The sequence below is a fragment of the Gymnoscopelus braueri genome (assembly GCF_963280865.1).
Source record: "Gymnoscopelus braueri genome assembly, chromosome: 16".
NCBI lineage: Eukaryota > Metazoa > Chordata > Actinopteri > Myctophiformes > Myctophidae > Gymnoscopelus > Gymnoscopelus braueri.
Window position 1 is genome coordinate 35,508,949 of NC_137616.1, and position 72,089 is coordinate 35,581,037.

At 42.4% G+C, this 72,089-nt stretch overlaps 1 protein-coding gene across 5 annotated transcripts; it reads right to left on the bottom strand.

Moving 5' to 3' along the window:
* Positions 1–10,509: 10,509 nt before the first annotated feature.
* Positions 10,510–30,986, bottom strand: LOC308103591 (H-2 class II histocompatibility antigen, E-S beta chain-like). Of its 5 annotated transcripts, XR_013934757.1 has the most exons (10): positions 30,886–30,986; positions 29,373–29,456; positions 24,363–24,617; positions 20,374–20,646; positions 17,327–17,546; positions 16,441–16,508; positions 15,147–15,260; positions 13,951–14,007; positions 11,788–12,220; positions 10,987–11,520 (listed from the first exon to the last, which is right to left on the bottom strand). XR_013934757.1 is itself a non-coding variant. In XM_080453652.1 (9 exons), the coding sequence occupies exons 2-8, from the start codon at positions 29,437–29,439 to the stop codon at positions 13,970–13,972; spliced, it is 1,035 nt and encodes a 344-aa protein (XP_080309778.1). In that variant the 5' UTR covers positions 29,440–29,456; positions 30,886–30,986; the 3' UTR covers positions 10,510–12,220; positions 13,932–13,969. The 5 variants fall into 5 exon arrangements, 4 of the variants coding, with proteins under 4 accessions (XP_080309778.1, XP_080309779.1, XP_080309776.1 ...); XM_080453652.1 differs by having other exon boundaries at positions 10,510–12,220; positions 13,932–14,007; XM_080453653.1 differs by having other exon boundaries at positions 10,593–12,220; positions 17,327–17,543.
* Positions 30,987–72,089: the final 41,103 nt, after the last annotated feature.

Consider the following 72,089-nt stretch of genomic DNA (forward strand, 5'->3'; position numbering starts at 1 on the left):
CACGCGCGCCTGCTTGAAGAACATTTCGAGGCGCCTCAAGCACCACGACAGGATTGGAGTGATCCAATAGGGTCACATAACCGTGGTTACCTTCATAACCTACGTTATGTTTCCCCTCATTGGATCACTCCAATGTGGGTATAGAAGTACCCGATTCACCTGGTGGTTGAGGTAGGAACAGTCAGGCCAACAAAGAAGGCTGAAAGCATAGAACCTACCACGAACTGGCCGCCTCGTCTGTGAGGTCAGGAGGAGCTGCCCAGAACTGCCGACACCAATGCATTAGGTGTCGCCACGTTGACATTATAAAATCTGGCAAAGGTGGCAGATGAGGCCCAACTGGCTGCGGCACACACCTCAGAGAGTGGAACCCCCCGCAGGAGGGCTCTAGATGTGGCCATTCCCCTGGTGGAATGAGCCACCACACCAACTGGCCCAGGCCTACCAGCCAGCCCATACGCCAACTGGATTGCGTCCACAATCCAATGGGACAGCCTCTGCTTAGACAGACCTGACCCCAGGACCCGCTCTGCATAGCACACAAAGAGCTGGTCTGTCCTGCGCAGCGACTGCGTGCGACTCACATAAGCTTGCAGAGCCCTTACAGGGCAAAGCACACTGGGAGCGGAACCATGCCCCTCCTCGTCTGCAGATGGGGAGAAAGCAGATAGAGACCAGGAACTGTTGACGTACCCCTCAGACAGGACCTTCGGCAAGACCTTCGGCAAGAAGGAAGGATTTGGTCGAAGAACCACACTCCTCCGGTCAGGCCCCATCTGGAAGCACTCAGGGCTTACTGAAAGAGCATGCAACTCGCCAACCCTCTTGGTGGAAGTGATTGCTAGTAGAAAGGCCACCTTCAAGGAAAGGTGCTTCAACGAAGCAGCCTCGAGGGGTTCGAATGGAGGCCTAGTAAGGGCTGACAAAACAATGTCCAGATCCCAGCGTACAGCCTTCTTAGCTCTGGCTGGACGCAGACGTCTGGCCCCCTTCATGAACTTAGAGACCCAGGGGTGTCTCCCCACCGAACCCTCTGGAAGCTGGACATGACCAGCGGAGATGGCTGCCAAGTACACCCTCACAGTGGAGGCAGACAATCCCTTATCCAGACAGGATTGCAAGAACTGCAATATGGCCTGCACATTGCAGAATTCTGGGTCCAGGCTGTGCGCTGCACACCAAGAACTAAATATTCGCCAGCGCAAGTGATATGCTGCATTAGTAGAAGGAGCCCTGGCTCCCTCCAAAGTAGCTATCACCCCCTCTTGGAGGCCTAGCTCTGACCACTGGCGCCGCTCAGGGGCCAGGCCCACAGATTGAGCCGCCGTGGTTCGGGGTGCCACAGGGTCCCCCCGGCCTGCGAGAGCAGGTCGGGCCTCAGGGGCAACTGCCATGCAGTCCCTGCAAGGAGAGACGACAGGAGACTGAACCATGGGCGCCTCGGCCAAAATGGGGCAATTAGTATCAACCTGTGACCTGCCTGCTTGGTCCTGTCCAGCACTGCAGGGATCAAGGGAATTGGAGGAAATGCATACAGCGGTTCCTCTGGCCAGTCGTGGGCCAGAGCATCCAGTCCCAGGGGTCCCGGAGGCCCCGTTACTGAGAACCAGAGGGGACACTGAGTGTTCCCTGAGGCGGCAAAGAGGTCCACTTGGGCCCGGCCAAACCTCATCCACAACTGCTGCACCACCTGAGGGTGCAGGCGCCAGTCCCCCTCTTGCGGCCCTGCCCTCGAGAGCATGTCCGCTGCTGTGTTGTGAGCCCCAGGAATGAACGTAGAGAATGCATGTAGAGAAGCTAGATGCGCATGAGCCCACAAGAGCAACCTCTCTGCCACTCTGTGCAGACGGGGAGATCTCACCCCCCCCTGGTGGTTGATGTAGGCCACCACTGAGGCATTGTCTGTCCTCACCAACACATGTCTGTCCCTTAGGGACGGGAGGAAACTCTGAAGAGCCAGGTGCACTGCCCTGAGCTCCAAGACATTGATATGTCTGCCCAGCCACGGGGCCTTCCACTGGCCACTCGCTGACCTGCCATTGTGCACTGCTCCCCAACCTGCCAGGGAGGCGTCCGTGCACACTAGCTCCCTGCGACACACCCTGTGCAGCTCCACTCCTTGACATAGAAAGGAGCGTGAGTGCCACCTCGACAGCGCCCTCAGGCACTGTGCTGTCACCACAAGGCGACGATGTCTGTGTCGTTTCGGGTGAAATCTGTGGGAGTTGAACCACAGTTGTAGAGGCCTGAGATGGAGCAGGCCTAGAGGAACCAGCAGTGAGGCCGCTGTTAGCAAGCCCAACAGACGCTGGCACTCCCACACTGTCACCTTCTGACCGCGCTGAAAGCGGCTCAGGAATGAGAGGATCGTCTCTACCCTTACCCGCGGTAGAGACGCCCTCATTGTCTGTGCATCCAAAGACATCCCTATGAATGTCACAGCCTGGGATGGAGTCAAGTGACTCTTCTCGTGGTTCAACACCAACCCCAACTGCTGTATGTGGAGCACAACCTTGTGTGTGGCTAAATTCGCTTCCTCCTCGGAGTGAGCGCAAATTAGCCAGTCGTCCAGATAGTTTAGTATCGTCAGACCTCTGGCTGCCAAGGGCGCGAGGACTGCCACCATGCATTTGGTAAATGCATGGTGGCGATTCACCCTTCGCAGATCGAGAATAGGGCGAAGCCCCCCGCCCTTTTTGGGAATGACAAAATAGGTCGAGTAGAACCCACCTAGCCGTTCTAGCGGCCGTAGTATCCTGATGGCGTCCTTGTCCAGCAGTACGGATATCTCCTTCCGTAGCACTTCCCTCTTCAGGGGGTCGGCCACTGTTGTAGGATGGATACCCGTGAATGGAGGCGGCCGGCCTTGGAATTGGAGTCTGTACCCTTGGAGCATGGTAGAAAGAACCCATGGGGACTCCACCCGCTCCTCCCAGATTGCCCTTTGGGCCTGGGAGATGCGGCCGAGGCCGGCGACACTGTCAGGTTGACTGCTGAGGCCCGCCCCCCTTAGGAGTGGCGCGTCTGGGCCTTCCAGTCTCGTTGCGTCCCCGACGGCGGTCCCCCTCTCTGCGCCTGTCGACTCGCCTCTGAGCCGGGTTAGGTGACGCAGCCTGGGGCTGCCGAGTAGGCAAGGACTCTGCCGTCCTCCCGGACGGTGGAGGGCCACCTCGGTCTGGTCGGCCTGGCCTGAAAGGAGGGGCACGGACCCGAGGTGGAGGCATGAAATGTTTCAGGGTCTCCCGATCCTTTCGGACCCTGTCCGTCTGCCGCAAGATATCATCGACCCCGGGCCCAAAGGTAACACCGGGGGTCAGGGGGAGGTCAGCAAACGTGCTCTGCATAGAGGAAGGCAGCTTGGTCTGTGCCAGCCAAAGGTGGCGCCTAGCAGTCACGATCTGGCCCAAGGCTTTCCCATTAGCCCGGGCCATGTCTCTCTGGATCTGGCCGATCAGGTCAGAGACCAGTTTCACCTCTTGAGTGAGAGGTCCTCTATCCCCTGTGACCTGGGGCAGCAAGCTCTGCAGGTAGGCGTGGAGGAGCATCACTGCATTAGACAGGCGTCCCCCCGCTGTCAGTGAACCATAGACCGTCTTGAGGTCATCGTCAAACGTCCTGGGAGGACCAGGCTTAAGACGTGGGGTTTTGCCAATGATGTCCTTATCTGGCAGGACCATGGCTGCAATCATGGAGTCCATGGTTGGGTACTCCCGGAGGCCAAGGGAATCAGGCTCTGCCATGAAAGCCCATGGCCCTGAATCAGAGGTAAAGTGGAAGCGGCCTCTTTTTTCAGCCCAGCCTTCCATCATGGCCTCCTTGAAGGCACTGGATATGGGCACCACTGTTGGGCTGCCCGGAGGACCCTCCTGGGCAATGTCCAGGGTAACTCTGATCCTCTCTACAAGGTCCTGGACCCCTTCCTGCATGGCAGGGGCCACATCAGGGTGGTCACTGCCCCCCTCAGAGGGCCCCGCTGACTGCTCGGACCTGCGGTTAACAGTGCCAGCGTCATCTCCCAGCCAAAGGCCCTCGCTGGCCTCCACTGAGAGAATGTCGTCTCCCTGGTCAGCGTCCACCTGCTGATGCCAGGTCAGCTCTCCACGCCCGCCCGCACTGCGGGCAGGACTACTGTGATGGCGGCTCACCACACCGGAGGGAGGCAGAGATCTACGGTCCTCAGCTGGAGCCAAGGCCTGAGCCACCCAGGCCCGCATGGCCCCCAGTCGGGCCACTCTCAGGCGCTCAGAGAAGACACAGCAGTACAGGCAGCCATTAGGGCGCCTAACCGCCTCCTCTGCATGGACCAGCCCCAGGCAGTGCATGCAAGATGCTTGCGCATCCCCAGGTGGGATGTCCTCTCTGCACTTGACACAAAGGGCTGACATCCTGTAGTGGCCCCGTGCCCCTGGCACGCCGTGGCAGGGTCGCCTCTCCCTACGCACTGCACCCGGTAAGGGAATTACCAGGGGAGAGGCCCAAAGACAATGGCCGCCCCGTAAGGGTCTTACACCTGGGTCACAGTTGTAACTGAAAACACTACACTTATCCCCTAAACAGTAATAAATGTAGTCAGCAAACAACAGACTGACCAGGCTTCCAGGTTATGGAGATGCCTGTCAGCTAAGGGGAATAACAGTCAGCACCAGGTTATGGTAAAACTGACTGAAAACACAAAATTTGAAATATAAAGCACAACAGTCTGACCAGGCTTCCAGGTTATGGAGATGCCTGTCAGCTAAGGGGAATAACAGTCAGCACCAGGTTATGGTAAAACTGACTGTAAATACAAACTATAATATATATATAATAATATAAAGCAGAATTTCCTTTAATTGGGATTCCTGCGAAACAAGGAAAGAAAGCACAAAAAGACCTCAGAACAGCTAGCAAAGCTAGTACAAGCTGAGGCTTGGTTAGTGCAGCCGGCTGCTAACCAGCGCTAACAGCGCTACAAACATTTAGCAACCAGCATAAATGGTACACACGGCACAATAATAAAGAGTTCTCGTGAGGAGGGCTACAAAGTTAGCAGCTCCAGGCTAAACCTAGCCACTGAGAACACTTGGATGTGAAATAATTGAGCTATAGTAGAGGTTACATACCTTCTCTGCTCACTTACCGACCTTGAACCTGAATGTTCCGCCGAGAAATGAAAAAGCAGGCGCGCGTGGGTGTGGTGTGCCTATATAGGGGAGGCCACACCCCCACGCACGCACAGGTGCGCACGGTAGTGAATCAGTTAATCCTTACCTCGAATGTATCCCTCCGCCGCGGAGTGATACCCACATTGGAGTGATCCAATGAGGGGAAACATAACTGACATAGTACATAGTTGGTATCACAAAGATTTTAGTTTTTTTAAGGTTGTAAAGAAAAAATACCATGGCATTTGTTTTTACATGTATTTTTTATTGTTTAATATTGTTATATTCTCATTAAAATCTTTGGTGTTTTGGCAGTTATTTGGGGGCCCACTTGCAATATTCTCACGGCCCACCAGTGGGCCCTGGCCTACAGGTTGAGAACCGCTGATAACCGCATACAAACCTTTGTGTATTCATATAATTTAGACGCCGTGTTCTGTGAGTTCCACTGGAACCCCCTCAAAGGACCCCTGGGGGTCCACGGACCACTGCATTCATGTAAACGGTGGTGGTGTATATAAACCTGTGTGTGTCCACCATTAGACGCTGTGTTCTGTGAGACCGTGGAGGAGAGGACCGTGGAGGACAAGCAGACCAGAGCCAAGCAGACGTTTGAGGAGATGATGAAGTATCTGCCAGGTCAGTGTGGCACACCTGAACACTAGCTCTCTATTCAGGGCAGAGGGATAGTGTAGGATAACCATGCAGTAAAGCAAGGGTTCTCAATCTTTTTCAGTCCCCCCCCCCCCAACAAAAATGTCATATTTAAACTGGGCCCCCCCCCCCAAAATAATCATATTTGAACTGGGGACCCCCCAAAATAATCATAATTGAACTGGGGACCCCCCAAAATAATCATATTTGAACTGGGGACCCCCCAAGATAATCATATTTGAACTGGGGACCCACCAAGATAATCATATTTGAACTGGGGCCCCCAAAATAATCATATTTGAACTGGGGACCCCCCCAAAATAATCATATTTGAACTGGGGACCCCCCAAAATAATCATATTTGAACTGGGGACCCCCACCCGGACAAGCACTTGGAATTGTAGGAGTTGAGGCATTACATTTAGTGTGACTCAATTGTGAAAAAAAGTGAAATAGCCGATCTACAAGCTCGTAGATTGGCTATTTTCAAAATGTTTGCCTCCTTCTTATATTATTTGACAATTTGGCCAATGTTGGACCAGTTCTTATAGTATTGTTTGTTGATTACTTTTGATGCAGTAATGGTCTTTTTACATTTCATTTCTTTCGTAACTTTACTGTCATCTGGGGACCCCCCCCCCAAAAAAATCATGTCGGGATCCCCCTGGGGGTCCAGACCCACAGGTTGAGAACCACTGCAGTAAAGCAGTGATTCATTCCTCTTTCATTTCAAGGACCCTCAGTTTAAGATGCATTAGGCCACAGACATCCCTTTGATAACGATTTTTGTCTCTGGGACCCCAATCCATACTCTAATAATATCTTCAGTGTTAACTTAACTCTGTCTGTGGGTAAAAATGGGACCATTTTCAGTTTAAACATTTTTATAAAGAACCTAAAATAGCTGATAGGCTATTTTTGCGACTTGTGCTTAAAAGTAGTGCATTCATTTATAAAAACAATGTAAACATGTAAAAGTTGAAATTATGGAGATGCAAGATTTTTGCCTCAGGAAAAATATTCACAGAGCATTTCATAATAAATTCCAAGAGCAATGAAGTGCATGATTTGATAAAGCACTTGGGTTGATTAGTACGTGCGTACGTGCGTGTGTGTGTGCGTGTGTGCGTGTGTGTGTGTGTGTGTGTGTGCGCGCGCGTGCGTGTGTGTGTGTGTGTGCGTGTCTGTTCAGATGTTGTGGGGAAGTGCATCGGCGAGGAGAATAAATACGAGGGCATCAGGCGTCTGTTCGAAGTCTTCCAGCATCCACTGCTATACAAACAGGTCAGCTGAGAAACTAACACTACAGTCCTTCTGTGCCCGTGGTGTCGCTCACACGCCGATCTGCCGTCAAATGTATGGGGGTGTGGAGGTTCTGGGGTTCCACTGTGGTATAATCGCTTTTTTCTCTAACTATTCCTAATCATTGTGACTATGTCTGCAACTATTGATTATTTTCTTAAAGATAATGCTATCGATTACTTTTCAGATTAATCAAATAATCCACAACCGTATTTTTTATATTTATTTTTTATTTTGTGTACATCAACAAATTGACATGAAACTGTTCTAATTGATTTTAAATAATCAACTAAGTGGTTAATTAGACTATAAAGATCAGTCTAATTAAAGGAGAATACCGGACAAATTAAGTGTTGCCTTTGATGTCTCGTTACTTACCGACCGACGTGAAAAGTAGCGTTCTTTTTTTCCATAGATTCCCGTGTCGTCATTTTTTAAACCCCCTCCGTTGTCAGAATGGGAGCGCGTGGGTTTGGGAGATTCGTCTATTATAACCGAGGCAAAGTTGTTTTTCTCTCTACTCCTAGTCATTGTGGAGTCTCATGATAGTCAAACATGCGTTGAAATTTCCTACGAGGCCACCGTCAATGGCGAACGAGTTAACACTGGTTGCTTGTTTCCAGAATCTGGCAACACGAGTTGCCAGGTTCTGGAAAGAAACAAGCATCCAGTGTTAACTCGTTCGCAACGGAGGGGGTTTAAAAAATGACGACACGGGAATCTATGGAAAAAAAGAACGCTACTTTTCACGTCGGTCGGTGAGTAACGAGACATCAAAGGCAACACTTAATTTGTCCGGTATTCTCCTTTAACCACTTAAGACCAATTTTATCCTTTGTCGTACATGCAAAAATACATAAAGTAGCCGACCTACAAGCTCACATAGTGAGCTCAGCTATTTTCGCAATTTCATTTAAATCGATGGATTATTTTGATTAACTGTTGCACCCATAATAGTGATGTCAATGCAGTAAATCGTTTTGTGTGACATTATAGTATGGTCAAATAGGGCGTTAATTTACGAAAAAAAACACTGAAAGTTTAAATATGGAGATAAGAGGTTTCTGCCCGACAGGAACGAGAATGTTCAGTTGTAATGTGTTTGTACTGTGTCCTCAGATGACCTATGTCCTGCTGGATATTGCTGTTCAGGAGCTGTTTCCAGGGCTCAGCAAGGTGAGCCCAGACAGCCTGCAGGACATCACAGAATGATGCAAGCGCACCGCATGGTTTGGGGTGTAAACATTTAGTTCTGTGTGGTTGTGTGTGTATTTCATTTGGGTCAGGTTTTTTTTTGTGTGTGTGTGTCGGGTAACACCGACCTAGTATTGACTTACACTTCCTTGTTTAACCTGGCTCCTACCACTGAAGTGTATTTAGGTTTTTGACGAACTTTAGACTTGATTTTCTTACCTTAACTCTTTCAGTGCCAAGAGTATTTTCATAAAGTACTCCCAAACTGCCAGGAATTTGCGTTTTTTTAATTTATTTTGTAATTTTGTCATTTTCATTCAAATAAATGATCTGATTGGGGTTTTAAACCCATAATACAGTTCTACCAGTAGAGAGCAACAAATCGACACATTGATGATCTCGCTGGCTCACTCACCCCCTCCCAAACAGGCTCACGTCATATCCGGTCAGAACCGGATGTTGACATTTTCGACAATCGTTGATCGCGCTAAATTACGATGCGATACACGACTACGATGACTGATCGTCACCCAGACCAAAGAGTGTAGACGTGGACCTCTCCGTTCGCTTTTTATACCGTGTGAAAAACCGTGACTTTCCCTATTCTGGCCGAAAATCACCGGAGAAAAACAACGTGACCCGGAAATGACATTTTTTTTTTACATCCGGCTCCGGGTGAGTCTGATGTAGTCAGGAAGCGAAAGTGATCATGAAAAATATACAGAATAGCGCGACCACAGTCAAAAGTAAAAACTCGGGATTTCTCGTGCTGGCACGGAGGGTACTCGGGAAAAACTCGGGATATGTCGGGGCGTGGCACTGAGAGAGTTAATAAACATTGTCATAAATAATGACAAAACTGACACATGCATTGAATTCAATGAGAGCCAGGTGGTTTATTTCATGATCCTCTTTAAACCCAGCACCCCGACAGCTGATGTGTTCATTCTATCAGCATTCTATAATAAAACATCAATAAGGTAGGAAGGTTTGTGCTCTTGACAGAAAAGGCTTTACCAAAAGTTACAGCCAGGTGTGAGATGTCAGCAATGAAGTCCAGTCCAGAGACAATAGAATATATCTTGCATCCAAAGAGCCAGAACGTATTTGTGTCAGTGTGTGAGCCGCCTCTTGTTTCTATAATTCAATAATCACCATTTAATAGTGAGTAGTTTTGGGACAGTGTGCGCTCCAGGTGGAGAGCTCCTCATTGGGCAGGAGCCAGCCGGTGATGCCCTGCGTCTCTGGTCGTTCTGAAGTAGACTAGCCTATGGTAGTTTGTCTGTAAACCATCTATACAGTTAGCCGTAGATTACGACTCTCATAAACGCATTTTATGATTCTGACATTTTCAATCTACGAGAGTCGTAGCTACTATCCCCCCATTTCCAACTGGACTTTCAGCCCCTAGCCCGTAGGGTGTCCAAACATGTACAAATGCAAAAATAAAAGGTGCTTACCCTCTTGCCCTAAATGTTAACTCACTCTACAGGGTTCTAGTGCAATGTAATAATCCATATATTAATCCATACGTTTATTAACAAAAAATACCCATGTACGTGTGAACGAAGCCTGAGTCCCTTCATCATCAACATGGTAAACATTGTCCTTGGTGTGACCTTGTGGAAGTCAAAGTGACACAATGTGACACAATGTTTCTCCTTCTTTTATTGATATTCAAACCAAGCAAATTAAACCCACAATCTAACGGCTAAACTTCAAACCATTCATGGTCAGGGGTGCAGATCCCAGGGAGAAAGAGGGGACATGTCTGACACAATAAAGTATTTAGAAATAAATTATATCATTAAAAATACATATTTCAAGGTTTGGTTTTTGCCACCCGTGTGTCCTGATCATCAACAATTTCATCTTCATCATCATCACTTGTCCACAGAGCTGTTAACTAGTTTAATGAGTGAAGTTCAGCCAATATGAACGGATAGAAACACAACAGTGGAGCTGAAAAACTTAAAGATAAATAATACTGACAGAGGAATATCTAAACTGTCTGAATTAGACACATATTTTGTTCTTTATTTTAGTAAAGTTTGAATGTATTGATCATTAGTCAAAGCAGGGTCCAAAAAGAAGTGTGTGTGTGTGTGTGTGTGTGTGTGTGTGTGTGTGTGTGTGTGTGTGTGTGTGTGTGTGTGTGTGTGTGTGTGTGTGTGTGTGTGTGTGTGTGTGTGTGTGTGTGTGTGAGATTAGTGCTAATTTTGTCTGTTTTAACTCATCAACATTAAATCAGATAAACAGACAAACCTAAATGTTGTAAATATCATTAACTCATTGCGTCCTGTCAGACCCCCTGCTGTGCAGAGGTCATCTGACTGTTCAGTTTAGATTTATCAAATCATTTGAATTAATCTGAAAGAATCAATGTTTGTAAAACCTGCAGTTAAACATGGAGGCATGTTCATGTGTTTGTAGTTAAATCATGTGATGGCAACCTCTAATGGATTCTTTACATCAAAACATTATAGTTTGTTTCATATATTGAAAATGGATTTGGTGTTTATTTAATGCTAAATGTCAGATAAACTGTAATCATTATTAGTTAGTATAAAATCCAAGCGTTAACTCTATGTTGGTGATATTATTGATGTTCCCTCCAGAAAGTAATTTTTTTGTGGTTCTGCTCCCCTGCTCATGATTACATATTGTAAGTAATGATTACATATTGTAAATTACATTACATTACATTACATTACAGTCATTTAGCAGACACTTTTATCCAAAGCGACTTACAATAAGTGCATTCAACATGTAGGGAACAAAACTACTAATCACCAGAAGTCTGAAGTGCATTCTCTTCTAAAACAAGCAACTAAGAGTGTACTTAGGGCTAAGGTAAAAGTGCAATATATCAGCTACCTACTTTCTTAAACAGATGAGACAAATAGAAAAATCAAATGAGCAAAAGCTAAAACAAATAAGTGATGATTGAATATAAATCATTACTTAACATAAAGTATTGCATGTCACCAGTGTTTCCCATTAATTTCCTAGACTATGGCAGCCCACCATTGTCTAATTTGGGTGGACCAATCACCCCAGACCCCTAGAGGGTCTAGGTCCACCCATCACCTCAGACCAACCTTGAACATCTAGGTCCACCCATCACCTCGGTCCACCCTAGAGGGTCCAGGTCCACCCATCACAGGGAAACTGTGACCATAACACATTAATTATCACACATTATAGATGATTACATAATAAATGACTTATGGTCAATTACAAAATAGTAAAACCTTTTTCACAAACATGGCTGACTGACTTCCATTCAGATGGATATTAATATTAATGTTATGAAGAACTCTGATTGTGTGTGTGATCATTTATTTAATGTTTCAATATAGTGTAGAACTGAACTATTATATTTGTGTTTTCTGACGACAGAAACTATACAAAGTAATTTGATGAACCGCCCACACTAATTGGGACTCCCTCTTCCTTTGGTGTGTCGCCCAGGTGGCGCCTAAACCCTGACCTTTAACCTCACTAAAACTATGTCTATAAACTTAACCCTAATCTTAACCTTGCCTCAAAACCACGTCGACCTGGGCGAAAAACTGGGAAACTCCACACTAATTATCGTTAGCCTTGGCTAGCCAATTACCATTTTTAATTGTGTAAAAGACACATCTGTGGAAAAAAAGTATTTTGCATAATTGTGCTGCTTTTATGATTATTTAAAAGGTTGTTGATGATGTCATCATTGTGCTGCTGTTATGATTATTTAAAAGGTTGTTGATGATGTCATCATTGTGCTGCTGTTATGATTATTTAAAAGGTTGATGATGTCATCATTGTGCTGCTGTTATGATTATTTAAAAGCTGAATGGACACACATGTATTGCCTCCTCTCTCCACCAGGGGGCAGCGATGACTCTCTGCTTCTCTGAAAAACACACCCAGGTGTTCTGTGAAAAGACAATAAACCAATAAGAATCAGAATGTATTAACTGTGTGAACATGTTAACACTTTAGAATAACCCTACCTTTTAATAGTAAATTAATCATTCACAAATTATTAGTTAATGTGTTATTCATGAATTGTTAAATGTTTGTTAGTGGTTAATGATTTAATGATTTTAAACTATGCTATAAATAGTTAATAGATCATGAACAAGTTATTAGTAAACTAGTTAAAAACCTAACCTCCCAGCAGCCTCCCTGCAACTACAGTAACCATCAAAGTAGAAACAACTCAGTCCATTCAAACAACATTTGACCAATACTTTGTCAATAGTGTATCTTAGTAGGAAGGGCAGCTCAGTTGGTAGAACACTCTCCTTTGGACCACAAGGTTCTGTCTTTGATCCTGCTAGTGATGGAATGATCAGTGTTTTCAATGAACTGAATCATTGGGTTCAGTTCACTGAAATGTTGTGTTCAATGAACTGAATCATTGGGTTCAGTTCACTGAAATGTTGTGTTCAATGTACTGAATCATTGGGTTCAGTTCACTGAAATGTTGTGTTCAATGTACTGAGTCATTGGGTTCAGTTCACTGAAATGTGGTGTTCAATGAACTGAATCATTGGGTTCAGTTCACTGAAATGTTGTGTTCAATGAACTGAATCATTGGGTTCAGTTCACTGAAATGTTGTGTTCAATGAACTGAATCATTGGGTTCAGTTCACTGAAATGTTGTGTTCAATGTACTGAGTCATTGGGTTCAGTTCACTGAAATGTTGTGTTCAATGTACTGAGTCATTGGGTTCAGTTCACTGAAATGTTGTGTTCAATGAACTGAATCATTGGGTTCAGTTCACTGAAATGTTGTGTTCAATGAACTGAATCATTGGGTTCAGTTCACTGAAATGTTGTGTTCAATGAACTGAATCATTGGGTTCAGTTCACTGAAATGTTGTGTTCAATGAACTGAATCATTGGTACAGTTCACTGAAATGTTTATTTCAAATGATTGGTTCAGATTTTGGCTGCATTGTGTCGTCTCTTCACTTCCTGACTGAATCACCTGAACGTCCTCTCAGGCTATGGGATCTAGGGCCCTATCTTAAAATGTTTTGAAAAATATTTTTGAAAAACATATTTTTTTATAAAATTGCAAAAAGGTGATAAGGGGTGAGGCGGTGTGCAAGATAGGGCCACTAAACCCCTGTACCTTAACTTCCTCTCAGGCTATGGGATCTAAACTCCTGTACCTTAACTTCCTCTCAGGCTATGGGATCTAAACTCATGTACCTTAACTTCCTCTCAGGCTATGGGATCTAAACTCATGTACCTTAACGCCGTCTCAGGCTATGGGATCTAAACTCATGCAGGCTGTCACACTGCTGTCATGTAAAACATGTTCATTGATGATGAATGGTATACCCCCCCATGGTCCAAACTACACAGTTTACCAAGAGGAGGACCCCCCCCCCCCTATCTGACTACATTGTCATCAGTGTTGTCTGATACAACAAATCATTTGATTATTAAATGTGATTATTAGATTCATTATTATAATAAATGAAGCAGAATACACATGATAATGTGAATTCACGCGACCGGGATGGTTTACCAGGCTAGTTGTTTCACTTCTTACACAAGCATGTTGTTTTGTGTATGTTTTATAGTTTTATACACTTTTATACATAAAATAAAAAAACAAAGTTTAGCCAAAAAGAAAGAGGAAGTGAACCTGGGTGTGTGGGAGGAGTCTAAAGATCGTCATTGGTTGTCGGCACCAGAATACGACCTGATAGAAGAAGAAGAAGAGAGACAGTTAAAACAGACACACAAATAAATCCTATGTTCTGTATTGTGTGTATTTCTCCATAAAATGCATAAACGTACACAATAACACAACAACACAATAACACAATAACACAATAACACAATAACACAATAACACAATAACACAATAACACAATAAAAACACAACATTAGGGTTCAGTCATCAGGGTCACATGTTGCATCAGAACTAATGTGAACATTTGACTCTTATTTAGGACTAAATGTAACACTGATGTATTAAAGCTAAATGTAAAACACACTTTGACAGAGGCGTACGGTCATTGGGGCCAACGAGGCCATGGCCCGATCTGTGTAAACCCAGATCCGCCAGGGGGAAACAACAAAAAATCAACATAACAACATTAGTAGCCCCTCACCCTATAAGTCGCCTTTGTTTTCAAATGGGGCTCATTTGCATTCGGCCGAATTGTTAATGAGTGGCCATTAGAAAACCAGTTTCGCCGTCAAACCGGTTCTCCATTGCGCGGAGACGGGCACCTCTTTCCATTCAGAAATGTAATAGAAGAAGAACCGTCGTCCCAAAACACCCTGCCCCGGGTCTAAACCGGCGGCCTCTGTCCTCGAAAAAAATGGGGCAGTGTGTTTTGGGACGAGCGTTCCGTTTTCCACGGTAATTCTCCGTAATTCTCAATAGACTTATCTGCCGTTGTTGCGCGAACACCCGCGATAATATTCTGGCCCAGTCAAAGTTAGAATTCACCATACACCAGTGCACTTTGATCTCTAACTAGGTTGTCTAAACTGGTCTAAACCGGTTAAGGTTCTAAACCGATATAAACCAGTTTAGGTTGTGGCTTTACATGTTTGTTTGTTTGTTTGTTTGTTTGTTTGCATTTCTGTGAGGGTTCCACATGTCATGTGATCCTCTGTTGATCTGACCTCATTTCTTCCACTGGTAGTATAATAATTAATTAAACATGTTAATTAAACATGTTAATTAAACATGTTAATCACCTTGTTTCTTCCACTGGTAGTATAATAATTAATGAAACATGTTAATGAAACATGTTAATGAAACATGTTAATTAAACACATTAATTAAACACATAATTAAACATGTTAATTAAACATGCTAATCACCTCGTTTCTTCCTCTGGAAGTAGATGAATCCAGACAGGAACAAGACCAGACCCAGAACCAGACCTGATGCTCCCATGGCCACCTTGTTCTTCACTGACTCTGGCATGGAGTCATCTGACAATACAAATATTATATTAATTATATGATATATTATTACAGTAGATTAAAACACCTTGTTCTTCACTGACTCTGACATGGAATCATCTGTGTCATTTTGGATTTGAGCTATAACCATTATTTTATACTTTGGCTATTCAAAAATAGCAGATCTGCTATTTTTGAAAAATCTTGAACATTTTTGCAAATCTTTGAAATTATATACTGTATATATATATGTTTAAAAAACATTTTTTAACTCAAATCTTTGCTTCTGGGGGGGGATTTGATGGGGATCAGCAATAATTTTGGGGGTCCATGACAAGAAAAAGTTTGAGCACCACTGATATTATAGCAACAATAGTTTTTCAGAAGAGTTAAGACTTGTTGAGACATTTGACTGTAACAAATGTTACAAATGTTAAAAATATATATATATTCAAAGATTTTCACAAATGTTCAAGAAAAATAGCAGATCTACAAGCTCGTAGTGAGGCAATCGGTGCCACGCTATGAGCTTGTAGATGCCCAACCCAACCTTTGATGTGACTCTAGTCACAGAGACTTACCCCCCCAACCAAGTAGTACCAAGCAGGGAGGCATGGATCCCACTTTGATAGTCTTTGGTACGACCCAACCGGGGATCGAACCCAGACCTCCCCATCTTAGGGCAGACACTCTAACCACTAAACCATTACCATTGATATTAATGCAGCATTTATATAATACCAGTTCCATCTCTCAGGACTGTTCTCATACTTTAGTTTAAATGAATACATTTTATACATTCTATAAATGTCTTTGTACCTGCAGCCATTAGTAAACAAAGATCATTATGGAATAAAATAAAATAAAATCGACGTAGATCTACGTCAATGGCAGGAAATGTGTTAAAACACAGTGTAGTGTAACACTTACATTAGAATACAGTAGATTACAGTACACTACAGTAGAATACAGTAGATTACAGTACACTACAGTAGAATACAGTAGATTACAGTACACTACAGTAAAATGCAGTAGATTACAGTACACTACAGTAGAATACAGTAGATTACAGTACACTACAGTAAAATACAGTAGAGTACAGTACACTACAGTAGATTACAGTAGAATACAGTAGATTACAGTACACTAAAGTAGATTACAGTAGATTACAGTAGATTACAGTACAATACAGTAGATTACAGTAACTGACCCCAGTCCATCTTGATAGGCGCGGTCAGGCTGGGATGTTCCACCATGCATGTGATCTTCTCTCCTGATCTGTAACACACACACACACACACATACGCACACGCACAAACACACACACACACACACACACACACACACACACACACACACACACGGAAAATAAAAAAGAGCGTGAATGCCCCGCTGGGCTCTCCTCCGCTCTAGTGTTTATTGTGTATTCCACTATTCCCTCCCAATTGCAGGAACAATAGGAAGGCAAGAGGCAGAAGAAACTTAGTAACGAGATACACACATAATAGCGTATTCCTGTGTGTGTATTCATGTATAGCGCGCTCGCACACAGGTCTCTGTGTGCGTTCGTCATGCGTGCACGCCGACGAGCTTGCTGCGTAGTTGTGTCTGGAGTGGACTGGTGATAAACATGGTCGGGACTCGGGAGGAATCGTTTGCGTGTGCGTGTGCGCGCGCGTGTGTGTGTGTGTGTGTGTGTGTGTGAGAGAGACTTAATATTAGCCTACCAATTAATGGCCCATTTTCAGCAAGTGAGTAACACATGTTTTATTGTTAAAGAATATATGTATAAGTGTCTACTAAGTGTGTATTTCTATGTATAGGTGTCTGTTAGTTACCTGGGTGTGTGCTCCAGGTAGGAGTGGTACTGATAGTACCAGTAGAGGTGTGTATTTCTATGTATAGGTGTCTGTTAGGTGTGTACCTGGGTGTGTACTCCAGGTAGGAGTGGTACTGGTAGTACCAGTAGAGGTGTGTATTTCTATGTATAGGTGTCTGTTAGGTGTGTACCTGGGTGCGTACTCCAGGTAGGAGTGGTACTGGTAGTACCAGTAGAGGTGTGTATTTCTATGTATAGGTGTCTGTTAGGTGTGTACCTGGGTGTGTACTCCAGGTAGGAGTGGTACTGGTAGTACCAGTCTCCATCAGACAGCTCATCGGTAGAGGAGAGACCAGAGGTCAAAGGTTCTTGACCTATCCACCAGGTCACCAGGATCACTTTAGGATAGAAGTCGTAGCTGCTGCACCTCAGCATGTGAGTGTGTTCACCACGACGAGGGGGAGTCATTGACTTCAGTCTCACTTTGGGCTCCACTCCTAAAAAATGATGATTATTATTATTATTATATTATTATTATTATTATTATTATTACCCTTATTATTATTATTATTATTATTATTATTATTATTATTATTATTATTATACCAGTCATAGGAAAATGTCATTATCATTAATAATTGTACATCATCCAAATGATCCAGAAAGCCGCAAAACGCTTGGTCTTCAACCAGCCAAAATGTTCGCGTTTCCCGGCTCTCCCCGTTCTCCTCTCCCTCCATTGGCTCCCAGTTGCTGCCCTCACAGAGTACAAAACACTGATGTTGGCCTACAAAGCAACCAAAGGTATGACACCCCCATATCTTCAAGCCTGATCCAACCCTACAACCCCTCCCGCTCACTCAGATCAGCTAACACAGGGAAGCTGTCAGAACCTTCTCTAAAACACCCTGTACAACGCTCCACACGTCCTAGACTCTTCTCCCTTCTCTAAAACACCCTGGACAACGCTCCACACGTCCTAGACTCTTCTCCTTTCCCTAAAACACCCTGGACAACGCTCCACACGTCCTAGACTCTTCTCCTTTCCCTAAAACACCCTGGACAGTGCTCCACACGTCCTAGACTCTTCTCCCTTCCCTAAAACACCCTGGACAACGCTCCACACGTCCTAGACTCTTCTCCTTTCCCTAAAACACCCTGGACACCACTCCACACGTCCTAGACTCTTCTCCCTTCTCTAAACACCCTGGACAACGCTCCACACGTCCTAAACTCTTCTCCCTTCTGGCTCCCAAACTGTGGAACAAACTCCCCATTGCAGTCAGAACTGCAGACTCACTCCCAATTTTCCGTCGTAATCTGAAGACTCTCCTCTTCAGACTCCACCTTAGCCTGTAGCACTAGACCTAGCCTTGATGTCTTATGCAAAGGTTAGGTAGTTTCAATATACAGATTTTTAGTTTGATATTATACTGTTTATACTGATGATAGGTTCTTGGTTCACTTATGACTATTTCTATGCATTTGATGTATTACCTTGTGTTCTCCTTGCTTACTGTAAATCACTCTGGATTAAGAGTGTCTGATAAATGCCTATTGTTTGGCCACCAGATGGCACTAGAGAACAAATGTTTCATAGAATACTGTAGATTCTACGATAGTCTACAGTTTTCTACAACATAGAATGCATTTATTTATGTAATTTAAACATATTAAATCATTCACAGTTACACAGTGCTTTACATAAACAAAAATAAACCGAGCGATATCATTGATGATGAAAATAGTTCAAATGAACAAGAGTAGAAACAAACAAAACAATACACATAATCATGTAAAATATTACTAAAGTGATTAAAAACATACAAAACAAACTAGTAAAAACAATTAAAATCAGGTGGTGAAATGAAGTGTATAGAGCACGAAAGTCTGACATCAGTGCCACTAAGGGGCGCTGTCCTCCTGGGTCTTGGCGTTATTTTTTGTGTTGAAATCCCCATATTAGAAATATATATAAATATGACCTCATGTAAGAACTGTGTTCCAGAAATAAACACATCATCTGGGCGTTTCTGTCAGGGGGGGGGACTCTGCATCGTTTATGATATTCATTCATATTTGATACAGCCTGTTTACGGAGAAAATGTAATTCATTCGGCCTTAAAAGTCCTAAAAACTACACTTCCGGGTCTGAAATCACTGTCCCTACAGCAGTTCATGGGAAATGTCGTTTGACTCGTTTCTAGTGTTTATTGTGTTCCTCTTTGGGTAGATTTGTACATTTCCACCTTCAGTCCATGCATGCACGTGCACACATAGACATGAAAGGGGGCTTCAGCCCCTGCCCTTTTACCCGTCGGTAAAAAAGTGCCCTCTCCAACTGTTTTATTTATTTATTTTTTTCAAACCCAAAAATTAATTTCAACTGCCCCTTGCGGCCTATCGGTAAAGCTGACGGAAATAGCAGTGGATGTGTTGGATGCAGCTCAAAGTGAACTTTCCTCAGGTATCTAGTTTGTCGCCGTACGACCTTCCTAGCCTGTGTTATTAAAGAAAAACGGGCGACAATGACCAAAATTTCAATCGAAAATCGCGATCGAAAACCGGCGAAAGTGGCCGTTTTCAAGTTGTTTTGGCCATTATCTCTGGAACGGAAGGTCCAATCTGCTCAGTTCAAAGCTTGTTGAGTGCGTGACTTTGAGGACATTAAGCACGTTATGATACTGTTTCGGGTTTTTGGGCCTAAAAGTATGGTAATTGTTCGTAAAGTCCAATGTGCCCTTTTGAAATTCCAGCCCCTGCCTCTCCAAATCCTTCTGCACGTCCCTGAGTCCATGCTTCATATACATATAAGTAAAATATCCGGGGTGGTGTGTTTATGTCTAGAACACAGTTCTTTTATGAGGTGATCTAAGATTATCCTATGGGGATTTCAACACAACAAATGACGCGGCACTGACGTCAGGACTTGGGTGCTCCATAGAGGTGTGTTTTAGCCTGCATGGTTCTTTTTAAAGTTCATTTAAAAACATTAATCCTGGTGTCTCTATTTTAGGAAGGTCATTATATAGGTGAAAACACTCAGAAATAGATCTACATGTTTCATTTATACTCGGTGCACGATGGTGACACCACATGTTGTGAGCTTGTAGATCTGCTATTTCCACTGTGTGACAGCGTGTTAGGATAGAGTATAAATCAAGAGGATCTGAAATGTTTCTCAGCATATTAAGGAATGTTTCATAATCATTATCAGATCAATATTAACACCATTAATCATCTCTGAATAGAATGATTTATTATGATTTCATGTTATAGTTTATGAGGTGATGAGTGTTGAGTGCTGCTCTGAGATCAGCTCACCTCTCTTGTTCAGAACAGAGGAGTAGTCGATCTCAATGTTGAGTTTGCAGTGTACCTCTCGGTTTTTTCTCGCAGCAGCCACTTGTAAAGGATTTTTATTCCAGCGCTCTGCGTTCTTCACACCAACCTCAGTGTATCCAACATACTGATCTACTCTACTGTCCCACCTGATGATCTCATCACCATCGAAATGCATTGAGAATATGAACTGTATGTCCTTCAGCTCACTGGAGTTAAACACACAGCGGTAAGCCTCATAGTACACATATCCATCTGGAAATGTAAAAATGTTTGTCATTAATGTTCAGTTTTATTATCATCTGTATAATATCAACACTAGGCTAACTGCCCCCCATCGGCCAAATATGTCACTACATAAAGTCTAAAATAGGTTTGTGTCCGTCCGTCCGTCCGTCCGTCCGTCCGTGTGTGTGTGTGAGCCACAGCCACAGAGTAGGCTAATAGGAGGCAGGCGGGGTTACTAGCAGCGGGGTGGTGGAGAAAGTACTCAAATGTTTTACTTAAGTAAAAGTATCAATTCTGGAATATGGAAAGTCCCTGTTACAAGTAAAAGTCCAGAATTCAACATGTACTTGAGTAAAAGTACAAAAGTATTGGTTTGAAAATATACTTAAAGTACCAAAAGTAAAAGTACTCATTGTGCAGAATGTCCCATTTCAAGTTTTCAAATGTATGAAAATCCTTTGAAAATAGCAGATCTACACGCTCACAATGCGTCGCATCACGACGCATTGTGAGCTTGTAGATCTGATTAGCTTGTAGATTTTCAAATGGCCAAAATGTATATAGGGCTGAATGTATGTTTTGTAATAATAATCAAAATCTACAAAGTAACTAAGTTTTAAAGTAAATGTAGTGGAATAAAGTACAATATTTGGATCAGAGATATAGTGGAGTAGCAGTAAAAGTATTGAAAACTGGAAATACTCAAGTAAAGTACAAATACCTCAAAATGTACTTAAAGGAGCATTTCACCCCTGGAAGAAACTGCAATCACTCAATGGTAATAGTATTTGTAGTAGATAACAGTAGCACAATTTAAAATGTGCACCCTATATGGCCAGAAAAATAAAGAAATCTGTGTGTTTGACTAGGGTTTGACTGGACTGCTGCATTACTACAATGACCATAATGCTTTGGTGCACTGCGCCTCCTTGTGGGGAGGGGAGGTTGCATGTGGGTGTGATCTCCAACAACAAAATACAAACAGCATGCCAGTGTTGCCATGTCTGCTTATTATAAGTGGCTTCTTTCTAAAATGTAGTTGATATTTGGGCTCGTTTCCAAATGTTTTGACTGTTGTTTAAACCAGTGGTTCTCAAACATGTTCATGTATTTTTCCACAGACCCCCATCTGAAATTATAATTTGTGCCAGGGAGCCCCTAACAAATATGTGTCAAAAATATTCCACATTTTGCACTTTTTCCCCCTCAAGATTTTTTTGTAAATAGCAGATCTACAAGCTCACAATGGGTCGCGAAGCGTTGTGAGCTTGTAGATCGGCAATTTTCAAATATATAATATTAATATCCCATGTCTAGGTAAAGTGCTCTTGGCCTAGTTATCTTCTTTTGGGCTTGTTTTCATAGACCTGGTTGCTTATTTCTCTCACAATATCTGGCAACACTGGCTGTAGAACGTGTACCTCGCACACGTTCATCTAGTTACATATATGTCCAAGGATTCGTTAGTGATGTCATATCACTGACAAATCCTTGGTATATGCAGTTCTACTTCCGTGTCGCATAGTAGTGACATCACTGTCGAATCCTTAGTATTCTGATCCTAGCCTTTCGCGACGGTGTTTGTTTACCAGCGCCGCCACTCCACGCTGTATTTTTTATTTTTTTACGCTTGCGCTTATGAAACACTAAACAGGATTATTATTTCATGTCAACATTCAAGTACAACTATCAGAAGATAACTCAGGTAAAGTAATGCCTCACTCTGCAAGGGGGGTTGCCCGCTGGCCGCAGCTAATGGGAGTGGCCGAGTGGGGAAAGAAGGTTGAACAAAGTGTTACGGGCTGTCTTTGGAGCTGGTCTGACTGAGACGCGTCGAGACAACATGTAGTGCGGAAAGGAATGAGACCAATCTCTCGTGACTTAAATAACGTCACGATGTATTCGAAGATTACTAGATATCTAAAAACACAGATTATACACAAAAAAAAACCAGGATCTTGTTTCTTGAGTCCTAAACTTCATTAAAATAAGATCTGGTTGCACAATCGGCGAAGTGTCCCTTTAAGTGCAGTACTTAAGTAAATCTACTTAGTTACTTTCCACCACTGCTAGCAGCCCACACACTGACTGCCACTCCACCCCCCTCCTCTCCAAAGCTAGCCTGATTATCAGACTGAAGCTGCGTGGAGCTCACTCAGAGAGTGGGCGGGGTCTATGGTCTGGAACCAGGCTACTCCAAAGCTACATTTACAGTAGGAAGCCACATGGGAGGATTGGGAGGAGCTTCACAGAACTGATTCAGTTGTGTGTGTTTATGTATGAAAAACATACTATATAGCCTACGTTAGAGTGTGTGTTCATGTATGAAAAACATACTATATAGCCTACATTTAGTGTGTGTGTTCATGTATGAAAAACATACTATATAGCCTACGTTAGTGTGTGTGTTCATGTATAAAAAACATACTATATAGCCTACGTTAGTGTGTGTGTGTTCATGTATGAAAAACATACTATATAGCCTACGTTAGTGTGTGTGTTCATGTATGAAAAACATACTATATATCCTACGTTAGTGTGTGTGTTCATGTATGAAAAACATACTATATAGCCTACGTTAGTGTGCGTCTCATTTATTCCCCCGGCCCAGTCTAGTGTAAATGTGAAACTCAGAGGTCACTCATTATCTATTCTCTCAAGCACAGATTCAGAGCTGCGCTTGAATCTGTCGGGAGCCGTGTTGAGAACCCATGCATATTGGCTACAAGTGGGCGTGCCTTCAGATCAGGAAGCAGGCCGCGCTTTATCCAATCAAATGTAGTGGCCGGGATTTACATGTGTGCGGCTCGCATCCCACTGGAAACAAACCGAAACTGATTTAACAATAGCGTCCTCGGAGCCGACAAAACCACGGAAAGTTAGTAACATTTTAACTTGCTCTTTCATCATAGAAACAAGTGGGCTTATAACCAAAACCATCCATGTTCTTTGGGAGAAATGGTGTTAGTGCTCCGTGGAGAAATATTGTTAGTGGGAATGAAAACATAGTCACACCACCGGAAGTAAAGGGCTGAAGGCATGTCCAAACCCCGGTTTCCAGTGAGCATGGCTCTAGTTAATTCCTCCACCCAAATGCAAAAGTGAAAAACAGCAGAGGGTGCTGTTTTTCCTTTTTATTTGACGATGGGTTCCCAGATTGCTCATTATTACATGGAAAAGACTATAGAAGTTATATTAATAAATAAATATAGTAAATTATATAATAATAATATAGTACATAGTACAAAATAAATTAAATAGTACATTCTTGCTGAAAATATTTCACCATAAAACCCATAAATGCTTAATATACATGCTTAACCCATTTAGACCGGGAAATAATCGAGCTTGTAGATCTGCTATTTCCGAAAAATCATGAAAGTTTGCGCAAATCTTTGAATCTATACATATTTTAAAGCAAACATTTGTAACTATGCTTTGCCTCTGGGGATTCTACAAATGTCTTCTAAATCCTAACAGTAAAAAAACGTATGTTGCTATAATATCTGTGGTTCTCAAACTTTTTTCATGTTATTTTTTTTCAAAAATAGCAGATTTACAAGCTCATAGCGCGGCACTCGGTGCCGCGCTATGAGATTGTAGATCTGCTATTTTTGAACACCCAAAGAAATCTAAAATGACAGATATGTGTTCCCGGATTGAATGGGTTAAACATTTTCATTAATGTTAAATATATTCAACCGTTTTAGTTAATAACTATTGTGTTCATAGTATTCATGTACCTTTCACTGGTGGTTTCTTCAAGGCAGTGCGAAAGGCGTCCAGCTGGTCTATGCAGAACGCCAGATCATCCAAAGCTCTTTCATAAGCTCCTGGGAGGATCATATGATCTACAAACGGAGGCTGAGGCTCCACCACCTTCCCTTTGTTGTAGTCTGCGTAGAACATCACTTCACCATCCAGTGCAAACATCTTCTCTTTATATGAGTCTTTAACTGTGTCTGAACAGCCAGAGAGTTGAAGGTCCTCATGGAACACTGGAAATAAAACAAAGATGAAAATACACTCAAACAACTTTTCATCATCATCATCATCATCATCATCATCATCATCATCATCATCATGTTAAACAGTCATGTTTGGTTCTAAAGTTGAATATTAGAAGTATCTTCCTGTCAAACATTTTATTCAACAGATTTAAATGTTTTTATAATATTATGAAACAGATTCATAATGATTTATTTCAGGATGTGAACATAACATTATATAATATAATGTAATATAATATAACATTATGTAATATAATGTAATATAATATACATTGGTGGAAAAAGTACTCACACTTTTTACTTAAGTAAAAGTATCAACACTGCAATGTAGAAATACTCTGTTAAGTCCAGAATTTTAAATTTACTTTAGTAAAAGTACAAAAGTATTGGTATCAAAATGTACTTAAAGTACCAAAAGTAGAAAGTACTCATTATGCAGAATGTCCCATTTCACAAGTTTTCAAATGTATAAAATTATTTTGAAAATAGCAGATCTACAAGCTCAGAATGCGTTGCATTGTGAGCTTGTAGATCTGCTATTTCCTAATGGTCTAAATGTATATAGGGCTGAAGTGTATGTTTTTTAATCAAAATCTACAAAGTAACTAGTAACTAAAGTTTTCAAATAATTGTAGTGGAGTACAAGTATAATATTTGCCTCTGAAATGTAGTGGAGTAGAAGTAAAGAATAGTGAAAATAGTAGCCTACTTAAGTACAGTACTTGAGTAAATTGTTGAACATATGGGAATGTATTAGAATGTAATTTATGTTGAACAGCTCACTTTAGGATATAGGCTTTAAATTATTTCATCACTTGATTTGCCTAAAGAAAGAATATGATATTGACTGACAGGTTGAAATGACTGCTGAGCTGCACTGGAAGGCTTGCAGCAGGCAGAGGCCTTTTGTGGTTTGTCCCAAGATTCATAGATTTAATGCAAACGTGAATCATTTGATGTATTTAACCTGATGTTATTAATGATTTAATGTACTCATGTATAATTGCTGATAATATGCAGTATAATTGCATTTACTGAATCATGCTCAGGAATAAGACACATCCCGGGGGAAATTTAACCCCTCAGTATGCCCATATATGGCCATGCTGAATGTCAGTGCAAGGTGCATAGTAAGCGGTTTTTGTGTGTGTGTGTGTGTGGCTGTTGAAAAAGACACAAAAGGCCACATACACACACACTGACTTCTAAGAACAAGTAAGACGCGCGAACGCGGTAAGCGAACGCAAAAAAATAAAAAAAATAATGAAAAAAAATATTTAAAAAAAAGTAACCAATAAATTTTTTTTAAAAAATACAAAAGAAATCTGCGTTACAAGGAGCCTCTTAGAAAAATACAAATTCCCAAAAAAAAAACTTTGAATGTTTTTGAACAATTCAACAAAGTGTTTGAAGTGCCTGTTTCACCCACTTCCGGGGGGCGGAGCCAAAATCCGAGCCCGAAGTATTTGTTCGTAGACCCCCACTTAAAGTTTCGGAGCGATTCGGGCACTTTTCATTTAACATGGGGTTTCAATGGGGAGTTTTTAGGAGCCTTCTCCGGGGCGTGACTTCCGGGGGAAGGGGCGGGCTTAAACGCAACCTTGACAGGTGTGTTCAGTTTTCAAAGACCTTTCATTTGATGTATGGTATGTCTAAATTGGACATTTACTTATCTCAGAGGAGCTGCACACAGGCAGTGCACACAGAGACACAGACAGAGACACAGTGCACACAGAGATACAGAGAGAGACACAACCCGAGCACGGTTTCATAGTAAGCTCCACTTGCGCGGAGGCGCGCCGAAGCGCGCCTCCTTCCGCTGCGTTCGCAATCACGCCTACGTGCACACACATACACACACACTGACTTTCTTAACTTTCGAAGAATCACCAACGTGCACACCTAGTGCACACACATACACACACTCATGTCTGGGGAGCTTCCTTTAGACCGTACTACCGTATATAGGCGCTCACACCAGAGCATCACAGAGAGGCTGAGGGAGGCTGAGGGAGACTGAGGGAGGCTGAGGGAGGCTGAGGGAGGCTGAGGGAGGCTGAGGGAGACTGAGGGAGGCTGAGGGAGACTGAGGGAGGCTGAGGGAGACTGAGGGAGACTGAGGGAGACTGAGGGAGGCTGAGGGAGGCTGAGGGAGACTGAGGGAGGCTGAGGGAGACTGAGGGAGACTGAGGGAGGCGCGAGGAGGCTTTTGGACACAGGGGGCCCTTTGGGCTCTTAGGTTTTTGGGGCTTCTTCTCCTGCACCTTATTCAGATGTTAAGCAGTCATGGCTCCACATGGAGGAAGGTAAAAAATGACTTAAATTAAAAAAGGGAAATTACTCTATTTTGAGATGAAACCTATTTGGTGTTTATTAATAATTATTATAACTATAATAAATAATATTAATAAATGGTATTATACATTTTTGAAACTACCAAATTTAGACTGGCCTGTATTTCAGGCTGAATGAGATCTAAATGGAACCTCCTCCCTTTTAATCTAAATTCTAAATTAGTTTAGGACAAGCCTAAATTAAGGCATTTGTAAATCTGACCATGACAGACATGAAACATTCCTAGATTTCATTTATATTTGTATTTTGTATTGTTAAAGTTATACAATGCAGAATCCCAAATAACGATTTTTAGCAACCTCTGCTGGTCACTACCGTCACTGCATACAATTTCCGTAATCCTCGATTACCCAGAATTCCATTCGTTTTCACCGGAAGCCGGAAGCGTTTCAAAAAGCGATCTTTTAATTGTTTTATACTATCTACGGATCGTTTCTCTTAGCCAGTGGAGCATTAGTTACCATGAGCTGTGCTTTCTTTTTCTGTTCTTTTTCGATCTTCCAATTCTACATTATCTTAACATCAGCGTGAGGTTCCTTTTTGTTATAGCGCGGTAGTTCCTGGCCAAACAGGAAACCGTTGCGGTAGTTCCTGGGGACGTCGGCCACGACGTCATGACGTTGGCCAGGAACGTCATTTCCCCGGGAAAGTCCCCCCAGTCCACTTTCAATAGAAAATATATAAATAAAAGGCTTCCGGGGGTGAAATTCACGGAGTGGGTGTTGTGAAACTTTTGCCACTCGCAAAAGATATACAATTTAACTTTTGTTTTGTTGAAAACGTTACCTAGTATTACTTTAAATACACATCTGTAATCCCACTATGAACTGAGCAAATAAAGGGAAGCTTTTAATCTTCCAAAAAGATAGATTTTCTGAGTTAGTGCTATAGAGATAAATAGACTAGGTTTCTTCTGAAGGACATCACCACGCCCTCGGTGAGTATGGGAATTCCACACAAACGGCTACATTACTGATATAATACACACCTCATATAGGTAGAGATCTGTAGCTGATGCAATGTTTGATGCAATGTTTGATGCAATGTCTTGTTTTGCAATGACTTTATGCTATGATTATGTGCAGTGGTTTTGCATGATGGTATAAATGTAAATATGGTTTGCATGGTTTGGCTCGCTATCCCTGTGTGACTAGACTTAGGATTCCAAGTGGTAGGCATAGGATGTGAGTGGGTTTTGATAGGATGAGCATCAGTGCATTTCTCTAGATGGAGGAGTAGGACAGGTTGGTTCATTAGAGTCTTTTGAGTATTTTAACTGGTACAAGGGACCCCCCCCCCATTTAAAAATAAGAACACCTCAGTCTCTTTTAAAATGAAAGTAATTCAGAGGACAGGAGCCTATCCTATGTCTGACAGCGCCGCGCCACAGTTTTCTGCCACAGCGCCACCTAGAGCCTTTTTTGCCCCCCCCCCCCCCCCCCCGAGTGGCGCCCTAGGCAACTGCCTCCTCTGCTTAATGGGCGCGCCCGCCGCGCCGGCCCTGAGACATTTCTTCTGAAGCAGGCCAGTAGATTAAAGAGGCCTCTCTGTCCTCTGCTCTTCTTATAACTGTGATATCTCCAGGTCCATATTGTGTCCATATTGTGTCTTAAGTCAGGGACTGGACTACTGGGGGAGGTTTAGTTGTTAAGGGGTCTACGGATGGTGACCAGACTTAGACCAGAAATTAGCCGTAAATTCCCTGAAGGCCACAGGCCTGCTAACTGGGTCGAGTTTACTCTGAAATCACCATGGTGAGAATATGTTGTTACTTCAAATAATTGTAGTGGAGTAAAAGTATAATATTTGTGTCTGAAGTGAAATGTAGTGGAGTAGAAGTTAAAATACTGAAAATTGGAAGTACTCCAGTAAAGTAAAAAAATACCTCAAAATTGTACTTAAGTACAGTAGGCCTACTTGAGTATGTACTTAGTTACTTTACACCACTGATAATATAATATAATGAAAGGTTAGAATCAGCATGTGTGTGCATGTGCATGTGCGTGCGTGTGCGTGCGTGCGTGCGTGCGTGTGTGTGTGCGTGCGTGCGTGTGTGTGTGTGTGTGCTATACCGCTTACCAATGGTATCATAAATAATAACAGTATGAATAAACTGTATGTATGTTTGATACATCAATATAACAGTACATTATCCAGTATATAATCAACAGGCATAATGTTTATTTATATTAATAACAATATAGATATATATTTCATATTTCAAAATAGAATGCATGTATAACAATATAAATATACTGTAGGTTTTAATAATATAAATATACATGTATTTTATATAACAAGAGTACATCTATGAATGAATATTATATATAATAAGAGTAGATGTATAACAGTATATTTAATATAATAACATAAATATAATGTACTTACTTCCTGGGATTGCTTTGACATGAAGTACAGAGGAGAGGATGAGGAGGGTGGCTGTAATCTTCATCATCACTGATCAGAACTGAACTGAATGTAATAGATGAGAATAAACATATGAGAATAAACAGATGAGAATAAACAGAAGAGACTTGAGTACATGTACTTAGTTACTTTCCACCACTGCTTGTGAACATCTATAATCCTGCACTTTATACACAACTCACTACAGTATACACATGTGACCCACCATGACACAGAGCCTGTTATTGTTAATTAATCTTTGTTTTTTAGTTTTGAAAGCAGGAATCATAGCTACACATTGACATGTTGTCATGTCATATGAAAGCAGGAATCATAACTACACATTGACATGTTGTCATGTTATTTGAAAGCAGGGAATCATAGCTACACATTGACATGTTGTCATGTCATATGAAAGCAGGGAATCATAACTATACATTGACATGTTGTCATGTTATATGAAAGCAGGGAATCATAACTACACATTGACATGTTGGTTGTACAGTTTGACCCACCAGTTTAGGAGATATGGCTTATAGAGTGATGTGTAGCAGAGATACAGCGAGCTGAATAAACAGGCCTGAAAGGTTCACTTCTGTGATCTGTGACATTTTAACACCTATCCCAGAATGCATTGCTTGAAAGGTGGGGGTCTGAGAGGGCCCAGGTAGATGATAATTACAGCCACCACAATCTGATGGATAGGACCCTGAAAAGTATGTGTGGTCACTTTTATGGCCAAGAGTATTTCTTTTTACTAAAAACTAAGGGTTGGGATGGATTCAGGACCCCTGAAAACCTCATTTTGGCCAATTTGAATTGTTCAAGGTTTTTTTTCCAGGCCCTCCGGGTACCCAAACTTTGATTGGCTCCCACAAAGTATCCCAAGGGAGTTTGGTTGGAACAAATTGAGAAGTGTTTCTAGACACCTTTATGAACACGTTTGTGAAGAAAGCTAGTGTTAAGCATTTATATTACAGATTGGTCAAACATTAGGCTAACTTCCCCTAACTAATTATCTAACCCAGTGCACAATACTACTACTAATAATAAAAATAACACATTTAGCTCCTACTAGTGTTGTTAGGTAGAGTAAACCTGACTCTAGAACTACCAGAAGGGCCCTGATCATATGGGCTTAAATGACACAACACACTGTGTTGTGTTATTAGTGTGTATTGTTCATAAGGCAGGTTGCACAGTGTAAAATAATTTATCCAAAGCCTGTTGGTTCGGGCCTTGAGGCTGAATAATAACACTATGAAGAAACTGTATGTATATTTGATATATCAATATAACAGTAAGTTATTCAGTATATAATCAACAGACATAATGTTTATTTATATTAATAACAATATAGATATATATTTCATTTATCAAAAGATACATATAATGTATGTATAACATTATAAATATGCTGTTTGTTTTAATAATATGAATATAACAATATAAATATACTCTAATATATTACAGATCAGAATAAACAGATGTTTACCTCAAGAGAAGTTCTGGAGTCTGACAGAGAATGAAGGAGGACTCGTTTTATAGTTTAGAAGAATGAGCCAATCAGATTAAAGATATGATGTTACATCATCTGTTTCCAGAAAGACGACAGTCTGGATTATTGCACATAATCATGTATATAGCTGCTGCTTTTGAACCTTATGTCTCCTTATATACATACTGTACCTTATGCACCTTATATCTAACATCATGTACATACTGTACCTTATGCACCTTATGTCTAACCTAATGCACATACTGTACCTTATGCACCTTATGTCTCCTCATGTACACACTGTACCTTATGCACCTTATGTCTAACCTCATGTACATACTGTACCTTATGCACCTTATGTCTAACCTCATGCACATAATGTACCTTATGCACCTTATGTCTAATCCAGGGGTCATCAATATGTAATACCATTATAATGTTCTTATTTTAATCATAAGACCCAATTACTGAATGTCAAGTATCTGGGTTTTCTTCAGAATATGTATGGTTCTGATTTTCTACGACACTATATATGACACATTAGGAGTCCGTAAATAGGAGTAAATTAGTAAAGGAGTAAATTAGGAGTCCATAGTGTAAAATAATACCAGTCAGCAGTTTTTGTGTCCACCCCCTCCCCTCCCCTCCCCCCCTTGTGACAAAATCTTGCCCCCCCTCCTGACAGGGGCTAAAATCGTGTGTGTGTGTGTGTGTGTGTGTGTGTGTGTGTGTGTGTGTGTGTGTGTGTGTGTGTGTGTGTGTGTGTGTGTGTGTGTGTGTGTGTGTGTGTGTGTGTGTGTGTGTGTGTGTGTGTGTGTGTGTGTGTGTGTGTGTGTGTGTGTGTGTGTGTGTGTGTGTGTGGTTGAAGCTACTGACAGGAAACTCCTCAAACTTTAATTTCACTTCCTGATTCACTCAGCAGCCAATCAGGATCATTCTTTTATTAAATCACCAGTTAGAGAGAGACGAGAGAGACACAGACTGTGTGTGTGTGTGTGTGTGTTTGTGCGTGCGTGCGTACGTGCGTGCGTGTGTGTGAGAGAGAGAGACAGACAGTAGGCTATCAGTGGTGTAAAGTACTTAAGTACAATTTTGAGTTACTTTTTACTTTACTGGAGTATTTCCAATTTGCAATACTTTTACGTCCACTATATCTCAGAGGCAAATATTATATCCACTACAATTATTTGTGTATGTGCATGTTCTACAGTTCTGCCTCACTGTGTGTGTGTGTGCACGTTCAAATCAATTTCACCATTATTTCAAACCTTTGCCTCGGTTACGATTAATTAACAATTATTTGTTTTTAATAGTGCAAATAGCAATTTTCGTACGCCACCATTGCACAACAAAAACATTCATACACATTCAGTGGCACACACTTTTCTGTCTAGAAATGTTGTGCACTTGACAACCCCAATGTCGCACCAGTAATTCCTGTTACATCTAATGTTATATCCACTCTCACCAGTCTTAACTGTAACATCAAAAGTTATATGCACTCTAACCAGCCTTTCCTGTAACATCTAAGCCAGTTGGCAACATAACTGCACTCAATACTGAATAGCATTAAGGGATAGCTCTGTGAAGTGGGTATTACTATTTTATATTTTTACTATTAACATCTCACTCTTTTCTTCCAGAGGAGTTTAACAATAGGATTCTGAGTCCAGAGCTGAGTGACAATGAGCAGCAGCGCCTACACGGTGAGGTCGAGCACATTTATGAGACGTACTGCTTGGAGGAGAGCATAGACAAGATCCGCTTTGAGCCCGCCATCGTGGAGGAGATCAAGAACAGTAAGGGGACACACACCCCCTCATGACCAGTGTTTGGCTCTGTTTTGATGTATTTAATGACAGAAACACTTGAATCAACAATTCATTGTTTACATTTTGTCCAACCTGTTCTCATATGTCTCTCTGCTACAACTACAAAATGTTTCACTCCATACATTTTGTCTCTTATGAAGAAGATTGCCTTAAGCAAGCATTTTATCCATCCAAAACTGCCAGCGTTTTTACCTTATTTTGACTATCCACGGAGACCCACGGAAGCCACGATGTGCACAGGGGGATTTGAAATGACGTAGATCTGCGTCAATGGCAGGGAATGTGTTAAGTTGTGAGGAAAATTTGAAAAATAATGCTGTTTTGGTAGCTCCACACTTTCCATTCACTAACCATTTGTCAAACATTAGCAGACAGAAATGTAGAACAAACTAATAATGTCAGCCACTCACTTACACCAAATGTTTTTTTATGATTTTTTTTATTTTTATTCGAGTTCCAATTTAAATGTATGCGTATTATAATAATTTATAATGAACCATGATGTAAAGTTCTGAGCTTGTGTTTGCCAGATATAAGCGGAGCATCTCTGTGTTGTCAGTTGCTGAGGGTCCATACAGCGAGGTGGTCAAGCTGCAGACCGTGCCCTGTCTGTTCCAGGCCTACGAACACGTCCTGTCCCTGCTGGAGAGAGTGTTCACACCCATGTTCTGTCACAGTGACGAGGTGAGACTGGTACCATGCATGCTCTTAAAATCACATCGACCCTAGTGACCCTATTCTCGGGCGAACATCCGGCCAAAATAGCTGAACTACAAGCTACCTCTGTCTTACTTCTGTATTACTTTGTCTGTGTTTGTTCAGTATTTCAGACACCTGCTAAGAGGAGTTGAATCTCCAACAAGGAACTCCAGAATTAACAGGTGGGTGTTCCCTGCTGTCATACAGTCTATCCCACCCATAACCTTTTATGCACACATCACTCTTCACGTACTTGACCGATCTTGGAACCTATTACCCAACAAGCTGTCATTTCATTATTAAAACCAAATATCCACTAAACATACACAACTCCTGATAGCCCAAAGTAAAAAGTGTTAAAAAAAAGTGTATAAAATCATCTTTCACCCATTAAGACCGGGAACGCATCTGAGTCATTTTTAGAATTATTTGACTATTAAAAAATAGCAGATCTACAAGCTTATAGCGCGGCACCGAGTGCCACGCTATGAGCTTGTAGATCTGCTATTTTTGAAAAATCGTGCATATATATATTTTAAGGCGAACATTTGTAACTCAAATCTTAGCTGCTGGGGAATTCTACAAATGTCTTCCAAATCCTAAAATTTTTCTGAAAAACGTATGTCACTATATGAGTGGTTCTCAAACTTTTCCATGTCAAGGACCAACCAAAATTATTAAAAAAAAATAGCAGATCTACAAGCTCATAGCGCGGCACTCAGTGCTGCTTTATGAGTTTGTAGATCTGCTATTTTTTAATAGCCAAAGAAATCGTAAAATGACACAGATGCGTTCCCGGTCTTAATGGGTTAATTAATCAATATTGAGGCAAAAGTGTGAAATAACGGTGATATTGACTTGAAGTCATATCGCCCAAGCCCTAATGTGCAGCATTTTTGCGGTGAGCTCCGCATTCATGTCCTTGTGCGTATTGTTCCAGGAATAGCTTCAGTATGGATGACGTGAGGTGAGTAGGTTACAGCATGATGTGACACCACGTCACCACTGCCTGACTGGACTTTGGTTTGCTGCATGCAAAATATGCATATATCTGTATTGGAACAGCAAGTGTTTGCTTGAGAAATGAAGCAGAGTGAAACCTGAGATGTCTTGAGAAAGCTTTCATAAGATGTTGGCTGTTACGCTTGTGTTTCTGTTGTGATTTTCTCCCGCTGATGCTACTGCTTGTGAGTTTGAATGTAATTTTGTTTAGAAGCACAGAAGCACAGAAGCGCAGTTATGCTAAAAAAGACTCATCATCGCTAATCTATAACTATAAACTATAAACTCTGTTTAAACGTTGAGTTATTTCCAGTCAACTAGTTGGACATACAAAATACTGAATACTGAGTGCTGTAAGTGATATATTCTGTAATTATTTGCTACAGACAGTATGGAGTCAGAACAGAACATACGTTTTCAGGTGGGTTGCCATTTTCTGCCAGTCAGGAGAGAGTACCCATTCATCATCAGCTTAAATTGTATAGTGTTCCAGTCCCAATTTTGTCTGCTCATTTATTTGTGTCATCACTCCCAATTTCACTTATTTATCCTATATCCTGCGTGAGTTTTCTCTACTGATTGAATACAATTGGTATCCTGACCTGAAAATGCAGTTTCTGCTGGAGAGGCAGCGAGACCCCTGTTAACGAACAAACACTCTGTAGATATGATTACCATCAGAATATGGAGCTTTTACTTTTTAACAAATAAATAAATAATATCACTTACACTTCCTTTTAATAGGAAGACCGATGTCACTGTTGTTGTCAAAATCCCCATAAAGTTAACCCCATAATGATCACACCAAAAGCTCCTGTGTATTTTCCTGGATCTTGTTTCTCTAATACACTTAAGGTTTGTCTGTTTGGTGTAACAAGTACTTTATAATTATTCGGTCTTACTCTGCTTGCACGAACAGTCGATAACAATTGAAATCACAAGGCCATCTTTATCTATCATAGCGCTGTTTTACTTTATACATGCTGCACAACTGATGCATTGTTGCTGCACCATGGTGAGGAACGGGTAGGAACACATATGGTTGGATGGGTTTTGCAGCATGACCTAGCAAGGTATACTTTGGAGCAGTTTGGATGTTTTACCTCATTACTAATGCTCGTTATGAGATGGCACCGTTTCTGTCTACTCACTCTGTGTCTCAGAGGAGGGCTGTGGACAGTTCAGAAAGCTGCCTACCAGTGACATCAGCGGTAGGCAGGTTGGGTCGTTTCAAACAATGTTTCATTTAAGGACTTATATTGCAGTGTGCTTATACCGGTAAGGCTGCACCGGCTTTCTATTGGCTTGGAATCTCCGTCGACGATGTCATTGGTAGGCAGGTTTGTGAACTGTCCAGAGCCCAATTCTGAGACTTGGCGAGTAGACGGGAATGGTGCCACCTTAAGTTATAACGAGCATTAGTGAGTGATCGGGACCAAATATATGAAGATACGGTTGAAAATGGGTGAAGTGCTTCTTTAACCTTCAGAAGATGTAACTAAGGAATGATTTGCTTCTTCTTTTGAAACATACTCATTTGGTTGTACTCTATAAATCAGTGGTTCTCAAAATGGGGTCTGGGGAGTCGGGGACCCCCAGGGATCCTTGGGGGGTGGTTCCACGGGTTCCCAATCAAAATGACTGATAATTAGGAACCAAATGGACCCTTATGACTCTGTAACTCTTGACAGTGTGCAAATGGAACCAAATGAAACCGTTACGGGTCCATTTACTTCCATTTTCACACTGTCAAGAGTTATCGGGGTCCGTGGCCTTATACACTCCAAACTGGGGGTCCTTTAAATGAGAAAGTTTGAGAACCACTGCTTATAAATAACGCTGAAGAAAGAATGGTCTCCAATGCAAATGCAATGCAGAGTAGATGTTTGAAGCTGGACTCGTACAGTAGCATGACTCCATTGTTGACTCACACAGGAACCCGTCCAAACGAGGCGAGACGTTCGGGATCAGCAGGATTGTGAGTAAAATCAAAGGAGTGTTCAAGAGCACCACCACGGAGGGAGCCATGCTGCCTAGTCCCATCAACAACACAGACGACGACGCGGTGAGAGCAAAATAGCAGAGATGTAGTGGAGTAGAAGTAAAATGATTGAAAATGGGAAATACTCCAGTAAAGTAAAAAATCCTCAAAAGTGTTCTTAAGTACAGTACTTGAGTAAATGTTACTTTACACACCACTGGTGTTAGGTTGCATCAGTGAGTGTGTCCGTTGCTCAAAGTAGTTTACAGTGTGGCGTTGTTTGAGGTGAGAATTTACAGAGAAGCTTTTCCCTCAACGTGGCTCACAGTTCCTTCTGTATAGATGCACTCTAGAGCCCGACCTATGCCAGATGTTTGGGTCTGATGCCGATCCCGATTTTGTAGAGTCCCAGACCACCAATTACTGATGTTTTAATCAATATTTTGGTCAAAATGTGCAACATTTTCTAATCATAAAAAAAACCTTTTGATTGAATTGAAGTTGCTATTTGAGAAGATTTAACTTGTGAGCAAAATAATAGTTAATAATAGTAACTTTTGTATAGATACAAAATAAACAGTTTTTTTAATTCACCAGCAGATATACTGATATATCAGCCAATCGGTGTAGCTCAATGCACAGGGAGAGACTTACATTTCTTCCTCAATTGAAAACTGTTCCCACATAATTCACAATAGCCCAGAAGGTCTTCTCTTCAGGGTGAATTCTCTGATGGTTCTTTAAAGCATCATATTGGTTAAAACATTTCTTACACGGTTCATTTAAGTGTGAATTGCTTGAATGTGTTTCTTTAAGGAGCGGTGGCGTTTGAACCATTTCTTACACTGGTCACAGAAGTAGTAGTTTTCTGAATGAATTATCTGGTGTTGTCTGAGGCCTTGGTCAGTGCTGAACCATTTATCACACTGGTCACAGTGGTAGGGCTTCTCTCCTGTATGAATTCTCTGGTGACGTTTGAGATTACTACTTTGGCTGAACTCTTCCCCACACTGGTCACAGTGGTAGGGCTTCTCTCTTGTATGAATTCTCTGGTGTTGTTTGAGATTACTACTTCGGCTGAACTTTTCCCCACACTGGTCACAGTGGTAGGCCTTCTCTCCTGTATGAATTCTCTGGTGTTGTTTGAGATTACTACTTTGGCTGAACTCTTCCCCACACTGGTCACAGTGGTAGGGCTTCTCTCCTGTATGAATTCTCTGGTGACGTTTGAGATAACTACTTTGGCTGAACTTTTCCCCACACTGGTCACAGAAGTAGTAGTTTTCTGAATGAATTATCTGGTGTTGTCTGAGGCCTTGGTCAGTGCTGAACCATTTATCACACTGGTCACAGTGGTAGGGCTTATCTCCTGTATGAATTCTCTGGTGACGTTTGAGACTACTACTTTGGCTGAACTTTTCCCCACACTGGTCACAGTGGTAGGGCTTCTCTCCTGTATGAATTCTCTGGTGTTGTTTGAGATGACTACTTTGGCTGAACTTTTCCCCACACTGGTCACAGGGGTAGGGCTTCTCTCCTGTATGAATTCTCTGGTGTTGTTTGAGATGACTACTTTGGCTGAACTTTTCCCCACACTGGTCACAGGGGTAGGGCTTCTCTCCTGTATGAATTCTCTGGTGACATTTGAGATCACTGTTTCTGAAGAACTTTTTCCCACACTGGTCACAGCAGAAATGTTTCTTCACTGGTAGTTGGGCAGGACAGACCTCTGGAATGGAGAATGAGGGGAGATAAATAAACCATAAAATGGATAGAAATATAATGGAAGCTGTTTTGTTTTACCAACTGATAGTGTTCTAATTGTAAAAGCATCTGGCACTACTTCCTTCTTCAAACTGATACAGTAGGTGATACACTAGGCTGTTTCATGCACCATTTAACCAGTTAATACACAATACCATCACTGTCGGTTGGGAACCTTGTATGTCCAAACCTGTTACTTTTCAGAAAATGAAAAAAATAAACCTGTGTTCCAATAGATCCAATGTAGTTATTTGAGCAGACCCTGTTGCAATATTTATTCACCAGCTCTTGTTAATTATTTTCATTGGTGCAATATTTATAAAACCCACAGACACTTAACCACTTTCACCTATACTTTCTATTTCTTAGTTTTAACAATAGCAATCTTTGCTACTTTTGTGTGTAATTCACTGTTTTAGCTTGTATGCCAAAGTAGGGCATTCATTTCCAAAAATAAATACAAGTTGAAATATGGAGATTTGAGATTTCTGCCTGATGGCAACGATATTTGTTATACAGGAACTGCCAGGCCCAGATTAGCCTGGTGACTGATCTGTCCTGCAGCCAATTAAAATGCAAGGAAACAGAGGTCGAAGAAGTGCTCAAATTTTTTACCTTGTAAAAGGAGTAAAAGTAGCAATACCACATGAAAAAAGAAACTCTGATACAAGTAAAAGGCCTGCATTTAAAATCTGACTTGAGTAAAGGTACAAAAATATTGTCAACAAACGATACTTTAGAGTACCAACGTCAAAGTATTCAGACTTTTCTAAATTTTTCCAACTTTTTCTAAAAAAGCCGATCTACAAGCTCACAACTCACGTTTTGAGCTGTAGATGTATAGTATAAAGTATAAAATTGGGTGTAATCGGTTAATGTATGTTTTATCAAAATAATACAAATCCACAAAGTAACTTGAACTAAAGTTTTAAAATAATTGTAGTGGAGTAAAACATACAGTAGTAAAGTAAAAGTACCTCAAGATTACACTTAGTACTCAAGGAAATTGTGAATGGTTCATTTATATAGCGCTTTACAATGTGCATTACATTCACCCATTCACACACACATTCACTGACGGCTGGGGAGTGTCTTGCTCAAGGTCAAGGACTCTTCGACAGTAACTCTGGGGGAGTTACCTTCCGGTCCCCAGCGGCCGCTCTACCTCCTGAACCACTGCCATCCCAAGTAAATGTACTTAGTTACTTTCCACCACTGCCATGAAATGATGCTCTTATATAGTACCGGTATCTATGCTAATCAAACACACACTGACTAAACTCCTCACACACACACACACACACACACACACACACACACACACACACACACACACACACACACACACACACACACACAATATACTCCCTTCACATTCCTTCTCTCCTGTATAAATTCTCTGGTGAGATGGGAGGCCTTTTAGCTTCTGCACACAGTGTAGAGATTCAGTGTGTTTTTATCCTCTCTTTTCATTGTATTCATGGACGCTGTAACTATTCAGTTTTGTAAACTGCTATTTGAGCATGAATAAACAAACCTTAACCTTAATGCTGTGGTCTGCAGCTCTTATCTACAGTTGATTTGCTGCTGGAAGGAAGCATACTCCGCTACTCTGTCCAGTGTTAATATAACAGTTCTGTATCTGTTGGTTGTAGCCCTTTGAAGATGAAGGGAGACTTGAAAGTGACTTAAAAGCATCACATACCTGTTCTGTGTAACGTCATTTCGGGCATCAGCATTGCTTCGAGCAGCCTGCGGCCATGGATCTGTTGCTGTTCCTCTTCTGACACTGTTGAAAAGCTTTTAGAAGCCATCTTTGTTCTGAAAACCCTAAATAGTTCATCTTCAGTCCATTTAGATAGTTGTTATTTCAGGCAGGGTTTTACCAGCTGGGATCTGAATGTACTTAACATTTGATCAAGTTCAGTATGGTAATGAACGACCTAATGAGTTAATAATAAAAATTATTCGTACACAACTCCGCAACCGACCTAGACCCACAGAGCAGCACCTACAGACTTTAAGCAGGACTGTAAGCGTCCACTCTCTGCTCCAGCCTCCTAAACTCGCCACATGCATGCAGATGATTGGGAGAGAGCAGACAGATACTCCCCAGAGAGCAGGCAGATACTCCCCCACAACAAGAGTTTGACTGTATGAACACAGTCCAAGGACAAACACAGGCCGAGGTTGCAAAATAAAAACATGAATCTGTGGTGTTGACTGTAGCTGACAATGTAAGCTGATTGTAGCTGACAAATGAACCCGTGAGGGTCCTGTAAGGGACAGGGTCCATTTGGTTCCCAACTATAATTTACAATTTAGGCATTTAGCAGACGCTCCTTATCAAGAGCGACTTAGAGTAAGCAAGGGAAACACATTCAAATGCAGAGAGACAGTGTAGTGCCTCAGTAATCTAGGATCACGTGACGTGGAAATCCTTGCTTAATTTATGGATTCTGGTCTTTAGGTCTAACTTGAAACTCTCAAAAGATCAGCAAAACATTGACTCAGATACAATATTAAATGATAATAGAAAGATTTATTTACAGCGCTACAGCGCTGTAACAGTCACACAACATACACATCCTACACTAGCAAAGCACACAGATAGACTGACTTGCTCTTCCCTGACAATAATACATTGATCTTTTCTGCTGAGCTTGTTAGTGCTAAAACATATCTCCTCTGCACAGCCTTAAAACAAAGGGGCCACTGACTTGCTGGCAGCTGTGACCTGCCGACCTGAACTCCCTTTTCCGGCCTTATCTGTTTTAGGCCATGCATGTTCTTAGCTCTCAAACTTAAAGTACCAAAAGTAAAAGTACTCATTGTGCAGAATGTCCCATTTTACAAGTTCCATTTGAAAATAGCAGATCTACAAGCTCACAAGCTTGTAGATCGGCTATTTTCAAATAATGCTCGGCGCTGGCATTGCCTAGGGGGGCGATAATTTACGATTCTGGGCCTATCGGTACATAACTCGGACGGGCTGAAAAAGTAGAATATTTGGCTCTGAGATGTAGTGGAGTAGAAGTAAAAGTATTGAAAATGGGAAATACTCCAGTAAAGTAAACATTTCTCAAAATGCCGATCCCGATTTAGTAATCCCAGACCACCGATTACTGATGTTTTAACCAACATTTTTGTCAACAATCATAAAAAAAACTTTGATTTAATTCAAGTTGCTATTTGAGAACATTTAACTTATGAGCAAAATAATAGTTAAAGGGATTCTAGGTAACTTGAAGCCTACATTTTTAAATTTTTTATATATATATATTTTGCATTTTTCCCCCTCTATCAGCCACTATATAATGATGCTGGGGTGTTTTCTTGCATTGAAACACAGTCCTCTTTCTGAAATCCGTATTTTCCCTACTATTTATGTTTTGACATCCAGGTGTCCGGGACGTAAATGAAATGAAGTGCATGTGTGCGTCCGTGCGCGTCCGTGTGAACTATGGCCGCCATCTTGAAATTTCAAGTAGCTGTGGGTGGCCTATTGTCAAGTGACCCACAGAGACTGCTCATACCAACTTTCATGCTTGCATCACCAAATAAACCATTATATAACTTATTTGCTCCACTAAAGTGTTGGCCATCTTGAAAAATGGCCGCCATCTTGAAATTTCAAGTAGCTGTGGGTGGCCTATTGTCAAGTGACCCACAGAGACTGCTCATAACAATTTTCATGCTTGTATCACCAAATAAACCATCATATCACTTAACTGCCCACTAAGGTGTCGGCCATCTTGAAAAATGGCCGCCATCTTGAAATTACAAATGCCTCAGACAATTTTCTTGTCAAGTGACCCATGGAGACTGCTCATGCCAATTTTCACGCTTTTATCATAAATTGAAAGATCGTAGCACTTATCTGCTCCGCTATATGGGGGTGTGGAGGTTCTGGGGTTCCACTGTGGTATAATCGCTTTTTTCTCTAACTATTCCAAATCATTGTGAATAGGGCTGCAACTATTGATTATTTTCTTAAAGATAATGCTATCGATTACTTTTCAGATTAATCGAATAATCCACAACCGTATTTTTTATATTTATTTTTTATTATGTGTACATCAACAAATTGACATGAAACTGTTCTAATTGATTTTAAATAATCAACTAAGTGGTTAATTAGACTATAAAGATTAGTCTAATTAACCACTTAAGCCCAATTGTATCCTTTGTCGTACATGCAAAAATACATAAAGTAGCCGACCTACAAGCTCACATAGTGAGCTCTGCTATTTTCGCAATTTCATTTAAATCGATGGATTATTTTGATTAACTGTCGCACCCATAATAGTGATGTCAATGCAGTAAATCGTTTTGTATGACATTGTAGTATGGTCAAATAGGGCGTTAATTTACGAAAAAAAACAGAACGTTTAAATATGGAGATAAGAGGTTTCTGCCCGACAGGAACGATATTGTTCAGTTGTAATGTGTTTGTGCTGTGTCCTCAGATGACCTATGTCCTGCTGGATATTGCTGTTCAGGAGCTGTTTCCAGAGCTCAGCAAGGTGAGCCCAGACAGCCTGCAGGACATCACAGAATGATGCAAGCGGACCGCATGGTTTGGGGTGTAAACATTTAGTTCTGTGTGGTTGTGTGTGTATTTCATTTGGGTCAGGGTTTTTTTTTTTGTGTGTGTGTGTCGGGTAACACCGACCTAGTATTGACTTACACTTCCTTTTTTAACCTGGCTCCTACCACTGAAGTGTATTTATTTAACCCATTCGATCCGGGAACGCATCTCTGTCATTTTGGACGTCTTTGGCTATTCAAAAATAGATATACAAGATATGATACATAGATATACAAGCTATGCTAATAGATCTGCTATTTTAGAAAAATCGTGAAAATGTGTATAAATCTTTGAATTTATATTTTTTAAAGCGAACATTTGCTAAATATTTTGTTCCAGGGACCTCCAGATTTGAGTTAAAAATGTTGTTTAAAAAAAGATATGTTTTCAAAGGTTTGCACTTAATGTTCAAGATTTTTCAAAAATAGCAGCTCTACGAGGTCATAGCGCGGCACTCTGTGCCTGAGCTTGTAGATCTGCTATTTTTGAATAGCCAAAGTATAAAATAATGGTTATAGCTCTAATCTAACATGACACAGATGTGTTCCCGGATTGAATGGGTTAACACATGAAATCAATAGTTTTCCTCCTGGATTCACACGGTGAACACACACAGACCTGCACCAAAATGCACATGGTGACGGCCATGGCAATCCAAAACCTGTCTGTCACCTTCCCTCTCTCACCAGCAGCCTACAACACACAGTAAAAAATCCTCAGTGTTACAGGTCCATTTGGTTTGTTTGTTTGACTGATTGAATACTTTATTAACAAGTTTGAAAACAGTACAGCAGTACACTAACACAATAATGCTAAAAGGATGAGAGCTATGTTTCCGTTTCTTGGTTCTTATTTGTACACTCTGAGTCATAGATAATCCATGTTTGTTTCTTTATTTTGCTTTGTTTATTTGGACGGTACAGTGCATATTTTAATGAACAAATTTATGCAATGCAAATACACCGGATTTAGCAAGCTAATTTCCATCCGTAGTTCCCCCAAGTGTTGCATCTAAATAGAGACTTAAGGCTGACGGTTTGTTTGGTTTGCGCAGTGAGAGAGAGAGCGGCGAGAGACTATGACCGTGACAAGGACTGTGCCTACAGTAACTCAGATGGCTTTCAGCTGAACAAACTGGGGGCAAAATTATTCTTGTCAAACGTTTTCTACTCGCTGCGTATGCCTCCGCCAACCTCTGCCAAGGCCAGAACTCAAGATTCCAAAACAACAGATAATGCTGTGTTATCTGCTACCGCTGCTGAAGAAAGTGAATGGATCTGTGTGGATGAATATGCTGCTGCTGATGTTGAGGGGGGCGAAGCCTCACCCCCCCCAACAGCCACAACTAATGAGCTCACTGATAGTGAAGGCGTGGAACTAAAAACAAAGGACAGGATGCTGAAAACAAAAAAAGTACTCATTGTGCAGAATGTCCCATTTTACAAGTTCCATTTGAAAATAGCAGATCTACAAGCTCACGAGCTTGTAGATCGGCTATTTTCAAATAATGCTCGGCGCTGGCATTGCCTAGGGGGGCGATAATTTACGATTCTGGGCCTATCGGTACATAACTCGGACGGGCTGAAAAAGTAGAATATTATATACACTGCTGAAGAAAGTGAATGGATCTGTGTGGATGAATATGCTGCTGCTGATGTTGAGGGGGGCGAAGCCTCACCCCCCCCAACAGCCACAACTAATGAGCTCACTGATAGTGAAGGCGTGGAACTAAAAACAAAGGACAGGATGCTGAAAACAACTGCTGATAGCCCCATTCCACAGGAGGAGACTGCCATGGCCACAGTCGATCAGTGAGGAAGAATTTCAAACTCCAACACCCTTCTCCTCTTCATCATCATCTTTTTCCATATCTCCATTACCGCTTCTGGAATTTACCAGCAGCATGAATGACTTGATTAATGCAGGGATTAGACTCACCCCCCAAATCAAACGCCAGGCTTCACAACCCCAAATCAAACGCCAGGCTCCACAACCACCAACCTTGCCCTGCCCCCCACCCACCCCCCTCCACGACGCCATCGGAAGAACACCCTATTGGCCTCCCAGCTGACACGTCTAGAGAATACATTTGATAATTGATGTCTGAAGGGTCCAATATGCCTAGATTCAAACATATCTGGGCCCAAAGTTCCTTCAGATAGCCTTGTAATAAACAAGGTTTACAATATTTCCACTGTTATCTCAAATAGGGCAATTTCAACTTGCATTCCCAGTAAATTCAACAGCCCAATAGTAGAATGCCCTAAGGGGGTCAGAGTGAGTAACCTTGTTTTTATAAACACTGCTCCCAAAATTACTCCCTCTGCTTGCATTAATAATGTGAATTGTATTGATTTGAAGACTGCACAAGAGCTGCAAGCTTGTGATGGCTTAAAATGTATTCATTTGAATATTAGGAGCATTGCTCTCAAACTGGATTTTATTAATATTCTGATTAATGGGGGTTCCCCTGATGTGTTTGTCTTATCAGAGACTTGGCTGACTGAGCTTACACTGGACTCTGATATTGCCATAAATGGCTATAACCTTTTTAGAATAGACAGGAAATCAAGAGCTGGTGGGGTTGTAATCTTAGTCAGGGAACAACTAGCTGCACATGTCCTTGAAATGTCATCTATCCCTAATCGTTTAGAATATATTGTTTTAGATATTTGTCTGGGTGGTGATATCCACTGCACTGTTATTGGTACTTATCGCCCCCCTTCAGCGCCAGTTTTGGCTCTGGAGGAATTTGGGATGCTGCTATCAAAATATGTGTCCTCGGAGGAACTCAGCTCATCCAACATACTACCAGACCAAACATAAATAACCCCTCTAGATCGACCTTGATAGACCTAGCTCTAACTAACAGACCAGCCAAATACCCTTATAGCGGGGTCTTTGCTCAAGGGGTCAGTGACCATTGCCCCATAGTCTGTGTTAGAGTTGCTAAAGCTGATAAAATCAAGGGGCGGATGATTATTAAACGTAATTTTAAAGTTTTTAATGAACAGGGTTTTTTGCATGATTTATTTAATTCTGATTTGGACAGGGTCATTTCAACTCAAGACCCTGACCTAGCTCTTAATCTATTTCTTACTATTGTTAATGCTGTTACTGAGAAACATGCCCCCTATAAGAATTTTAGAGTAAAAAATCGATCAAGTCCCTGGTTTTCAGCGGATCTCAAAGAGGCTCTCCGCCACAGAGATGTGGCCTGGTCAAAGGCCAGAAGTTCTGGGGAACCAGCAGACTGGTTATCTTTTAGATTACTGCGAAATAAAGGTATCAGTATGGTCAGAAAGGCTAAATCTGATTTTTATTTATCTAGTTTCACCAAGACACAAGGTAATGCGGCTAGTTTCTGGAAGGTTGTAAAATCACTAAAAGCTAGGCTAGGCCTGCCTCCTCTCTCCCATCGCAGATTAGCAGTGAAAGTGGGGTTGTTCTAAATAAATTAGGTATTTGTGATGCTTTTAACAATCATTTTATATTATCTGGCCATCTATTTGACAGGCAGTCTGTCAGTCAAGCGCCATCAGATCAGGAGGGGGATTCAGTCACTGACAACTTACTCAACTTCTCCTTGCCATGCTTTTCATTTAGACCAGTAACACTCTCAGAGGTTTTAACCGCACTTTCACAAATATGCACTAAGAAGTCTAAGGGTGCAGATGACCTTAACCCGTATCTACTGCATAGTGCATATATAATTGCTGCACCACTTGTCCATATTTTTAATTCATCACTTAACTCAGGCTCACTTCCTGCAGTATGGAAAGATGCACAAGTTATTCCACTTCATAAAGGTGGTGATCAGTCGGATTTAAATAATTATATGCAAATATATTTTTTTTGCTGTTTAGCCAAGATCCTTGAATCCCTAGTCAGTTCACAGTTACGTACATTCCTGAGCATGCACAACATACTCCAACCTCAACAGTCAGGGTTCAGACCAGGACATAGTACGGTGACAGCGGGGTCATACCTATGTTCCCCGGACCTATGTTCCCCCACTAAGGTTATGGTTAGGGTTAGGTTTAGGTTAGGTCCTATATTCCCCGCTCTCCTAGGAAAGCGGGGAACATAGAACCTGGGGAACATAGGTACGGTCCCGTGACAGCTACAACGCTTGTCACAAATAACATACTAACTGGTCTAGATAATCACCATCACTGTGCTGCTATTTTTATTGATCTTTCTAAAGCGTTTGATACTGTGGACCATTATATCTTATTACAAAAGCTAGCCTCCATTGGCATGGATGATCTCTCGTCAGATGGTTTTCCAACTATCTAACGGGTAGAACTCAAGCTGTTGTTGCTGATGATTTTAAATCCAGTTCTTTGTCAATTGGTAAAGGTGTCCCTCAGGGTTCAATTTTGGGCCCCCTTTTATTCACTCTTTATGTTAATAATATTGCACTCCCCTCTCCGCACTGGGATGTCCATTATTATGCAGTAGACACAATTTTATGCAGTATTGCCCCAACGCTGGAAGTGGCCACTGCAAATTTGCAGACTGCCTTCAATAGGTTTCAATGGGCTCTAATTAACCTTAAGCTTGTTTTAAACTCCAACAAAACAAAATGCATGGTATTTACTAGGTCTCCAAATATAAATCCCTTTACTGGTATTTACACTCTTAAAGGCGAACAAATTGAGCTGGTCACATCTTATAAATACCTCGGCATTTGGCTAGATGCCAAACTCTCATTTAAGGTTCATGTGGAGAACCTAATCAAAAAATTAAGAGGTCAAATTGGCTTCCTTTACAGAAACAGGTCCTGTTTTTCTTTTACCAGCAGAAAGACTATTGTTCAATCTGTAATAATGTCTGTATTTGATTATGGGGATACACTGTATATGCATGCTTCACTCTCCACACTGAAGCCTCTGGATGCAGTCTACCACAGTGCCTTGCGTTTTATTACTGGTGATGATTATCTCACCCATCACTGTATTTTATATGATGGTGAAGTGGGTTGGCCATCTCTCGCAGTTCGTAGAGAGCAACATTGTATGTTATTTATTTATAAGGCCTTGTGTGGTAAACTTCCTTTATACCTAACCTCGCTTTTGGAACCAAAGGTTACTTCACTCAACACGTTCACAAACACACATTAGATATACCAGTCCACGTAAGAGCAGTGAACATGGAAAAACTGCATTCATATATTATGCTCCACACAAATGGAACAAACTTCAGGACTCTCTGAAACTGGTGCGATTGGTCTCAATAGAGACATTCAGGGTGCTTCTTGAGGACACACTACATAGTGACTGTACCTGTTTCATGTAACACTGTTTATTTGCATCTGATTTTTAAATTTCTGTGTTGTTATCCATGTCCTCACTGTATTGTCTGATTCACCGCCTTTTGCGATTATTTTAATGTTGTTTTATGCTTCTGCTTTTCTTTTTTGCTTTATTGTCAAAGTTGTGACATTGTAATGTGATTCAAATGTTTGTTATCAGGGCGTCCTTGAAAAAGAGAGCTTGCTCTCAATGGGTTTCCCTGAATAAATAAAGGAAAAAGAAAAAAAGAAAGAAATAATTTCTTTAAGTTCTTTAACTTCTATTTAAGTTATGTGTCATATTTGCTCTGTAGTCCAGGGGCCAAGCCAGATTTTGGTACCACCTAAGGTGACCGTAAAGTTTTTGTATTTTTGTCTTCTTACAAGTCTCTAGTTTATATTTTGGTATGATAACCCTTCCAGTCTTGTAGCTTAATGGCAGTTATCACTACATACCCCTATAGGAAAATGTGATGTACTGTATGTGAATCATTTATATGACTTCTAGACAATACTTTTTGGAAAGCAATGATCTTATGAACAGTTGGCCGTAAGGTGATTGTATCGGTAGAATCCATTTCTGCTGAGGAAATGTTGGTATTGTACATATTTAATGAGAGTGGTGGGGTTTGCTCCCAAAGATGACCTCTCTCTCTGTGTGTGTGTGTGTGTGTGTGTGTGTGTGTGTGTGTGTGTGTGTGTGTGTGTGTGTGTGTGTGTGTGTGTGTGTGTGTGTGTGTGTGTGTGTGTGTGTGTGTGTGTGTGTGTGTGTGTGTGTGTGTGTGTGTGTGTGTGTGTGTGTGTGTGTGTGTGTGTGTGTGTGTGTGTGTGTGTGTGTGTGTGTGTGTGTGTGTGTTGTGTGTGTGTGTGTGTGCACGTTCAAATCAATGAGGACAACTCTCCTACCCGGATACTACCGTCAGGAGAAGGCGTGCTCTACTCAAGGGGATCTTGAGGAGTAGTCTCTTGGGATTAACTGGGTGCAGATTCTTGATAATACATAAAATAAAGGAACATCCGCACTCTCTTCAGTTATATTCTTGATTTATTTTTTAAGGGTGAACAGCCGCAGCAAACAGGTCTATCTAGAGAAACAGACGCGTTTCGGCACGTCGGCCTTCCTCAGCGTTTCAAACTAGAATACATCAAACAGGATGTGACTATATAGCTATGCGATAGTGTACAGCTGATTCTCATTGGTGAATACAATTCACTTACAATTCATTGTACTATTAATGTTTACATTAAGCACTACACATAGTATTTGTTTAGTAAAAATATTCTTAAAGTTTCCTCAAACTCCACAATCCAATAAAAACAGAATTACGGAGCACAAGAGTAATATTAGAAATAAAGATGAGAAGGCTCCAGTTGCCAGGCACTATAATATGGTTAAACATGACATATGTACACTAAGATTTCAAGGTTTAGAAGTAGTCAACCCACTGAGAAGAAGTGGGGACAGAGACCGGGTTCTATTACAAAGGGAGGCTTACTGGATCCATGCATTAAATACTGAGTTCCCTAAGGGATTGAATGAAGAATTATTATTGAATTGTTTCCTATGAAATGTTTTCTATGAATTGTTTGTTCTGGTTGTGGAGTTTGTGGAAACTTTAAGAATATTTTTACTAAACAAATACTATGTGTAGTGCTTAATGTAAACATTAATAGTACAATGAATTGTAAGTGAATTGTATTCACCAATGAGAATCAGTTGTACACTATCGCATAGCTATATATCACATCCTGTTTGATGTATTCTAGTTTGAAACGCTGAGGAAGGCCGACGTGCCAAAACGCGTCCGTTTCTCTAGATAGACCTGTTTGCTGCGGCTGTTCACCCTTAAAAAATAAAAATCAAGAATATAACTGAAGAGAGTGCGGATGTTCCTTTATTTCACGTTCAAATCAATGTCACCATTATTTCAAACCTTTGCCTCGGTTACGATTAATTAACAATTATTTGTTTTTAATAGTGCAAATAGCAATTTTCGTACGCCACCATTGCACAACGAAAACATTCATACACATTCAGTGGCACACACTTTTCTGTCTAGAAATGTTGTGCACTTGACAACCCCAATGTCGCACCAGTAATTCCTGTTACATCTAATGTTTTATCCACTCTCACCAGTCTTAACTGTAACATCTAAAGTTATATGCACTCTAACCAGCCTTTCCTGTAACATCTAAGCCAGTTGGCAACATAACTGCACTCAATACTGAATAGGATTAAGGGATAGCTCTGTGAAGTGGGTATTACTATTTTACATTTTTACTATTAACATCTCACTCTTTTCTTCCAGAGGAGTTTAACAATAGGATTCTGAGTCCAGAGCTGAGTGACAATGAGCAGCAACGCCTACACGGTGAGGTCGAGCACATTTACGAGATGTACTGCCTGGAGAGAGCATCGACAAGATCCGCTTTAAGCCCGCCATCGTGGAGGAGATCAAGAACAGTAAAGGGACACACACCCCCTCATGACCAGTGTTTGTTTTGATGTATTTAATGACAGAAACACTTGAATCAACAATTCATTGTTTACATTTTGTCCAACCTGTTCTCATGTGTCTCTCTGCTACAACTACAAAATGTTTCACTCCATACATTTTGTCTCTTATGAAGAAGATTGCCTAAGCAAGCATTACTTTTATGATCGTTATTAGCTTGCTTTATTAACACAATCACTGCCAGGTATTAATTAATGAATCCATCCAAAACTGCCAGCGTTTTTACCTCATTTTGACTATCCACGGAGACCCACGGAAGCCACGATGTGCACAGGGGGATACTGTATGATATATCAGCCAATCGGTGTAGCTTAATGCACATGGAGAGACTTACATTTTTTCCTCAACAGAAAACTGTTCCCACATTATTCACAATAGCCCAGAAGGGCTTCTCTCCAGGGTGAATTCTCTGATGGTTCTTTAAAGCATCATATTGGTTAAAACCCTTCTTGCACGGTTCAATCAAGTGTGAATTGCTTGAATGTGTTTCTTTAAGGAGCGGTGGCGTTTGAACCATTTCTTACACTGGTCACAGAAGTAGTAGTTCTCTGAATGAATTATCTGGTGTTGTCTGAGGCCATGGTCAGTGCTGAACCATTTATCACACTGGTCACAGTGGTAGGGCTTCTCTCCTGTATGAATGCTCTGGTGAGATCTGAGGCCGTGGTCAGTGCTGAACCATTTATCACACTGGTCACAGTGGTAGGGCTTCTCTCCTGTATGAATTCTCAGGTGACTTTTGAGATGACTACTTTGGCTGAACTTTTCCCCACACTGGTCACAGCGGTAGGGCTTCTCTCCTGTATGAATTCTCTGGTGTTGTTTGAGATGACTGTTCCTGACAAAGTTATTCCCACACTGATCACAGCGGTAGGGCTTCTCTCCTGTATGAATTCTCTGGTGTAGTTTGAGACTACTACTTCGGCTGAACTTTTTCCCACACTGGTCACAGCGGTAGGGCTTCTCTCCTGTATGAATTTTCTGGTGTTGTTTGAGATGACTACTTTGGCTGAACGTTTCCCCACACTGGTCACAGCGGTAGGGCTTCTCTCCTGTATGAATTCTCTGGTGACGTTTGAGATGACTACTTTGGCTGAACGTTTCCCCACACTGGTCACAGCGGTAGGGCTTCTCTCCTGTATGAATTCTCTGGTGTTGTTTGAGACTACAACTTCGGCTGAACTTTTCCCCACACTGGTCACAGTGGTAGGGCTTCTCTCCTGTATGAATTCTCTGGTGTTGTTTGAGACCACTACTTTGGCTGAACTTTTTCCCACACTGGTCACAGTGGTAGGGCTTCTCTCCTGTATGAATTCTCTGGTGTTGTTTGAGATGAACACTTTGGCTGAACGTTTCCCCACACTGGTCACAGTGGTAGGGCTTCTCTCCTGTATGAATTCTCTGGTGTTGTTTGAGACTACTACTATGGCTGAACTTTTCTCCACACTGGTCACAGGAGTAGGGCTTCTCTCCTGTATGAATTCTCTGGTGTTGTTTGAGACTACTACTTCGGCTAAACTTTTTCCCACACTGGTCACAGTGGTAGGGCTTCTCTCCTGTATGAATTATCTGGTGCTGTTTGAGATGACTGTTTCTGAGGAAGTTAATCCCACACTGGTCACAGCAGAAATGTTTCTTCACGTGTAGTTGGGCAGGAAAGACCTCTGGAATGGAGAATAAGGGGAGATAAATAAACCATACAATTAATAGAAATAACATGGAAGCTGTGTTGTATTACCAACTGATAGTGTTCTAATTGTAAAATAATCTGGCACTACTTCCTTCTTCAAACTGATACAGTAGGTGATACAGTAGGCTTTTACATGCACCATTTAACCACTTAATACACCATATCATCACTGTAACTTTTCAGGAAAATGAAAATAAATAAATAACCAGTGTTCCAATAGATCCAATGTAGTTATTTGAGCAGACCCTATTGTATTATTTAGTCACCAGCTCTTGTTAACACTTTTCTTTGGTACCAACGTCAAAGTATACAGATTTTTCTAAATTTGTCCAACTTTTTCAAAAACAGACGATCTACAAGCTCACAACGCACGTTTTGAGCTGTAGATGGGCTATTTTTGAATAGCCACAGTATATAATTGAGTGTAATCGGTTATTGTATGTTTTATTAAAATAGTCAAAATCTACAAAGTAACTTGAACTTAAGTTTTCAAATAATTGTAGTGAGTAAAACATAGAATATTTGCCTCTGAGATGTATTCGAGAAGAAGTATAAAGTATTGAAAATACTCAAGTAAAGTAAAAGTACCTCAAGATTTTACTTAGTACTCAAGGAAATAGTGAATGGTCTATTTTATATAGTGCTTTTTATCCAAGGCACTTTACAATATGCATTACATTCACCCATTCACACACACATTCACTGACGGCTGGGGAGTGTCTTGCTCAAGGTCAAGGACACTTCGACAGTACCTCTGGGGGAGTTACCTTCCGGTTCCCAGCGGCTGCTCTACCTCCTGAGCCACTGCCGTCCCAAGTAAATATTCTTAGTTACTTTCCACCACTGCCATGAAATGATGCTCTTATATTGTACCGGTATCTATGCTAATCAAACACACACAGATTAAACTCTTCTCACTCACTCACTCACTCACTCACTCACTCACTCACTCACTCACTCACTCACACATTTTAATTCTTTATTTGAATCCAAAAATAACAATTAATTTACAGGGAAACAAATATAACGGGGTTGATAGTTCATGGTCCCTAAGGATACACGCTTCTCCTCCACACAGACAAACTGCCTATAACAGCTGAAACAGAGCAATATTTAGTAAGTTGTTTGGCTTTGCTTTTTGTCATGCCAGCAATTGCTAGGCCACTCGTGGTCAGCTTCTATACATGGCCCAGGCTTCCAAATATGAGTAAAGAGAATCTGTATCTGTACCCAAGGTTTCTTATGATTCTCAGTAGCGGTTGGTACTTAGTAGCGGTTGGTACTTAGAATGCTTATCTTGGAAAGCCTGGTCCAGCCTGGTCCATGTATAAATCAAAGACACAGCCCACCTCCAGAATCAGGAGGTGGACACGCACGCACACGCGTGCACACACACACACACACACACACACACACACACACACACACACACACACACACACACACACACACACACACACACACACACACACACACACACACACACATACACACACACACACACACACGCGTGCAAACACACACACACACACACACACACACACACACACACACACACACACACACACACACACACACACACACACACACACACACACACACACACACACACCAATACTCCCTTCACATTCCTTCTCTCCTGTATAGATTCTCTGGTGAGATGGGAGGCCTTTTTGCTTCTGCTTTAAGTTTTCTCACACAGTGTAGAGATTCAGTGTGTTTTATCCTCTCTTTTCATTTTAATCATAGACACTGCAAATATTCCGTTTTGTAAACTGCTATTTGAGCATGAATAAACAAACCTTAACCTTAATGCTGTGGTCTGCAGCTCTTATCTACAGTTGATTTGCTGCTGGAAGGAAGCATACTCCGCTACTCTGTCCAGTGTTAATATAACAGTTCTGTATCTGCTGGTTGTAGCCTATTGAAGATGAAGGGAGACTTGAAAGTGACATAAAAGCATCACATACCTGTTCTGTGTAACTTCATTCCAGGCATCAGCATTGCTTCGAGCAGCCTGCGGCCATGGATCTGTTGCTGTTCCTCTTCTGACTCCGTTGAAAAGCTTTTAGAAGCCATCTTTCTTCTGAAAACCCTAAATAGTTAATCTTCAGTCCATTTGGATAGTTGATATTTCAGGCAGGGGTTTACCATTTGATCAAGTTCAGTATGGTAATGAACGACTTAATGAGTTAATAATAAAAACTATTCGTACACAACTCTGCAACCGACCCACAGAGCAGCACCTACAGACTGTAAGCAGGACGCAGCCAGTGTCCACTCTCTGCTCCAGCCTCCTAAACTCACCACATGCATGCAGATGATTGGGAGAGAGCAGACAGTTACTCCCCAGAGAGCAGACAGATACTCCCCCACACATTCCCCAATTTCTTGAACAAGAGTTGACTGTATGAACACAGTCCAAGGACAAACATAGCTGATGCAGCGAAATAAAAACATATGAATCTGTGGTGTTGACTGTAGCTGACAAAATGCAAGCTGATTGTAGCTGACAAATGGACCCGTAAGGATCCTGTAAGGGACAGGGTCCATTTGGTTCCCAAACTATAATTTACAATTTAGGCATTTAGCAGACGATCCTTATCAAGAGCGACATAAAAGTAAGCAAGGTGTTGCAGAGGGTACTGCAAGGATATAAGGACTGTATTTCTTAATATGCTGGCTATTTCTATTGATCGCCGCAAGTGTTTGACGGGGGCCCCGGATTGGATATAGATCCTTAATCACGCACCTTAGATATGGTGAAAAGGCCCTGGTATTTATATAGGTATTATTACTATTATTACTACTAGACCATACCCGGTGAAGGGCGTCGGCAAAAGTAGTTGCAAACGTGGGCTTATTGCACGTCCTACACACACACACACACACACACACACACACACACACACACACACACACACACACAAACACAAACACACAAAATATATATATTTTATATATATATATATATATTCTGTCATTCATTGTACTTATATATTATAATGAATTGATTACTACAGCAAACATAATTATACAACACTGTTATTACAACTTGTACAACTATTATTTCAACTTAACAACAACAATATAATTATGTGCATACATGCAGATATGCACTTAAAGGGTGCACGTTCAACAGTGGAGAATGCATGGGCGTCCTTAACAAATAAATGCTCTCCACCATTCGTTGCGATCCGGGGCGACCGTGTTTAGGGGCGAGACAATTAGGCGCAGATTGCTCACCCCAGACCCTTCGGTGCGAGCCGGGCGACCGGGTTTAGGGGCGAGATAATGAAACGGCCGCATTGTTAGCTTGTACAGATTTTCGGAGACTCGACATGGTGCAATGGCTAGATGAGATTAACTTTTGTGTCTCTGGTGGAGAGATTTACTTAAACGCGACTTGCTACCACCTTTGCACGAAAGGATTGCAGTGCATTTCATGCACACACACACTCTCTCACACACGCACACACACACACACACACACACACAGCACGGAGAACGCAACGGTACATCACACACACAACGGTACATCTAACAACACACACGCGCGCGCGTGCGACCCGTTGCGAGCGCTCACACACATTCGGTACATTCTCATGCGGCCAGACACAGACACACACACACACACACCGGTACATCCCGGCCAGAGCTGTCCCCCATCGCGAACACACATCCGCGGCCATCGCGCGAACACAAATAATGTACATTTTGACACGTGCCTCCCGAACGTGCATGCGCACGTGCGTGTCCGCGCATACACGGCCGCGGAGGCGAGTGTTCGCTCAACAGTGTAAAGCAGTGGGGCTGTAGATGCGAGCATGGCAACATTCTTTGACATACAAATGCGAATAAACAGCTGAGATTTAGTGATACCAAAAAACGGGCTTCACAGTTCCATGCACATGGTAATGGTCAATGGCTGTGCGCAATTTGAGAGCAATAGCTCCAGGCACTGAGGAGAACCGGGCAGAACAATTTTTGACATAAAAATGCGAATAAACAGCTGACATTTAGTGATATCGAAAAACGGGCTTCGCAGTCCGACGCGCATCGTAATGGTGAATGGCTGTGCGCAATTTGAGATCAATAGCTCCAGGCACTGAGGAGAACCGGGCAGGAAAATGTTTGGCCTCAGAGGTTGGGCTTCACAGGTTTGGTCTCAGAGGTTACTAGAATTATAGGAGGATTGTTACTTATGACTGCCGACGCTATCCCATCTGACAATCTCTGTATTTATGGGTAGGACATGATGCCATGCGGTCGCAAGGCGACGTCACACTGGCGTTGTGTCCATATACGGGAGTAGTACTGGATATCGCTGTCCTTTGTAACACTCCCCCATGGGAGGTGGTCGTTCTGCTCCCGCCGTGCGGCCATACTCTCATAATTCTCAAATGACGGTATCGGACGATGTCCGACGATGTCCGGCGTTCCGCTATTGTTTCTTTCTCCCGCCCTTCTTGATTTCGATTCCCTTCTTGGTGGTGGTGAGTGGGGCACTTGTTCACGTTCTGCTCGGTAAGGAGTGTTAGAAATACTGCAGGGCGTTCGCTATGCTTAGTATCCATCCTAGGGTCTGCCTCCAACGTGCCATGGCGTAAAACCATCCTGCTGGGTGTGTCGACCAGATGGTTAATTGGGTGAGGGAGGTTAGGCTGGCGAAGTGCCATGAGTCCCCCTTCAGGTTGTCGTGTCGGTATGCTAGACCTTTGTCTCCCCTCGGGCTGGGGGCTCTGACGTACCGGATCGCCAGGAGGTCCTTTGGCAGGAGAGCCAGTTTGGTCTCGCGTGGGTGAACTGCGTTGTTGTGCTGCTGTGCCACAATTGATTGCACTCTATGACGGACGTCGGGAAAAGTGAGTGCGCTCTCCTCTTTATTCCAGTAATTGGTCGGGAGAGTGAATTCGTACCAATTCAGTTCTGCATCTCCGACGAGTGCGAGCGATGAAGATAGGTGTGCTATGCAGTTGGTGATCTCTGTGTAGCTATAGGGAGGTCGGCCTAGACTTAGGAGAACCTGTGTCTGTGACTGTAATGTGCAGTCACTTGTTGGGGGGCCATTTTCATATGTTCATAGGCCCCTCGTAGCTCCCTGTCCCCTCCGATGAGGTCTGTGCCTCGGTCGGACCGGAGCCCGTGGGGTTTCTTCCTACCGGCTATGAGTCGGTGTGTGGTGTTTGTGGGTGGTTTACCTACTGCACCAGTGGAGTCTGTACCCTGTGGGTCTTTAAGGACTCTCTGTGTTGTTAATCGCGGTAGTTCTGGGGGCCTTCTCTCGATTCGTGGGCCTCTCGCCCACCGGGAGCATAGCATTGTCACTCCTGGTCTTATGGCATCGGGGAGGATGAACAGGCACTGCTGCGAAGTCTGGCGTTGATGTTGGAACGGGCTTCGCCCAGCCTGGCTTGATTGCCAGGCTATAGCTATCGCTGTTGGTCCTGTGTAGGGGACTAATTGCATGGACTCCTCTTGTGGTGATTTCAAGGAATCTTCGTGTCCGAGGACGAGCTGTAGGTTAATGGATGTTGTTGGAGGGGGGTCGTCTTCTAGTGGGTCAGCTCCCCCTGCACCATCTGCGTAGAAGATGATGCAGTGGCCGTAAGGGGTTCATCATTAAGGTCCGCGGCATCGTCTGGGACCGGAGGGCTGTCTGCGTCTTCTCGTCTGCTCCCCCATGGAGGGTGGGGCGTCTCCGCCGCTATGATGTTACGGTGGGGAGGGCTGTCTCCTAGGCTGTGTGACATGTGTGGACTGCGGGCCTGCCACAGGCTGCTCCTGTGCTGCCTCTTGTGAGCGGAGCGCAAATTGTGGCGGATCTGCAGTAAGGACGGGGTCCAGACCAAGCTCTGCGCTAGCTGGTATAGTTGTGCTCAGCACGAGGTCGGTGTTCTTCTCAGGGGTGGTATGTGTTGGTGCGGGGGCCTGACGTGGGGGATTGCAGGGATTGACATCGTGGAGGACGGACGCATGGTCCCTGCGGCATACCGAGCATGAGAATTTGAATGCGCAGTCTGTGTTCTGGTGCTCGCGGCCGCATTTCCTGCATCGTTTCTGTGCTGTGATCCATGACTCTCTCGTGTGTGCCGGCAGCTGTACGATGGCAGGGCACGTGTCGATGAGGTGGGTTCTGGCGTCACAGTACGGGCAGGGGGCGGGCGCCTGGGGTTTTTCACGTGTTGTGTTGCCACCGGTGGCCACGTAGTTCTTGGCGCCAGTTGCCTTGGGGGGACCTCCCACGGTCGCCGGGATTATCGTAGGACTTCCTCCACCTGTATCCGCCGGAGGTGTCCGGGAAACGGTTGTTCCAGCCGAAGTTGGCGGCGTCACGGGATGTCTGTGAGTCTGCCATCGTCGGTCCCCTGTAGGTGGATTTGTATTCTTGGCGCATGGCGCACTTTGTAACGAAGGAGGACAGGTCGTCGAAGGTGACTTTCATATGTTTAAAATATATGTCTGCCACGAGCGTGAACCAAGACTCCTGTGCGTCGTGGGGTAGCCTCTTGACGATGCCCGACAGGTTGGAGTAGCCGGCTCTGAGCGTGCTGCACGTGCCGGCCTTCATCTTCTTATTGACGCTCTGCAGGAACCCGGCGAAGCGTGCGTAGTCCTCGGCCGTTCTCAACTCGGGCCAGTTGAGGGCCTTCCTGTGAAGCGCCTCGAGGACGTTCTCGGTGTCCCCGTAGGTCTCGTCGAGTTTCTTGATAGTGAGTGCCGTCTTGGGGCTTGAGTCGAACCGGCAGTCTTCGACTAGCTGGTGGGGTCTCCCCTCCGTGAGGGAGGACAGGAGGTCGAATTTCTTGTTGTCGTCCATGTGTTCGGAGCAAGCCTCCACACTGGATAAGAAATGGAGATAGACGAGATAGTCCCCGTCGAAGGGTGGGATGGTGGAGGTGGGAAGGCGTCTCGCCTGCTGCAGTTGCGATGTCAAGAGCTGCAGCACCTCCATCGTCTGCTGGTGGTACTGAAGCAGTTGTCGTTGGAAGTTGGCGTCCAAGAGGGACGGCTCCGGGTCCGGGTTGTGGGCGGCGGTGGTGGACGGCTCCGGATCCGAGTTGTGGGTGGCGGTGGTGGATGGTGTGTGTGTGGGCGCCATGTGAAGTGGGCATGGCCATGGAGGTCATAGATGTCAGCATCGTAGTACGTTCGCCGCCTGGCGTACTCTGACACAAAGTCAGCTAAGTTGGCAAAGGCTATGATGTGCCCCCTGTCTTCGATATCGTTCTTATAACGGCGCCAGTCGATAGTGGCTACGGCAAAAGGTAGCTTCATAACGATGCTCCGCATGAGGTTGTCGCGGGTGGCACTATTATGCCTGCCGGCGTCCATCTCCCTGCTGGCGCTCCGGAGAAACCTTGCGAAGTCGTCATATTCTTTGGCTGGGGTCTCGGGGATGGTGAGGGGCTGCCAGCCAAGGGCTCGCCTGAAGGGCTCCTGGCCCCTGGCTACGAAAAAGTGAGTCCTAAGGTTCGTGTAGGTTTGTCCGGGATATCTCCTAGCGAGTGGCATCTGTTGCATGGTCGCAGTGGACGTAGCGAGCTGTACGTCCATGTTGTCTTCCTATAATGGTATTGAGTTCCGCACAAACCGAGTCTAATCCTGTCATAAGTCTGAGGGTCGGCTATCCAGGTCCGCTATCCTGACTATAAATGAGTCAGACGCACTCGCGATCGATCTCGGTGGCTAAGCGAAAGGCTCCTCTCTCACTATGAGGAGGATCGTAAGGACCAATGTTGCAGAGGGTACTGCAAGGATATAAGGACTGTATTTCTTAATAGGCTGGCTATTTCTATTGATCGCCGCAAGTGCTTGACGGGGGGCCCGGATTGGATATAGATCGTTAATCACGTACCTTAGATATGGTGAAAAGGCCCTGGTATTTATATAGGTATTATTACTATTATTACTATTGTTACTTATGACTGCCGACGCTATCCCATCTGACAATCTCTGTATTTATGGGTAGGACATGATGCCATGCGGTCGCAAGGCGACGTCACGCTGGCGTTGTGTCCATATACGGGCGTAGGACAAGATATCGCTGTCCTTTGTAACACAAGGTAAACGCATTCAAATGCAGAGAGAAACGGAAAAATTATTATTAATGTGGGTGTCTTTGACGTGAAAATGTTTGAGAACCACTGGATTAGACAGACCCTTATAATTATGAAGAATAATTAATTTCAATATTAATGATCGAACCTGGGACCTACGGCTCCCCAGGAGAGCTCAAAGTGGGAACAGGGACCCTCAGGATTCCTTGAGGGGGTTCCAAATGGACCTATACAGGTCTGTAACTCCATGACAGTCCTCTGCCCTTGAAATATATATTTTTTGGAGAACCACTGCTGTAAGGCATTGGTTCTCAAAGTGGGGTCCGGGGACCCCCCAGGGGTCCTTGAAGCGGTTCCAGGGGGTCCCCAGCCAAATGATTGATAGTTAGGATTAGGAACCAATTGGACCCTTATGGGTCTGTAACTCTGAGAGTGTACAAATGCGACCAGAGTTAGATTAACACTGATGATACTACAGTGTAGATTTGGGGGTCCCAGAGTAGATCAAAAATGTTATCAAATGGGAGTCCGTGGCCTGATGCATATCAAACTGGGGGTCCTATAGAAAATGGTTGAGAATCACTGCTATAGCCGTACAAAATCTTCTCTTATGGGGGTCTCTGGCATATCTTTTCAAATAGGGGGTCCGCGGGCTGATTTCTGTCAATTTCTGGGGTCCTTGGCATGAAAAAGTTTGAGTAGCACTGCCGTATAGGCAGGGGTCTTCAACATGGGGTCCTGGACCCCTAGGGGGTCCTCAGAGTTACTACAGGGGGGCCACCAAATCTTGTGTGATTGGATTTTTTTTTTTACATTAACCACTTGAACCCTATTATCCCTATTCTGAAGAGAACTTAAGCCAAAAATAGCAGATCTACAAGCTCGCACCGCCTCGTACTGCGAGGATTTGTGAGCTTGTAGATCTGCTATTTTTGGCAAAGAGTTTGGTGTTGGTCTATGAAATCTATGAAAATACAATTTTATACAGTATGTAGTGGGGGTCCCTGCTTCATCTCTCTTTCAGCTAGGGGGTCCTTGGACTGAAAACTTTGAAGACCCCTGGTGTAAGGGTCCATCTTCTGGACCCCCTGGTGGTCCTCAGACCAGACAGTAAAGTGTTGTTTTGGGTCCTCCCCAGGTGGAGGAGGCCATGATGGTGATGGAGGACGACTCCCCTGCAGAGCTGATCAGCGCGGCGGGCTCGCTGCGTAACCTGTCCGCGTGGCGCATAACCATCCCTTACGTCGACTTCTACGACGACGACATCAAGAGGGAGAGGATCCCCGTCTTCTGCATCGACGTGGAACGCAACGACCGGAGGGAAGGTGAGAGGAAAGAAACAACACGTCTCTGGACTTGCACGTTGTCATGCTTGCGCCGCAAAATCGTGACTATTAATATAACTCTGAGAGTGTACAAATGGAACCAAATGGACCCTTTTTAATTTTGTTGTTGTGGTTGATTGGGGATGTCCAGGAGGTTGGCATCATCCGACCTGAGGGAGCGGGAGCGGGCATGGCATTGGAGGAGTTCAGAGAGGTAGCGGGGAGCCTGGTTGTTGCTAGCCTATAGTTCCCAGCCTTACTCATCTGCAAAGAGAAAAGCCTGGTCAGTCACGACCTAATGCAGAGAGTGTCTATAGGGGTGGGGCTTCTGTCGTACGCATTTCCCCCGGAAACTATCTTTATTCGACCAATATTAACACTTGTTTGATTCATGGAGAATGTAAACAGATTTGTAAAGCGTCAACGTCATTTCCTTGGGCGGTACTTCCGCCAAATTCCGGTACTTCCGTTTAGACACTCAACCGCGTAGGTCTTTCCCAGCGTGGGTTGTTGAGGGCCTTGTAGGGGTGATTAGTACTTTGAAATGTATTCTGTGCTTGACTTTTTGGCTGAAGTTTGCCAAGATACTGTAAGTTTGGGTGAATTAATCACACATAAGGACCTTTAGAGAAACACTGGATTGTACTGCGTGTTTTTAGGATAGAATCTTGCCAGCACCCTCCTTTGAGGTCTCAATGAAGAATAAGATAATGCATTTAGCAGGTATACAAGTCTGATAACTCTGTTTGTTTGTTTTCTACTACCTGCAGTTGGACACGAAACTGAGAAGTGGTCAGTCTTCAGGAGATACCTTGAATTCTACGTCCTGGAGTCCAAACTCACTGAATTCCACGGTAAGGTGTTCCTAATTTGATTGATTGATTGATTGAATACTTAGCTTTTATCAGTCAAAAATGTAAACAGCACGTGCTACAGTAAGACACAAAGGCTAAGAGAATAACACAATAAAGTCCTGTGGACTTGTTTCCCTTGTGGTCCTATGTATTCAATTAATCAACATTCCAAACCGCTTGCAACCTGCCATCCTTTTATTGGGCATGTAATTATAGGCAAACTTATTTTTGGTTGTTTATTTATTTATTATTAATAGTGAAAATACTACACGCTTACAACAGTTTTACTATGAAGTGTATAGGGCTTAAGTCAACCGTTAACCATGTTTCCATTGTAACGGGTGTTGTGTGATCATATTTGCTCAAACAGCCACTGCTTTATATTAATATTTTTGTTCCATCTCTTTGAAGGCTCATTTGCCGATGCACAGATGCCCTCCAAAAGAATCATTGGACCAAAGAACCATGAATTCCTTACATCAAAGAGGGTGGAATTTAGGGGGCACGGTGGCGCAGTCGGTAGCGCTGTCGCCTCACAGCTAGAAGGTCCTGGGTTCGATTCCCGCAGGGGATGCTGTGGGCGCTGGGGGCGTGTTCTCTCCTCCACGTCATCAGTGCCCACACCCTAGGTGGGGTTGGCGAAAGGGCCTTTCTGTGTGTAGTTTGCATGTTCTCCCCGTGTCTCCTAGGGTAGGGGGATGAGCCGTACCGTAGTGCATTCTGTGAGGCCAGCGATTGGCTGAGGTTTCTCCAGTCAATGTGGGAGGGATCAGATTAGCATTAGGGTGTGTCCCTGTTTGGACCATTTGCATGTCATTTACACATGACATGGTCAAAAGGTCCTGGGTTCGATCCCGGGCTTGTGCAAGACCTACTTTGCTTTAAACATTACACCAAGCAGTACATGTTGTAATTACAAACATCTTAATAGTGTGTTGTACTGTAGACCGACATGGTCTACAGTAGACCATGTACTGTACGACATGGTCCGATCTACAATCTACACTGTATGACATAATGCTCATACCCCATTCATTAACACAGAGATGTTATTAGACACAAAGCTATCCATGTCAACACGTCTTAATGTTCTAGGAGTCTCAACAGTTATAAGTGACTGCCGTTTAATCTAGCTGAAGAGGCAATTCATTGACCACAGTTTTGCACAACCTTAACATCCCAGATCGATAGAAATATTAATCCACTGTGCTGACTAATACACCATAACATAGGAGTACAAAAACGTTGCATAGTGAATAAGAACTTAATCACATTGTGGTTGCACTGTAATGCAACCATGTGCTATAAAGATGTAATCACAGGGCTATCTGCTTGATGTACTATAATTAAAAGTGCATTCAGGTATTATGAATCTATGAATTGAGTGCTAACTTTGTATGTAAACATACAACAGGACAAAGGTGAAACAGTAAGCACAGCGCTGCAGGGACTCGAACCCTGTTCCCAGCAGAAACCAGGAGTACCTACTACCAGTGCTTTTTTGCCATGTTCACACCATGCCCTTACTTGCATGAAAATGTATGAAAAGATACGATTAACCTGGCTTTACCAACACAGCTTTCCTTTAGTGTTTACTGATTGACCTGTAATCACACTATACAATAGCACAGTGATTCTCAGATTTGATATAGTATAAAAATCAGCTAGCCACTATAAACCCTATATACATCATCTATTTGAAAATAGCCGATCTACAAGCTCACAACCCCTCACAGGTGGTTAAATGTCTGAAAATACCCATGAACATGAATGCAATATATCAATAGAAAAAAATCATGTGTAAACAAAAAAACAGGAAACACTGATGATAGTGAAAAAGTTAAATCTGAAAGACCCGTTTTGTTTAATGACTATACAGATACTGGCCCTCATTTATCAACGTGGCGCAGACCAAATAATGGGCGTACGGCGAGATCACCGCAACTTTCGGCATTTATCAATATAACCTGACGATGGCTTCATCCTACCGTACGCTGAGATCTCACGTCTGGTCGATAGCAGTTGTTGCCGTTGGCTGCGCCCGTTTATTCCATTCTAGACCTGCGGAGAAGCATTGTCTGACTGTCTGACAGGCATCTGGACACATAATCCACTCCTAAATGTATATCTACACTAACAAATAGTCCCTGTGAAAATATAACATTTTATAAAGTAATTTAAACAAACTGCTTTAACAGTCATTCGGTTAAGCTTGCAGATCTGGCTGCATTGGCTATTTGAAAATAGCAGATCTACAAGCTCACAACAGGTCCCATCCCGATGCGTTGTGAGCTTGTAGATCTGCTATTTTCAAAATATACGAGCGCTTCTGCGAGAACATTTTCGGGAGCCCCGACCATCTTTTCATGGACAGTGAGGTCTACAAACTTACTGTAGCTTGTCCTATGTTATGGAGTTATGTCATAGAGAGTTATGTAGGCTACACAACCTGGTTGGGTTATGGATATCAACCCGACGATCGAATCTCTTATTAACGTGGCAGCACGGGATCACTGCCGCCCGTCCGAGTCTCACGGGGAATATCCTACATGACTGCTTGTGCACTGCTCGGTATGGGTTAAATAAATTAATATACAAACCCCATTCATGGCGATGTGATTGGTATCATTATGTAATTCATGTAGGCTACAAGCCTACGTGACAAAGATAGTACCGTTACGGATTACATGAAAGACACAGTTGGGTGTGTGTGTGTGAGACAGAGAGAGGCGTGTGCGTGTGCATGTGCGTGTGCGTGTGTGACTTGACAGGCAGCGAGGCGAGGCGAGCCGGCGAAACTCTTTTGGCTTCCCATGCTTTATTTGGTCGTATTCTGGTTCTCCATGTCGTAAAATCAGGGCGTTTCGAGAATATTTAAGGGCGTGTTATTTAAATGGCGCTCGGTTTCAGCCGTGACATTTATCAAGGCTCAGACCCAATGTACGCTAGGATTGGCTGTGTAGGATTCGTTGATAAATGTGACTTCGGCGTTGGTGTACGGCCGAATATATGGAAAAATATAAGCCGGTTTATACGCTCCGTTGATAAATGAGGGCCACTGTGTACCGATTTACGTGACGTTTGGACAGAATCTGTAGGAGTACTGTCAAAAATGGGTTTTGCAAAAAGCGGTCTCCTGGTGGCGCTATAACAGGCCCATGTGAAAGATTTGGGGCAGAGGTTCTGAATTGGCATCCAGGGAGTGTGTGTGCATAGTTTCGCTGCGATCATGCCAACGGTCCTGGAGATTAGCTGGTCAGACAGGGTGCAAAACATACTCTCTCGCCATGCCTTTCGGCCTGGCAGAGACAATAATATGAACGCATAGTATCCCCTATCACAGTGGTTCTCAAACCTTTTCATTTCAAGGACCCCTATTTGAGCATTTTCTACCTCTGGGACAGCAATCTTTACTTTAAAATAATTTTAAATTGTATACATTTACTCTAAGAGTGTATAAATGGAACCAAATGGACCTGTGAGGGTCCATTTGGTTCCATTTGTACACCCTCTGTTTGAGAACCACTGCCCTATCATGTACACTAAACAAGAGCATAGGAGCCTAGACATAAATAAATATCTCAGATACAGTAATTTGGTTAGAATCAACATATCTGCAATGCATGTTGTCTAAAACAGTCAATCACTCATTAGATTTCTCACCATTTCCTCTGCTGTAGCATTTGGCCTATAATCCATGTTACACATTTTAGCCACTTTAAACCTTTCATCACCTGGTTGAAAATAGCCGATCTACAAGCTTGTAGATTGGCTATTTTCAAAAAATCTTAAAATGGCCAAAAATATATTCATTTTGAGTCCTTGACATGAAAAGGTTTGAGAACCACTGCAACAGCACACAGGATGAACATGTATTGAACAGCTTTCTGCCTGTCTCTGTCAGTCCAAAGCCAATAGGCCTGCACATCATTTAATATCTAAAATAATATGAACACACACCAGGGGATATCACATGTTCTCTAAGAGCTGGATTTCGACTGCAGCTTTAGCACCACACTGTCATGTTAAATAACTGTGCGGATGAACTGTACTGGGGTCCCCAGAAAAATGTGTTAATATCTATAGCATCAAAATCAGCAAGCTACTATATACCCTATATACATCAGCTATTTGAAAATAGCCAATCTACAAGCTTGTAGATCGGCTATTTAAAAACATTAATGAAGTGAAAAGTGAATGTGGAATATTTGCATAAATAACTGTCTCAAATATGAACACACAGTATCCCCTGTCACAGTGGTTCTCAAACCTTTTAATTTCAAGGACCCCCAGTTTGATATGCATTAGACCACGGACCCCCATTTGATTTTTATCTCTGGGACCACAATCTATACTATAAAATCCTAACTCTGAGAGTGTACAAATGGAACCAAATGTGTTAACTGGACAGCGTGACAACTAATTGAGTGATAACATTTCATGTAAACATACAGGACAAAGGTGAGACAGTCAGCAGGGTACAGCACTGCAGGGACTTGCACCCTGAAACCAGCATAAGCTAGAAGTACTAACTACCAGTGCTTGTTTGCTTTGTGACACCACCATGTCCCTACTTGCATGTGATACAGAAAATATTAAAAAGACCTGTGGTCAGGGGACCCCCAGGGGTTCTTAACTCATTCCCTGCCTAGAACGACTAAAACGACTTCTGTCCTTTAAAGGACAACTTTTTTTTTTTACAACCAAGGTTTATGTTTTAGCTTGTAATTAAAGTAAATAAAAGATGAGTGTTAAACTTTTTTTTTTACTGCTTTCTATAGTTTTAGCAATTTTCGCGATCTTTTTTACAGTGGGCGGGGGCATTCTGTCCGGTGGCTAAATATGTATTTTTTTACACAATAACCCGGTGTTTTCTTTATTATTATTTACAGTAGCTCTTCTAGTCCCCAATAACTCACATCTGGCCATCCAAGACCACAGGACCTTTTTTATTGTGTAAAAAAGGCATATTTAGCCACCAGACAGAATGCCCCCGCCCACTGTAAAAAATATCGCGAAAATTGCTAAAACTATAGAAAGCAGTAAATGAAAAGGAAAACACTCATCTTTTTTTTACTTTAATTACAAGCTAAAATATAAACCGTGGTTGTAAAAAAACAAAGTTGTCCTTTAAGCCCTGTCTGCCAAGAACGACTAAAACGACTTTTAATTAAAAAATATATATATATATTTATTTATATATTATATATATACCCTGACCCCAGAAAGAGGAGGTTCTGGAAGGCAGGACCCAACTGAATGGACGGATAGAGCTCTGTCTCTGATACAACGCTCGATTTTGAGAATGGTTGGCGGCGAGCCATCAGCTACAACAGCTAAGCATGTGAGCAATTAACACTGCTAACACCTAGCATATATATATATATATATATTTTTAAATTATTTTTTTAACCCAAAGACCAAGGAGATATGATGTTTTGAAGATCTAGACTCCCATCCACTTCCTTGTTAACTTAAAACTTAAACATTTTGTATCTCGGCTCCTGAGTACTTTTTTTTTTCTCAATGAAAAATCTCTGGCAGTGGGCAAACGCAAAAAAAAAAAAGTTCTGGCAGTGAATGAGTTAAGGGGGTTCCAGGGGGTCTCCAGGAAAATGTGTTAATATAACATCAAAATCATCAATAAACCCTATAGTCAATTGCATATTCATTTGGGGGTCCTTCACATGAAAACGTTTGAGAACTACTGTAATAGCACACACATATTGGATGAACATTTTATTCACATAAACAGCTTTGAGTCTCTCTCTGTCCAAAGCCTCAACTCTATTACACTAGTTGGGAGCATAATGAACACACAACATCCACAATCATGTAGACTATACATAAAGGCCTACACATAATTAAATATCTCAAATAATATGAACAGCATAGCATAGCAGCAGTATAGCAGCAGTATGCGCTATCACAGAGACCCCTATCTACCTCTGGGACCGCAATCTATACTATAAAATCCTAACTCTTAAGAGTGTATAAATGGAACCATATGGACCCTCATGGGTCCATTTGGTTCCATTTGTACACCCTCTCTTTGAGAACCACTGCCCTATCATATTATTAAAATAACTGTAGGCCTACTGATGAACTGTACTGGGGTCCCCAGAAAAAAATTGACATAAATAAACAGATCAGATACAGTGATTAGAATCAACATCTACAATACATTACATTGTCTGAAACAGTCAATCACTAATTTGATTTCTCCTCATTTAGCATGTGGGTTGTATAATATCATGCATGTTACACTGAGCAGTTTACAAAACCCACACACCCCAGATGGAGGTAAACATGTCTTGACCAACACACCTTGACCCATGACCACAAAACATTAAACTGTCATGTTAAATAACAGTACAAAAACTGAGTTAGAGCTCTTTCCCTCAAACTGCTATATAATAAACAAAGCTAAAAATATTTTAAATAATATGAAATATAAAATTGAGGCTTTAATGTTGATCAGTGATGTTCTATGAATAATGATATGTGTCTAGCATGGACTGCTTGTTAGCTTTAAGCAGCTCTCAGCCCACATTTAAAATCATATTCAATATAAAATCGGGTCTTCCTTAGGGACTAAGGGGTATAATGATCAATGATTATGTTCCATTAGCACAATTAGAGCCATTAAACATCTGTTTACAAGGCACCTTACCTGTCTTCTGATGCTGCTGCTGTCTGACATATGCTCTCACCAATGTTTGCAGCCAGGTCTGCTTTATTATGTCCCCCAAGATTTATCTTGGCTCACAATCCGTTACGATGTGACACGTTGTGAGCTTGTAGATCTGCTATTTTCAAATTGACTATGTATACAGTAGGTTTAAAAGGGCTCACACCCAGTCACTCGTTTCTCTCACAGAACCTGGCAACGCTGGCTGTGACAGGAGTCTGTGACATAGATGTAAAAATCCACGCCTGGATGTCATCAAAAGCATATAAAACATCAAATATAAACGTCATTGGGTTCCAACCAGCACAAAGAGACCATCCGTGGGGGCTCCTGTGGCCCATATAGTCGCTTCTTTTGGGCTTTGTTTTCATAGACCAGGTTGCTCGATTCTCTCGCAGAGTCTGGCAACTGTGCTGCTGCAGGCTGGGAGAGAGAAGTCCAAATCCAGGCCTTAACGTCATCAAAAACATATAAAACATAAAATCGAAATGTTATTGGGTCCCAACCAGCACCAAGGGACCATCATTGTTTGGTTGTGGGGGTCTATAATGAATTAAAAAGCATAGAGTGTTCCTGTCCATCTAAATGAAAACAAAGATGGCTGCCGTTGAGAAACTCAGAGAGCAGTGAAGGGGGCGGGGACAGGCAAACGAGAGAGATTTTCAGGAAGGTGGGGGCCTCTGGAGACTGGAGAGTGAATGGAGGTCTATGAGGGGGGCGACTGGAGACAAGGGGGCCCCCCCCGACGCCTGGAGACCGACTGGAGACATGGCTGGAGACTGTCTCCAGTCACTTGCACCTCTGTAGACTCAAGCCCTGCGGGTAGGTACCCTCACAAAAACATGCAGTAATCCTGGTCACTATACTGCCTCCCCCTGGCCAGCCGGGTCGCCTGATGGAGGGGAAGGGAACTGGTTGGAATAACGTGTTCCTTCCACGCGCTACGTCCAACCAGGGAAACTCTCCCCTGTCAGGTGACATTGACAAGAAGGTCAGTTGGCTCTCATGCATTGAAGGAGGCATGAGCTCGGCCCTGGCCTCCCTAGGTTGTCAGAGGGAAGGTAGTGCCCAGGATTACATAGACAATTGGCACTGGGTGTAAAAAGTAGGGTTACAAAATCGCGGGATAAAAATTTAATAAAAACAAAAAAAAACGTAAAAGTTAACAAATTGTTATGGTTTATTTTGCAGAAAAGATAGCATATTTAATGTAAAACAAATAAAAGATGAAGGATGAAGCACATTTAATGTATAATAGTAACAAAATATGAAACATACTTAATACAAAATAACAAAAGATTAAACCATAGTCAATGTCAAAAATAACTGTTTATTCATATTATTAAACAAAAGATAAATAATACTCAGTGTACAAAAAAACGTCTATTGCATTGTTGTTGTGGTTTATAATTGTTTCTTACAGACTTTTTTCATGTCTCTGCTTGCAGTTTAACAACTTGAACCCTACTGTCCCTATTCTGGGATGAACATTCAGCACAAATAGCAGATCTACAAGCTCACAATGCGTCTCGGTGCAAGGCATTGTGAGCTTGTAGATCGGCTACTTTCACTATTTTCAAATGTTTTTCAAAATAAAAAAAAGAGCCTAATAAGATTAGTCATAATGCATAAGACGCCGTGCATGATGGGGCCCATTGCATTATGTTATAAATATGGATCCATGGCAGAATGTTTCACTGTTACATTATAAACATTTAACATTTGCGTACACACAGATGGAATATGCAATGCAGGCATGTACTCAAATGGTACATGCATTATTAACTACTAATTAATTGGAGTCGCGTTCAATTAAAACCATGAACATAATGCTACCTTCTAAGATGTACATTTATGGGAGGTCATTATGTTTTTCTTTGAGGACTTCGATGGTGGGATTGAGATGGTCAAAGGCCCCCGGGGGTCAAAGGCCCCTGGGGTGTAAGTTGCCCATGTGTGGCATAGTGTAGTGTAGTGTATGTAGAAACAGGCGAGGTAACCAAAACAAACTGCATATTAGACTTGAAATAGACTTAGTTATCTCCAAGTCCCTCCACCTTTTAGTAAACAGAAAATACATTTCAGATGGGTTGGCAATTTTCATCCAATCAGGAGAACGAACCCATTTATCAGCTTCAATTTGATCTAGTTCCAATTCCAATTTTGTCACCTTTTGTTTTGTTTGTTTCATTACTTCCAATTTCATTTATTTAATCTGTTAGTTCTCTCTCCTGATTGGAGGGAATTTGTATCCTGACCTGGAAATGTCTATAGCAATGATTGTTAGGGGAATATAGAGCTATTTGTATTTAACATTTATATAGACAAAATAATATCACTTACAGCTGTGGTTCTCAATTATGATAATTATTTTAGGCGGAAAAGGCCTGAAAAGGTTGAGAACCACTGACTTACAACATATAACCTTTAAGAGTTAAAGGTGAAAGGTTAAAGGGGAGTGACACATACAGGTTTAGGGGTTAAGGCCAATAAATGCTTCAAAATAATCCATCCTACTTATTTCGGATGGCCCGTCCGAAAAAAAGAAAGAAAAAAAAGAGACAAAAGTCCATTCATACTGCCTCCAAACTGTGTCTGACTGTGCCTGTCACAACTGTGACGCGTTGTGAGCTTGTACTGTAGATCGAGGAAAAAAGAGCAGCCAAGTACAAAGCCAAAGGTCAAGTTTACTAAGTATTGACGGTTTAAGTGGTTAGATGTTTGAAAATACACATTAACATGAATCCAACATATTAATAGAAAAGATCATGTGTAAAACAAATAAACAAACAAAACATGATCACTGAACACTGATCATAGTGCTGTCAAACAAGTCTATGAAGATATCTATGAAATCTATGAAATAGTTTAATCTGCAACACATTTTATACAATATATAG

What these genes read in the sequence shown, in the direction of transcription:
- LOC308103591 (XM_080453652.1), bottom strand. Translation starts at nt 29,439, where the DNA reads ATGATGAAGATTACAGCCACCCTCCTCATCCTCTCCTCTGTACTTCAT. An exon ending in GAAGAAACCACCAGTGAAAG is followed by an intron (nt 20,647 to 24,362) that starts GTACATGAATAC and finishes TTACATTTCCAG; the next exon opens with ATGGATATGTGTACTATGAG. An exon ending in GCCTATCAAGATGGACTGGG is followed by an intron (nt 15,261 to 16,440) that starts GTCAGTTACTGT and finishes TTGTATTGTCAG; the next exon opens with ATGACTCCATGCCAGAGTCA.